The sequence below is a fragment of the Triticum dicoccoides genome, chromosome 3B (genome assembly GCF_002162155.2).
Source record: "Triticum dicoccoides isolate Atlit2015 ecotype Zavitan chromosome 3B, WEW_v2.0, whole genome shotgun sequence".
Lineage (NCBI taxonomy): Eukaryota > Viridiplantae > Streptophyta > Magnoliopsida > Poales > Poaceae > Triticum > Triticum dicoccoides.
Window position 1 is genome coordinate 406,284,753 of NC_041385.1, and position 72,089 is coordinate 406,356,841.

At 45.7% G+C, this 72,089-nt stretch overlaps 2 protein-coding genes across 2 annotated transcripts; one reads left to right on the plus strand and one right to left on the minus strand.

Moving 5' to 3' along the window:
• Nucleotides 1-27,894: 27,894 nt before the first annotated feature.
• On the plus strand, nt 27,895-31,220 carry LOC119279557 (protein GAMETE EXPRESSED 3-like). Its single transcript, XM_037560760.1, has 10 exons — nt 27,895-28,012; nt 28,143-28,324; nt 28,417-28,752; nt 28,838-29,084; nt 29,292-29,576; nt 29,673-29,759; nt 29,971-30,003; nt 30,092-30,151; nt 30,243-30,385; nt 30,468-31,220. Exons 1-10 carry the CDS (start codon nt 27,895-27,897, stop codon nt 31,095-31,097), a joined length of 2,121 nt encoding a protein of 706 aa, XP_037416657.1. The 3' UTR covers nt 31,098-31,220.
• A 131-nt stretch (nt 31,221-31,351) lies between these two features.
• On the minus strand, nt 31,352-35,357 carry LOC119276224 (kinesin-like protein KIN-8A). Its single transcript, XM_037557245.1, has 7 exons — nt 34,213-35,357; nt 33,524-33,800; nt 33,220-33,270; nt 32,963-33,055; nt 32,515-32,877; nt 31,745-32,425; nt 31,352-31,630 (listed from the first exon to the last, which is right to left on the minus strand). The coding sequence occupies exons 1-7, from the start codon at nt 35,061-35,063 to the stop codon at nt 31,604-31,606; spliced, it is 2,343 nt and encodes a 780-aa protein (XP_037413142.1). The 5' UTR covers nt 35,064-35,357; the 3' UTR covers nt 31,352-31,603.
• Nucleotides 35,358-72,089: the final 36,732 nt, after the last annotated feature.

The following is a 72,089-nucleotide window of genomic DNA, read 5'->3' on the forward strand; positions in this document are numbered from 1 at the left end:
AAGAAGGAGCATCAATTGTTGATGGTTGGTGAAACCACTAGTTTCAAGAAGGTCAAGGGCAAGAAGGGATACTTCATGAAATGGCAAATCAGCTGCTGCTCTAGTGAAGAAACCCAAGGTTGAACCCAAACCCGAGACTAAGTGCTTCTATAATAAGGGGAACAGCCACTGGAGCAGGATTACCCTAGATACTTGGTAGATAAGAAGGCTGGAAAGGTCGATAGAAGTATATTGGATATACATTATGTTAATGTGTACTTTACTAGTACTCTTAGTAGCACCAGGGTATTAGATACCAGTTCGGTTGCTAAGTGTTAGTAACTCGAAATAAAAGGCTACAGAATAAACGGAGACTAGCTAAAGGTGAGCTAACAATATGTGTTGGAAGTGTTTCCAAGTTTGATGTGATCAAACATCGCACGCTCCCTCTACCATCAAGATTAGTATTAAACCTGAATAATTGTCATTTGGTGTTTGCATTAAGCATAGACATGATTGGATTATGTCTATCGCAATACGGTTATTCATTTAAGGAGAATAATGGTTACTCTATTTATTTGAATAATACCTTCAATGGTCTTGCACCTAAAGGAATGGTTTATTGAATCTCGATCATAGTAATACACATTTTCATGCCAAAAGATATAAGATAGTAATGATAGTACCACCTACTTGTGGCACTGCCATGTAAGTCATATTGGTATAAAACGCATGAAGAAGCTCCATGTTGATGGATCTTTGGACTCACTCATTTTTGAAAAGTTTGAGACATGCGAACCATGTCTATTGGTGTATACGCATGAAGAAACTCCATGCAGATGGATCGTTTGGACTCACTTGATTTTGAATCACTTGAGATATGCAAATCATACCACATGGGCAAAATGACTGAAAAGCCTCGGTTTTAGTAAGATGGAACAATATAGCAACTTGTTGGAAGTAACACATTTTGATGTGTGCAGTCCAATGAGTGCTGAGGCATGTAGTGAATATCGTTATGTTCTTACTTCACGGATGATTTGAGTAGATACTGAGTGTATTTACTTGATGAAACACAAGTCTGAATTATTGAATGGTTCAAGTAATTTCAGAGTGAAGTTGAAGATCATCGTGACAAGAGGATAAAATGTCTATGATATGATCATAGAGATGAGTATCTGAGTTACGAGCTTTGGCACGCAATTAAGACATTGTGCAAATTGTTTCACAATGAATACCACCTGGAACACCATAGTGTGATGGTGTGTCCGAACATCATAGTTGCACCCTATTGGATATGGTGCGTACCATGGTGTCTCTTATCGAATTACCACTATCGTTCATGGGTTAGGCATTAGAGACAACCGCACTCACTTTAATAGGGCACCACATAATTCCATTGAGATGACACCGTGAGAACTATGGTTTAGAGAAACCTAAGTTGTCGTTTCTTAAAAGTTTGGGGCTGCGACGCTTATGTGAAAAGTTTCAGGTTGATAAGCTCGAACCCAAAACGGATAAAATGCATCTTCATAGGACACCCAAAACAGTTGGGTATACCTCCTAATTCAGATCCGAAAGCAATAGGGATTGTTTCTTGAATCGGGTCCTTTCTCGAGGAAAGGTTTGTCTCGAGAATTGAGTGGGAGGTGGAGACTTGATGAGGTTATTGAACCGTCACTTCAACAAGTGTGTAGCAGGGCACAGGAAGTTGTTCCTGTGGCGCCTACACCAATTGAAGTAGAAGGTTATGATAGTGATCATGAAGTTTCGGATCAAGTCACTGTCGTACCTCGTAGGGTGACAAGGATGCGTACTACTTCAGAATGGTACAGTAATCCTGTCTTGAAGGTCATGTTGCTAGACAACAATGAACCTACGAGCTATGGAGAAGCGGTGGTGGGCCCATATTCCGACAAATGGTTGGAAGCCATGAAATCCAAGATAGGATCCATGTATCAGAACAAAGCATGGACTTTGGTGGACTTGCCCGATGATCGGCAAGCCATTGAGATAAATGGATCTTTAAGAAGAATACGGACGTGGACGGTAATATCACCGTCTATGAAGCTCGACTTGTGGCGAAGAGTTTTTCACAAGTTCAAGGAGTTGACTACGATGAGATTTTCTCATTCGTAGCGATGCTTAAGTCCGTCGGAATCATGTTAGCATTAGCTGCATTTATGAAATCTGGCAGATGGATGTGAAAACGAGTTTCCTTACCAGTTTTTGTAAGGAAAGGTTGTATGTGATAAAATCAGAAAGGTTTTGTCGATCCTAAGGATGCTAAAAGGTATGCTAGCTCTAGCGATCCTTCTAAGGACTGGAGTAAGCATCTCGGAGTTGGAATATACGCTTTGATGAGATGATCAAAGATTTTGGGTTTATACAATGTTTATGAGAAACTTGTATTTCCAAAGAAGTGAGTGGGGGCACTATAGAATTTCTGATGAGTATATGTTATTGACATATTGTTGATCAGAAATGATGTAGAATTTCTAGACAGCTTATAGGGTTATTTGAAAAGTGTTTTTCAAGGGAAAACCTGGATTAAGCTACTTGAACATTGAGCATCAATATCTATGAGGATAGATCAAAAACCGCTTAATGGTACTTTAAAATGAGCATATACCTTGACATGATCTTGAAGGTGTTCAAGATGGATCAGTCAAAGAAGGAGTTCTGGCCTGAGATGTAAGGTATGAAGTTAAGACTTAAAGCTCGACCATGGCAGAAAAGAGAGAAAGGACGAAGGTCGTCCCCTATGCTTTAGACGTAGGCTCTATAGTATGCTATGCTATGTACCACACCTGATGTGTGCCTTGCTACATATCTAGCAAGAGGGTACAAAGGTGATCAAGGAGTGGATCACCAGATAGCGGTCAAAATTATCCTTAGAGGAATAAGGATATGTTTCTCGATTATGGAGGTGATAAAGAGTTCGGCGTAAAGGGTTACGTCGATGCAAGCTTTAACACCTATCCGAATGACTCTGAGTAGCAAACCGGATACGTATAGCGGAGTGACCATTTGGAATAATTCCAAGTGGAGCGTGGAAGCAGCATTTACAATATGACCTAGAGATTTGCGAAGTACATACGGATCTTAATGTTGCAGACCCGTTGACTAAAACCTCTCTTGCAAGCAAAACATGATCAAACCTCAGAACTCATTGAGTCTTAATCACATGATGATGTGAACTAGTTTAGTGACACTAGTAAACTCTTTGGATGTTGGTCACATGGCGATGTGACCTGTGAGTGTTAATCACATGGCGATGTGAACTAGATTATTGACTCTAGTGCAAGTGGGAGACTGTTGGAAATATGCCCTAGAGGCAATAATAGATTAGTTATTATTATATTTCCTTGTTCATGATAATCGTTTATTATCCATGCTATAATTGTATTGATGGGAAACTCAGATACATGTGTGGGTACATAGACAACACCATGTCCCTAGTAAGCCTCTAGTTGACTAGCTCGTTGATCAACAGATGGTTATGGTTTCCTGACCATGGACATTGGATGTCGTTGATAACGGGATCACATCATTACGAGAATGATGTGATGGACAAGACCCAATCCTAAGCCTAGCACAGAGATCGTGTAGTTCGTATGCCAAAGCTTTTCTAATGTCAAGTATCATTTCCTTAGACCATGAGATTGTGCAACTCCCGGATACCGTAGGAATTCTTTGGGTGTACCAAACGTCACAACGTAACTGGGTGACTATAAAGGTGCACTACAGGTATCTCCGAAAGTGTCTGTTGGGTTGGCACGAATCGAGACTGGGATTTGTCACTCCGTGTGACGGAGAGGTATCTCTGGGCCCACTCGGTAGGACATCATCATAATGTGCACAATGTGACCAAGGGGTTGATCACGGGATGATGTGTTACGGAACGAGTAAAGAGACTTGCCGGTAACGAGATTGAACAAGGTATCGGTATACCGACGATCGAATCTCCGGCAAGTACAATACCGTTAGACAAAGGGAATTGTATACGGGATCGATTGAGTCCTTGACATCGTGGTTCATCCGATGAGATCATCGTGGAACATGTGGGAGCCAACATGGGTATCCAGATCCCGCTGTTGGTTATTGACCGGAGAACGTCTCGGTCATGTCTGCATGGTTCCCGAACCCGTAGGGTCTACACACTTAAGGTTCGATGACGCTAGGGTTATAAAGGAAGTTTGTATGTGGTTGCCGAATGTTGTTCGGAGTCCCGGATGAGATCCCGGACGTCACGAGGAGTTCCGGAATGGTCCGGAGGTAAAGATTTATATATGGAAAGTTGTTGTTCGGGTTCCAGGAAAAGTTTGGTTTTTTCCGGTATTGTACCGGGAAGCTTCCAGAAGGTTCCGGAGGATTCCGGAGGGGTCCGGAGGTCCGGAAATTGTTCCACCACATCCAATACAGCAGCATGGGCTGTAGGGGGGCGCCCTAGCCTTAATGGGCCAGGGGAACCAGCACCCCCAAGGCCCATGCGCATGGGAGAGGGGAAACCCTAAGGGGGAGGGCCTCCACTTGACTTTGGAGGCACTCCTTCCCCCTTGGCTGCCGCCCCCTCCTCAGATTGGATCTGAGGGGGGCGGCCCCCCTCTCCCTTGCCCCTATATATATGTGGGGGGTGGGAGGGCAGCCGCACCCCAAGTTCTGGCGCAGCCCTCCCCCTCTCCCAAGTACTCCTCCTCTCCCGCGGTGCTTGGTGAAGCCATGCAGGATTGCCACGCTCCTCCATCACCACCACGCTGTTGTGCTGCTGCTGGATGGAGTCTTCCTCAACCTCTCCCTCTCTTCTTGCTGGATCAAGGCATGGGAGACGTCACCAGGCTGTACGTGTGTTGAACGCGGAGGTGCCGTCCGTTCAGCACTAGGATCTCCGGTGATTTGGATCACGACGAGTATGACTCCTTCAACCCCGTTCTCTTGAACGCTTCCATTTAGCGATCTACAAGGGTATGTAGATGCACTCTCCTTCCCCTCGTTGCTGGTTTCTCCATAGATAGATCTTGGTGACACGTAGGAAAATTTTGAATTTCTGCTACGTTCCCCAACAGTTTTCGGGGTACATAGGTATATATAGGAGGAAGAAGTACGCCGGTGGCCGCCCGAGGGGCCCACAAGACAGGGGGCGCGCCCTACTGGGGGGGCGCACCCTCCTATCTAGTGGGGCGCTCGGAGCTTTCTTGACTTGCACTCCAGGCTCTCCGGATCAGATTTGTTCCAAAAATAACGCTCCCGAAGGTTTCATTCCATTTGGACTCCGTTTGATATTCCTTTTCTTCGAAATACTGAAATAGGCAAAAAAAACAGCAATATGGGCTGGGCCTCCGGTTAGTAGGTTAGTCCCAAAAATGATATAAATGTGTAAAATAAAGCCCATAAACATCCAAAAGGGGTAATATGATAGCATGGAACAATCAAAAATTATAGATACGTTGGAGACGTATCAAGCATCCCCAAGCTTAATTCCTGCTCGTCCTCGAGTAGGTAAATGATAAAAAGTGAATTTTGATGTGGAATGCTACCTAGGATAATTCATAATGTGACTTTCTTTATTGTGGCATGAATGTTCAGATCCAAATGAATACAAAATAAAAGTTCATATTGACATAAGAAATAGTAATACTTCAAGCATACTAATCAAAGTAATCATGTCTTCTCAAAATAACATGGCTAAAGAAAGTTATCCCTACAAAATCATATAGTCTGGCTATGCTCTATCTTCATCACACAAAATATTTAATCATGCACAACCCTGATGACAAGCCAAGCAATTGTTTCATACTTTAAAAATCTCAAACTTTTTCAACTTTCATGCAATACATGAGCGTGAGCCATGGACATAGCACTATATGTGGAATAGAATGGTGGTTGTGGAGAAGACAAAAAAGGAGAAGATAGTCTCACATCAACTAGGCGTATCAACGGTCTATAGAGATGCCCATTAATAGATATCAATGTGAGTGAGTAGGGATTGCCATGCAATGGATGCACTAGAGCTATAAATATATGAAAGCTCAATAAAAGAAACTAAGTGGGGTGCATAACTTGCTTGCTCACGAAGACCTAGGGCACTTTTGAGGAGGCCCATCATTGGAATATACAAGCCAAGTTCTATAATGAAAATTTCCCACTAGTATATGAAAGTGACAACATATGAGACTCTCTATCATGAAGATCATGGTGCTATTTTGAAGCACAAGTGTGGAAAAAGAGATAGTAGCATTGTCCCTTCTCTCTTTTTCTCTCTTTTTATTTTTTTATTTTTTCCTTTTCTTTTCTTTTTTCTTTGGCCTTCTTTTTTTTCTTTTGGCCTTTCTCTTTTTTTTATGTTCTATTTTTTCTTTTTGTAAAGTCCGAAGTCTCATCCCGACTTGTGGGGGAATCATAGTCTTCATCATCCTTTCCTCACTAGGACAATGCTCTAATAATGAAGATCATTACACTTTTATGGATTTACAACTCAAAGCTAGAACAAGATATGACTCTATATGAATGTCTCCGGCAGTGTACCGGGATATGCAATGAATCAAGAGCGACATGTATGAAAATTATGAAAGTGGCCTTGCCACAAATACAATGTCAACCACATGATCATGCAAAAAGCAATATGACAAAAGTAATGCTTGTCATATGAACGGAACGGTGGAAAGTTGCATGGCAATATATCTCGGAATGGCTATGGAAATGCCATAATAGGTAGATATGGTGGCTGTTTTGAGGAAGGTAAATGGTGGGTGTATGGTACCGGCGAAAATTGCACGGTACAAGAGAGGCTAGCAATGGTGGAAGGGTGAAAGAGTGCGTATAATCCATGGACTCAACATTAATCAAAAGAACTCATATACTTGTTGCAAAAATTTAGAAGTCATCAAAAACCAAAGTACTAAGTGCATGCTCCTAGGGGGGTAGATTGGTAGGAAAAGACCATCGCTCGTCCCCGACCGCCACTCATAAGGAAGACAATCAATAAATAAAATTGTGCTCCAACTTCATCACAAAGCGGTTCAACATACGTGCATGCTACAGGAATCACAAGCTTCAACACAAGCATTCTTTAAATTCATAATCACCCAACTAGCATGACTTTAATATCACTACCTCCATATCTCAAAACAATTATCAAGTATCAAATTGATCATAGCATCCAATTCACTTTCTATGATAGTTTTTATTATACCCAACTTGGATGCTCATCATTCTAGGACCAACTTTATGATCATAGCAAATACCATGCTGTTGTAAAAGACTCTCAAAATAATATAAGTGAAGCATGAGAGACTAGCAATTTCTTCAAAATTAAGACACCACCATGCTCTAAAAGATATAAGTGAAGCACTAGAGCAAAAACTATTAAGCTCAAAAGATATAAGTGAAGCACATAGAGTATTCTAGCAAATTCTAATCAAATAGGCTTCTCCCAAAAGGTGTGTACAGCAACGATGATTGTGGCAAACTAAAAAGCAAAGACTAATATAATACACGACGCAGCAAAGGATGATTGCTACATATTAAGCTTGCGTTGGTTTTCCTCGAAGAGGAGAGGGTGATGCAGCAAAGTGTAGCGTAAGTATTTCCCTCAGTTTTGAGAACCAAGATATCAATCCAGTAGGAGGCTCCTCAAAAGTCCCACGCACCTACACAAACAAATTGAGAACTCGCAACCAACGCAATAAAGGGGTTGTCAATCCCTTCACGGCCACTTGCGAAAGTGAGATCTAATAAAGATAGTATGATAAGATAAATATATTTTTGGTATTTTGTAATATAGATGAAAATAAAGTAGATGGAAAGCAAATATGATAAGAGATAGACCCGGGGGCCATAGGTTTCACTAGAGGCTTCTCTCGAGATAGCATAAGTATTACGATGGGTGAACAAATTACTATCGAGCAATTGATAGAAAAGCGCATAGTTATGAGATTATCTAGGCATGATCATGTATATAGGCATCACGTCCATAACAAGTAGACCGACTCCTGCCTGCATCTACTACTATTACTCCACACATCGACCGCTATCCAGCATGCATCTAGAGTATTAAGTTCATAAGAACAGAGTAACGCATTAAGCAAGAAGACATGATGTAGAGGGATAAACACATGCAATATGATATAAATGTTGGAAATATGCCCTAGAGGAAATAATAAAATGGTTATTATTATATTTCCTTGTTCATGATAATTGTCTATTGTTCATGCTATAATTGTGTTACCCGGAAATCGTAATACATGTGTGAATATATAGACCACAACACGTCCCTAGTGAGCCTCTGGTTGACTAGCTCGTTGATCAACATATAGTCATGGTTTCCTGACTATGGACATTGGATGTCATTGATAACGGGATCACATCATTAGGAGAATGATGTGATGGACAAGACCCAATCCTAAGCATAACACAAGATTGCGTAGTTTGTTTCGCTAGAGATTTTCCAAATGTCAAGTATCATTTCCTTAGACCATGAGATTGTGCAACTCCTGGATACCGTAGGAGTGCTTTGGGTGTGCCAAACATCACAACGTAACTGGATGACTATAAAGGTGCATTATGGGTATCTCCGAAAGTGTCTGTTGGGTTGGCACAAATCGAGACTGGGATTTGTCACTCCGTATGACAGAGAGGTATCTCTGGGCCCACTCGGTAATGCATCATCATAATGAGCTCAATGTGACCAAGTGTCTGGTCACGGGATCATGCATTACGGTATGAGTAAAGTGACTTGCCGGTAACGAGATTAAACGAGGTATTGGGATACCGACGATCGAATCTCGGGCAAGTAACGTACGATTGACAAAGGGAATTGTCTACGGGATTGATCGAATCATCGACATCGTGGTTCATCCGATGAGATCATCAAGGAGCATGTGGGAGCCAACATGGGTATCCAGATCCCGCTGTTGGTTATTGACCGGAGAGGCGTCTCGGTCATGTCTGCATGTCTCCCAAACCCGTAGGGTCTACACACTTAAGGTTTGGTGACGCTAGGGTTGTTGAGATATTAGTATGCAGTAACCCAAAAGTTGTTTTGAGTCCCGGATGAGAATCCGGACGTCATGAGGAGTTCTGGAATGGTCCGGAGGTGAAGATTTGCATATAGGAAGTTCAGTTTCGGCCATCGGGAAAGTTTCAGGGGTCACCGGTATTTTACCGGGATCACCGGAAGGGTCCCGGGGGTCCACCGGGTGGGGCCACCTATCTCGGAGGGCCCCATGGGCTGAAGTGGGAGGGGAACCAGCCCCTGGTGGGCTGGTGCGCCCCCCTTGGGGCCCCCTGCGCCTAGGGTTGGAAACCCTAGGGGTGGGGGCGCCTCACTTGCCTTGGAGGGCAAGCCACCCCCTTGGCCGCCGCCCCCCCTTGGAGATTGGATCTCCTAGGGCCGGCGCCCCCCTAGGGGCCCTATATAAAGAGGGGGGAGGGAGGGCAGCGACACCCCAAGTCTCTGGCGCCTCCCTCTCCCCTGCGACACCTCTCCCTCTCGCAAGTGCTTGGCGAAGCCCTGCCGAGATCGCTGCTGCATCGACCACCACGCTGTCGTGCTGCTGGATCTCCATCAACCTCTCCTTCCCCCTTGCTGGATCAAGAAGGAGGAGACGTCTTCCCAACCGTACGTGTGTTGAACGCGGAGGTGTCGTCCGTTCGGCGCTAGGATCTTCGGTGATTTGGATCACGACGAGTACGACTCCCTCAACCCCGTTCTCTTGAACGCTTCCGTGCGCGATCTACAAGGGTATGTAGATGCACTCCTTTCTCTCGTTGCTAGATGACTCCATAGATTGATCTTGGTGAAGCGTAGAAAAAATTTATTTTCTGCAACGTTCCCCAACAGTGGTATCATAGCTAGGTCTATGCGTAGTTACTATGCATGAGTAGAACACAAACTTGTTGTGGGCGTAGATGTTGTCAATTTTCTTGCCACTAATAGTCTTATCTTGCTTCGGCGGCATGGTGGGATGAAGCGGCCCGGACCAACCTTACACGTACGCTTACGTGAGACAGGTTCCACCGACTGACATGCACTAGTTGCATAAGGTGGCTAGCGGGTGTCTGTCTCTCCCACTTTAGTTGGAGCGGATTCGATGAAAAGGGTCCTTATGAAGGGTAAATAGAAATTGTCATATCACGTTGTGGTTTTACGTAGGTAAGAAACGTTCTTGCTAGAAACCTATAGAAGCCACGTAAAAACTTGCAACAACAATTAGAGGACGTCTAACTTGTTTTTGCAGCATATGCCTTGTGATGTGATATGGCCAAAAGAATGTGATGAATGATATATGTGATGTATGAGATTGATCATGTTCTTGTAATAGGAATCACGACTTGCATGTCGATGAGTATGACAACCGGCAGGAGCCATAGGAGTTGTCTTTATTTTTTTGTATGACCTGCGTGTCATTAAATAACGCCATGTAAATTACTTTACTTTATTGCTAAACGCGTTAGCCATAGAAGTAGAAGTAATCGTTGGCGTGACAACTTCATGGAGATCATGATGATGGATTTCATGGTGTCATGCCGGTGACGAAGATGATCATGGCGCCCCGAAGATGGAGATCAAAGGAGCAATATGATATTGGCCATATCATGTCACTATTTGATTGCATGTGATGTTTATCATGTTTTACATCTTATTTGCTTAGAACGACGGTAGCTTAAATAAGATGATCCCTCATAATAATTTCAAGAATGTGTTCCCCCTAACTGTGCACCGTTGCGAAGGTTCGTTGTTTCGAAGCACCACGTGATGATCGGGTGTGATAGATCCTAACATTCGAATACAACGGGTGTAAGCAAGATTTACACACGCAATACACTTAGGTTGACTTGACGAGCCTAGCATGTACAGACATGGCCTCAGAACAAGGAAGACCGAAAGGTCGAGCATGAGTCGTATAGAAGATACGATCAACATGAAGATGTTCACCGATGTTGACTAGTCCGTCTCACGTGATGATCGGACACGACCTAGTTGACTCGGATCATGTTTCACTTAGATGACTAGAGGGATGTCTGTCTGAGTGGGAGTTCATTGAATAATTTGATTAGATGAACTTAATTATCATGAACTTAGTCTAAAATCTTTACAATATGTCTTGTAGATCAAATGGCCCACGCTAATGTTGCCCTCAACTTCAACGCGTTCCTAGAGAAAACCAAGCTGAAAGATGATGGCAGCAACTATATGGACCGGGTCCGGAACCTGAGGATCATCCTCATAGCTGCAAAGAAAGATTATGTCCTAGAAGCACTGCTAGGTGAAGCACCCATCCCAGAGAACCAAGACGTTATGAACGCTTGGCAGCCTCGTGCTGATAATTACTCCCTCATTCAGTGCGGCATGCTTTACAGCTTAGAACCGGGGCTCCAAAAGCGTTTTGAGCAACACGGAGCATATGAGATGTTCGAAGAGATGAAAATGGTTTTCCAAGCTCATGCCCGGGTCGAGAGATATGAAGTCTCCGACAAGTTCTTCAGTTGTAAGATGGAGGAAAATAGTTCTGTCAGTGAGCACATACTCAAAATGTCTGGTTTGCACAACCGCTTGACTCAGCTGGGAGTTAATCTCCCAGATGACGCGGTCATTGACAGAATCCTTCAGTCGCTTCCACCGAGCTACAAGAGCTTTGTGATGAACTTCAATATGCAGGGGATGGAAAAGACCATTCTTGAGGTATATTCAATGCTGAAATCAGCGGAGGTAGAGATCAACAAGGAACATCAAGTGTTGATGGTGAATAAAACCACTAAGTTCAAGAAAGGCAAGGGTAAGAAGAACTTCAAGAAGGACGGCAAGGGAGTTGCCGCGCCCGGTAAGCCAGTTGCCGGGAAGAAGTCAAGGAATGGACCCAAGCCTGAGAGTGAGTGCTTTTACTGCAAGGGAAGTGGTCACTGGAAGCGGAACTGCCCCAAGTACTTAGCGGACAAGAAGGCCGGCAACATCAAAGGTATATGTGATATACATGTTATTGATGTGTACCTTACCAGCACTCGTAGTAGCTCCTGGGTATTTGATACCGGTGCGGTTGCTCATATTTGTAACTCAAAGCAGGAGCTGCGGAATAAGCGGAGACAGGCGAAGGACGAGGTGACGATGCGCGTCGGGAATGGTTCCAAGGTCGATGTGATCGCCGTCGCCACGCTACCTCTACATTGACCTACAGGATTAGTTTTAAACCTCAATAATTGTTATTTAGTGCCAGCTTTGAGCATGAACATTGTATCTGGATCTCGTTTAATGCGAGATGGCTACTCATTTAAATCCGAGAATAATGGTTGTTCTATTTATATGAGAGATATGTTTTATGGTCATGCCCCGCTGGTCAATGGTTTATTCTTAATGAATCTCGAACATGATGTTACACATATTCATAGTGTGAATACCAAAAGATGTAAGGTTGATAACGATAGTCCCACATACTTGTGGCACTGCCGCCTTGGTCACATTGGTATCAAGCGCATGAAGAAGCTCCATGCTGATGGACTTTTAGAGTCTCTTGATTACGAATCGTTTGACATATGCGAACCATGCCTTACGGGCAAAATGACCAAGACTCCGTTCTCCGGAACAATGGAGCGAGCAACCAACTTATTGGAAATCATAGATACTGATGTGTGCGGTCCAATGAGCATTGAGGCTCGCGGAGGATATCGTTATGTTCTCACTCTCACTGACGACATGAGTAGATATGGGTATGTCTACTTGATGAAACACAAGTCTGAGACCTTTGAAAAGTTCAAGGAATTTCAGAATGAGGTAGAGAATCAATGTGACCGAAAGATAAAGTTCTTACGATCAGATCATGGGGGAGAATATTTAAGTCACAAATTTGGTACGCACTTAAGGAAATGTGGAATCGTTTCACAACTCACGCCGCCTGGAACACCTCAGCGTAACGGTGTGTCCGAACGTCGTAATCGCACTCTATTGGATATGGTGCGATCTATGTTGCTGCTTATCGATTTACCGCTATCATTTTGGGGATACGCTCTAGAGACAGTTACATTCACTTTAAATAGGGCACTGTATAAATCCGTTGAGATGACACCGTATGAACTATGGTTTGGGAAGAAACCTAAGCTGTCGTTTCTAAAAGTTTGGGGATGCGATGCTTATGTCAAGAAACTTCAACCTGAAAAGCTCGAACGCAAGTTAAAAAAATGCGTCTTCATAGGATACCCTAAGGAAACCATTGGGTATACCTTCTACTTAAGATCCGAGGGCAAGATCTTTGTTGCCAAGAACGGGTCCTTTCTGGAGAAAGAGTTTCTCTCGAAAGAAGTAAGTGGGAGGAAAGTGGAACTTGATGAAGTACTGCCTCTTGAACCGGTAAGTAGCGCAGCTCAGGAAGGTGTTCCTGTGGTGCCTGCACGGACTAGAGAGGAAATTAATGATGATGATCAAGGTACTTCGGATCAAGTTACTACTGAACTTCATAGGTCCACGAGGACGCGTTCCACACCAGAGTGGTATGGCAACCCTGTCCTAGAAATCATGTTGTTAGACAATGGTGAACCTTTGAACTATGAAGAAGCAATGGCGGGTCCAGATTCCAACAAATGGCTTGAAGCCATGCAATCCGAGATAGGATCCATGTATGAAAACAAAATGTGGACTTTGACAGACTTGCCCGATGATCAGCGAGCAATAGAGAACAAATGGATCTTTAAGAAGAAGACGGACGCGGATGGTAATGTTACCATCTATAAAGCTCGACTTGTCGCTAAGGGTTATCGACAAGTTCAAGGGGTTGACTACGATGAGACTTTCTCTCCCGTAGCGAAGCTAAAGTCCGTCCGAATCATGTTAGCAATTGCCACATACTATGATTATGAGATATGGCAAATGGACGTCAAAACGGCATTCCTTAACGGCCATCTTAAGGAAGAACTGTATATGATGCCGCCAGAGGGTTTTGTCGATCCTGAGAATGCTAACAAGGTATGCAAGCTCCAGCGCTCCATCTATGGGCTGGTGCAAGCATCTCGGAGTTGGAACATTCGCTTTAATGAAACGATCAAAGCGTTTGGGTCTATGCAGACTTATGGAGAAGCCTGCGTTTACAAGAAAGTGAGTGGGAGCTCGGTAGCATTTCTCATATTATATGTGGATGACATACTTTTGATGGGAAATGATATAGAACTTTTGGACAACATTAAGGCCTACTTGAATAAGTATTTTTCAATGAAGGACCTTGGAAAAGTTGCTTACATATTAGGCATCAAGATCTATAGAGATAGATCGAGATGCCTCATAGGTCTTTCACAGAGTACATACCTTGATAAGATATTGAAGAAGTTCAATATGGATCAGTCCAAGAAGGGGTTCTTGCCTGTATTGCAAGGTGTGAAATTGAGCTCGGCTCAATGTTCGACCACAACAGAAGATAGAGAAAAGATGAGTGTCGTCCCCTATGCCTCAGCCATAGGGTCTATCATGTATGCCATGACGTGTACCAGACCTGATGTAAACCTTGCCGTAAGTTTGGTAGGAAGGTACCAAAGTAATCCTGGCATGGAACACTGGACAGCGGTCAAGAACATCCTAAAGGACCTGAAAAGGACTAAGGATATGTTTCTCGTATATGGAGGTTATGAAGAGCTCGTCGTAAAGGGTTATGTCGATGCTAGCTTCGACACAGATCTGGATGACTCTAAGTCACAAACCGGATACGTGTATATTTTGAATGGCGGGGTAGTAAGCTGGTGCAGTTGCAAGCAGAGCGTCGTGGCGGGATCTACATGTGAAGCAGAATACATGGCAGCCTCGGAGGCAGCGCATGAAGCAATCTGGGTGAAGGAGTTCATCACTGACCTAGGAGTCATACCCAATGCGTCGGGACCGATCACACTCTTCTGTGATAACACTAGAGCTATTGCACTTGCCAAGGAGCCCAGGTTTCACAAGAAGACCAGGCACATCAAGCGTCGCTTCAACTCCATTCGTGAAAATGTTCAAGATGGAGACATAGATATTTGTAAAGTACATACGGACCTGAATATAGCAGATCCGTTGACTAAACCTCTCCCTAGAGCAAAACATGATCAACACCAGAACGTTATGGGTGTTCGATTCATCACAATGTAACTAGATTATTGACTCTAGTGCAAGTGGGCGACTATTGGAAATATGCCCTGGAGGCAATAATAAAATGGTTATTATTATATTTCCTTGTTCATGATAATTGTCTATTGTTCATGCTATAATTGTGTTATCCGGAAATTGTAATACATGTGTGAATATATAGACCACAACATGTCCCTAGTGAGCCTCTAGTTGACTAGCTCGTTGATCAACAGATAGTCATGGTTTCCTGACTATGGACATTGGATGTCATTAATAACGGGATCACATCATTAGGAGAATGATGTGATGGACAAGACCCAATCCTAAGCATAACACAAGATCGTGTAGTTCGTTTCGCTAGAGCTTTTCCAAATGTCAAGTATCATTTCCTTAGAGCATGAGATTGTGCAACTCCCGGATACCGTAGGAGTGCTTTGGGTGTGCCAAACGTCACAACATAACTGGGTGACTATAAAGGTGCATTGCGGGTATCTCCGAAAGTGTCTGTTGGGTTGGCATGAATCGAGACTGGGATTTGTCACTCCGTATGACGGAGAGATATCTCTGGGCCCACTCGGTAATGCATCATCATAATGAGCTCAATGTGACCAAGTGTCTGGTCATGGGATCATGCATTACGGTACGAGTAAAGTGACTTGCCGGTAACAAGATTAAACGAGGTATTGGGATACCGACGATCGAATCTCGGGCAAGTAACGTACCGATTGACAAAGGGAATTGTATACGGGATTGATCGAATCCTCGACATCGTGGTTCATATGATGAGATCATCAAGGAGCATGTGGGAGCCAACATGGGTATCCAGATCCCGCTGTTGGTTATTGACCGGAGAGGTGTCTCGGTCATGTCTGCATGTCTCCCGAACCCATAGGGTCTACACACTTAAGGTTTGGTGACGCTAGGGTTATTGAGATATTAGTATGCAGTAACCCGAAAGTTGTTCGGGGTCCCGGATGAGATCCCGGACGTCACGAGGAGTTCCGGAATGGTCCGGAGGTGAAGATTTGCATATAGGAAGTTCAGTTTCGGCCATCGGGAAAGTTTCGGGGGTCACCGGTATTGTACCGGGACCACCGGAAGGGTCCCGGGGGTCCACCGGGTGGGCCACCTATCTCGGAGGGCCCCATGGGCTGAAGTGGGAGGGGAACCAGCCCCTGGTGGGCTGGTGCGCCCCCCTTGGGCCCCCTGCGCATAGGGTTGGAAACCGTAGGGGTGGGGGGCGCCTCACTTGCCTTGAGGGGCAAGCCCCCCCTTGGCCGCCGCCCCCCCCCCTTGGAGATTGGATCTCCTAGGGCCGGCGCCCCCCTAGGGGCCCTATATAAAGAGGGGGGAGGGAGGGCAGCGGCACCCCAAGTCTCTGGCGCCTCCCTCTCCCCTGCAACACCTCTCCCTCTCGCAAGTGCTTGGCGAAGCCCTGCCGAGATCGATGCTGCATCCACCACCACGCCGTCGTGCTGCTGGATCTCCATCAACCTCTCCTTCCCCCTTGCTGGATCAAGAAGGAGGAGACGTCATCCCAACCGTATGTGTGTTGAACGCGGAGGTACCGTCCGTTCGGCGCTAGGATCTCCGGTGATTTGGATCACGACGAGTACGACTCCCTCAACCCTGTTCTCTTGAACGCTTCCGCGCGCGATCTACAAGGGTATGTAGATGCACTCCTTTCTCTCGTTGCTAGATGACTCCATAGATTGATCTTGGTGAAGCATAGAATTTTTTTATTTTCTGCAACGTTCCCCAACAATAAACCCCATTTTGTTATCCTCGATGGCAACAATACAATACGTGTCTTGCAACCCTTTCTGTCACTGGGTAAGAACACCGCAAGATTGAACCCAAAGCTAAGCACTTCTCCCATGGCAAGAAAGACCAATCTAGTAGGCCAAACCAAACTGATAATTCGAAGAGACTTGCAAAGATAACTCAATCATACATAAAAGAATTCAGAGAAGATTCAAATATTACTCATAGATAAAATTGATCATAAACCCACAATTCATCGGATCTCGACAAACACACCGCAAAAAGAGATTACATCGAATAGATCTCCACAAGAGAGGGGGAGAACATTGTATTGAGATCCAAAAAGAGAGAAGAAGCCATCTAGCTAATAACTATGGACCCGTAGGTCTGTGGTAAACTACTCACAACTCATCGGAGGAGCAAGGATGTTGATGTAGAGGCCCTCCGTGGTTGCTTCCCCCTCCGGGAGAGTGCCGGCAAGGGCTCCAAGATGGGATCTCGCGGATACAGAAGGTTACGGCGGTGGAAATTGTGTTTCGTGGTGCCCCTGGATGTTTTCGGGGTACATAGGTTTATATAGGAGGAAGAAGTACGTCGGTGGCCGCCCGAGGGGCCCACGAGATAGGGGGCGCGCCCTACATGGGGGGGGGGGGCGCCCTCCTATCTCATGGAGCCCTCGGAGCTTTCTTGACTTGCACTCCAGACTCTTCAGATAAGATTTGTTCCAAAAATAACGCCCCCGAAGGTTTCATTCCGTTTGGACTCATTTGACATTCCTTTTCTTCGAAATACTGAAATAGGCAAAAAAAACAGCAATATGGGCTGGGCCTCCGTTTAGTAGGTTAGTCCCAAAAGTGATACTCTCTCTATTCCTAAATATAGGGTGTATAGTTTTTGGCACGGAAATTAAAGAACGCATGTGGAGGCTAAATTTCACAAGTTTTGGGATAGATTACACCTGACTAATTGACATGAGAAAATAGAGGAGCTTGCATGATATAAGGAAATGTAATCAAATCCTTAAAAAATATCCAAACGAGTGGTGCAACACAATACACCTTATATTTTGGATTTTTTTCTCGAAAATCTATACACCTTATATCAAGGAACGGAGGGAGTATAAATGTGTAAAATAAAGCCCATAAACATCCAAAAGGGGTATTATAATAGCATGGAACAATCAAAATATATAGATACGTTGGAGACGTATCAGATGCTCATGGAGGTCTACACCCGACGATTGATCCCCCTTCCTTCGATTAACACTGCACTGCTTCGGCACCGCGGCCCAGAATACTCGGAATCTTACAGTAGCCAACATGATACCAAGTTTGATTTGCTCAAGGTTGTAATCTGCCAAGTGCCCACAAGATCTGTGAATTATAAAGACTTCAGGCTAATTGCGTTCTTCAACCACGGTGTCGCCTATCTGACAGGTCACTACGGTAAGTGGATAAATCTGCACGTCAATCACAGGATCATACATCCTCCATGGTTCTCTGATGCCATTGAACACAAGGGCTTCATTTACGCTGTCGACTCCTTCTATGGCTGGACTTATTGCTGGCCTGCTCCAGTCATAGCTACAAATGGTTGTTACAGTAGTATGTTACTTTCCTATGATATCATGATGACTTGCTTATATTACTGTCAACATTTACTAAAAAAATATGCATGCTCATAACATGTTGTTCTTAAGATTGACTACATTAGGAGCCCTTTTTTATTTGACTCCAACTTGATATGATATTGTAGGCCGCCTGATGTCCCTACCCTTCCTAATCCCAGAACCTTTCAAAGAAAAGCGGCATGGCAGTTGTAGGTGGTTCCTGGCCCGATCAGACGATGGCGAATGATTGATGATCATTCGCACGTACCGAACATGTTGTTTCACGGAATACAATCACGATCACTGCAAGGTCTTTGAGCAGGATCCCAGCTTCTCTGGGCCTTCAGGAATTTTTGACTGGAGGCTGGTAAGTAGCCTTGGTACATGCTCTCTGTTTCTCAGATTAAATTATCCGATTAACCAAGAGATAACCGACGGCAAGGATCATGATGGCAGCACGGTTTCGTTCATCAGGCAAAATTGTGTGTACATAGCGTACCATGCGTCTCTGCATGCACCATACCCTGATATGTGCCGCCATGCTCTGCAGCCCAAAGTAGGAAAGAGGGTCACAAGTATCAGACTTCGACCTACTAGCTGGAGTTTCCCCCGTCAGGCACCCATCTGGTTCAAGTCGTCAGCCAATCTCCACAGCTTAATAAATAGTAATGTCTAACTATAGTATGATCTTTATTTGGTTTGATGCATACACTTGTTCTTTTTTGGTAGCCCTTTTGTAATGATGGCTGATGTTTGGTTTGGAATAGAGAGTTGCATCTTTACTCTTCTGGCCTGCTTACTGCTTCTGTTGCACCCCCAGCCCTGGTTGCTGCTGTTGTTGTTTTCAATGTACAATCAGTAGTATATTTTGTCTGTTGGTTGAATAAATGTGTTGTTAGAACAACAAACATAATGTTTTGAAAGTTGTTGCATGGTCCGATCCTTTAGTGCCCCATACCATATGTAGCGCATACTATTTTTGGTACGGAACACATTTTCCACTTGTTGATAACATGTAGCCCACTGATGAAGGCCCAATAGAGGAGCCCATAATTAACTGGAAGGGAGGCTCTCACATGAATCCGGCCCAGGTACATGCCCATGGTCCCCTAAACATAAATAAGTAAACAAATAAATAAAGCTAAATGATCATGCACCAGTTCTTTAAATTCACGATTTAACAGGAGGATATTATTTCCTATGATAGTGTCATTACATTCAGTCGATATTATTCTTAGGCAAAGATAGCGACCAGTCTTCTTTCTCTCAGCATTTCTTCCTGCAACCAGCGGACCCATGCAAATCGTAGTCAACGTCATAAATAGTTCCGGTCCATTTTTATCTTTTAATAAGAATGTCCAACCCAGCCCAGCACATTGGCAACAACACTTTATCCTCCGCCTTGGTGCGCTCGCCGCGGCGCCGCCGTCCGGCCCTGTCAACATAGTGAATTGGGAGAGGAATGTAGTTGTGAGTATGACAGTACAGACCCACCAGGTCCACTCCCGAACACAAGCAAGCACCTCTTTTACTACACAGATGCACCCCTTATTTTTTTACTCTAATCCACCCTGCTGATATCTGGGACCCACATCATTTTCAACGTATAGTCAATTAACGATAGAATTGCACAACTTTTTTTGAGTAATAATTCGGAGGAGCAAGCTATAAACTGGGTTGTGCGGTCTCTGCAGCTCGTCTAACAACATGACCAGCCCAGTAGTTTTTTCTTTGGGAAAATAGGTAGCCCAGTATTTCTTTTTGAAGATACCCAAGCTAGGCCTATTTGTTTTCTCTGACTTACTGGGCTGCAAATCTTTCAAGACGAGGAGGGATGCATTCCGGCCTAGCCAAAGAGTATGGTCAGTGTCTGTTAAAAGTAATATCAAAGGGGTTGAAAATTCAAAAAAAATTATAGCAAATGGGAAATTAGTTTCTTTTTTTGTTTTTGTTCTTCATAGATATTTTATACTCCATCCATCCAAGATTCTTGTCTTAGATTAGTCTAGATACAGATGTATCTAATACCAAAACGTGACTTGATACATCCATATTTAGACAAATCTAAGACAAGAATTTTGGGATGGAGGGAGTATTTCATTGGATTTAACATGACATAGTACTAATTTATTTTTAAATTTGTTTTAGTATGGCTACTAATTTTTGGATTAAGAATATTTTGTTCCCCAGCAAAAATTTGCAAATTTTCAAAATTTTGCACATATTTAGTTCAATTTTTTAACCCTGGTACTGACCAGAAAATGGGCAGCAATTCTAAAAATGGAAAATGGGCTGCAATAAATTCCATATGAATTAGAAAATGAGTAAAAATTATAAAAATAATAGCAAATGGGTTGTACACACCACAGATTTCGAGGCTGACTTGTTTACGCAAGGCTTTGTCAGTCAACACACGATTCTAGCAGCAGTGACTGTTGGATGTCCATCCAACGGACGACGTGCTTCTTCAATCTCTGATTTTCCTCCTCTAGCCGCCTAAACTAGCGCCAGCGGGACTGCCTGGTCCCTCCTCTTGTGGCTTGCTGTGATGCCGCGCAGGCTTCACCGACCCACCCTACTCCCTCCGCTGGCCTGGCCGCACGCAATCAACTGCCTCCTTATTATGTGAAAAAATTGATTCCTCCCACTGACATCTGGGGCGCACCGGTTGGGAGGCTGACCTGTGGGCCTACTAAGTTGACGGCGTATGTTGTACTTGTCAACTTAGTCAACAAACGATTCTAGCAGCAGTGACCGTTGGATTTGAATCGAACGGTCATGTTGCTTCTTCAATCGTTGCTCTTCTTGCACCAGCCGCCCAAACTAGCGCCGGCGAGACCACCTGCTCCTGCCTCTAGTGGCTGGCTATGCTGCCGTTGAGGCCTCACCGCCCCCTACTACTCCCACCGCTAGCCAGGCCCTGCGGCGACGGCAACTACACACCGAAGCCGAACCAGTGAACCCTCGTACTCCTCTCCACGTGGGCATCCACTGTCGCGTCTTCCCCGGCTCCGCGTCGTCCCCTTCCTAGGCCTCTCCATCATCTACCGCCCTGGCGCTCTCGGTGCGGCGTGGTCAACATGATCAAGGAACGACTTCCATCAGAAGAGTACTGTACATGGAGAGGTTGATAGCCGGGTCCACGGCCGCAGCAAGGAAGTGCCTCCTTATTACGCGAAAAATAATGATTCCTCCACCTGACAGTGGGGAACCACCGGACGGGCCACTATATTTCGCGAAAAAAATGTTTCCCCCTGACTGCTGGGACACACCAACTACATGTTCACACGCAAGGAAGTGCGTCCATATTACGGGCAAAAAAATGATTCGCCCCCTAACTGTTGGGACCCACCAGCTACATCTTCGCACGCAAGGAAGTGCCTGACAGTCGGGATCCACCTGGTCGAAGCGTACGTGGCGTTGTCATTCTGGTCACGAATGTGTACGTATATACTGGTCGATGTAGAGGCGCGCACGTGTCGTAGTAGAGGCGTGCATGTAGCATGTACACGTGCGTACAACGGCCAGGGTGCAAGAAAGTAAATACGGTCACGTACATACATACGGACGGGGTCTCGAAGCCTACTCACGCATACATACGGCCAGGGCTCGTGGCTGGGTCAAAACAAAGAAACTGCGTCGTCGTTGTGTTCATGGGAAGCTAACGGGCTGGGTTGGAACAGAATGCGTCGTCGTGTTCACCGGGAGGGCTTGGACGGAATAACTGATGGAAACAAGGCCTGGCATACTGCAGAACAGAAGAAACGGCCTTGTGTTCGACCAGCCACGGTCGAAACGGGATCATGTTCATTGGGATGGGTCTGGCGTACCGCAAAACAGAGGAAACGGACTTCTGTTGGACCTCCTACGGTCGAAACGGGGTCTTGTTGATCGGAAGGGGTGTGGCATACCGCAAAACAGAGGAAACAGACTTGTGTTGGAGCGCTACTGTCGAAACGGGGGTCCTGTTCATTGGGAGGGGTGTGGCGTATCGCAAAACGGGACTCCACCAGATACTGTTCATCTCCACCGTTGATCTCCTCCAGCCTCCACGGGCTACTGTTCATCCATTGTCGACCTCCTGCAGCCTCCACCTGTGACTATTCATCCACGGGCTCCTGTTCATCCAGCCTCCACCGCGCGCTCCTCCACCGGCTACTGTTCAACCAGCCCTCTCCACCGGCTACTGTTCAACCACCCCTCCACGGGTACTGTTCATCCAGCCCTCCACCGGCTATTGTTCAACTAGCCCTCCACCGGCTACTGTTCAACCTTCCCTTCACAGGGTCCTGTTCATCCAGCCCACCACCGGGTCCTGTTCATCCGCGCCTAACCGGCTCGATCGATCGGGGTCCTGTTCATCCAACGTCAACACCACGGGGTCCTGTTCAGCCAACCCCCTACCGGGAACTGTTCATCCACCCCCCCAACAACACTCACTGTTCATCCAGAGGCAGCATCGATCGGCTTCAATTAGCAGCAGTAGGGAAGGAATCGCTCGATTGGGTTCACTTAACAGCCATTGATCGATCGCTCGGGTTCAATAATGCGTAGCCTGCAATGCAATCGATTGGGTTCAGTTAGGCGAACGCCTCGCTCGGGTTCAGTTAGAGCCCAACGCCTCGCACCCATGCGTGTACGTGTATGAGAGAAACACGCATCGCTCGGCCCCCGACCACCCGCCGTAACCGGGAACTCCCCGATATTTTCCTCGCCCTTGCTTCTACCACGGTTTTTTCCTTCATGCACGATCCAAAGAATGTCATGCAGCTGCGTCTCCGGCCTGCCCAGGACGAAAAGCCCATTTTCTATCATGATTTTTGTCATAGAAGTAGGAGCCCACCACATCTATGATGATACGGGTTTTGTCACAATTATCATCATAGAAGTGTCATAAGTATGACAGAAATTTTTTCGTTCGGCCCAAAATGTCTCGGATGTGTCTTTTTTTGTAGTGCCCCTCTAGTAAACCATATCGATCCTTTCACATGGAAGGAGCAATTTATACCAATAATAATCTCTATTATGACTTAAACAGGGCTTGTTGAATGCAATTCAAGCTGTGTTCCCACACTCACCTCAAAAAATATTGTCTTAAACATGTCTATGCAAATTTCTAGTCAGATGTCTTCATGAGTGAGGAGTTGAAGAAGCATATGGACAATGCTGCATATTCATACACCAAGAATGGTTTTGAGGTTGCAATGAATGAACTGAAGAGGGAGGATGAAGGTGCTTGGAAGTGGCTTCGTAATATCCCTAAAGAGACTTGGGCAAGCATGCTATGGATGACACATGCAAGACAGACCTAGTAGTCAACAATCTTAGTGAAGTATTTAACAAGATGATACTAGATGTGAGGAACAAGCCAATGAGGAGCTGTGTGGATGGATTCAGAACTAAGTTGATGGTTAAATACCAAGCAGTTAGAGAGAAGACAGAGAAGAGTAGGTGGGAGATAACACCCACTTATATGGAGAAGTTGGAGGAGTCAATGAAGTACTCTAGGCATTGCACTGCATACATGGCAGATCCTGGTATTTGGCAAGTTACTAGTGGGGAGTCTACCTACTTTGTGAACCTTGATAAGTGGACCTGTGACTACAAGAAATGGGACATATGTGGTTGGCCATGTAACCATGCAATTTCTGCCATTACAAGAGTGAAGGGACAGCCAGAATACTATGTGCATGAGTTCTCCAAAAAGCCATTGTATAAGGAAACATACAAGCACATCATCTACCCTGTACCAGGGCCTGACTGTTGGCCTAGGACACCAACTGCAGACAGATTCACCAGCGTTCAAAGAGAAGAATGGCAAGAAGCAAACAACTAGGAGTAAGGGGCAATTTGAGGTCCCAACAAATAAGGATACATCAAGGATGGCAACTATTACCTGCAACAACTGCAAAATGCAGAAACATAGGTACACCTACTACCCTCAGCCCTGAAGCCTCATCTTCAGACAAGAAAGGACAAGCACAAGGTATGGAATATGCACATTGTTTTCACTGTTTTCAACTTAACATTACCATGAAACTGGCACAAAGAACTAGCCTCTAAAGTTTTCATTGTTTTAATCATTTGATGGCTTCATCCTAATTGTTGGGCTATGATGTGTGCTCTCTTAGACAACCAGAACTCACTACCATGAAGTTGGGGGAAGTTCTACTGCTCCTACCCAGCCTGCAACCACTTCACCACCTGCTGCAACTACTAGGGGAAGAAGAGCAACTTCTAATGGTCATGCCTAGCCTGTTGCATCTACCAGGGGAAGAAGAACAACTGGTGCTTCTACTGGTCCTGCCCAGCCTGCTGCTTCTACAAGGCCAAGAAGAACAACTGCTGCTTCTAGAAGGGCAAACATCACAAGTGATGCTTCTACTACTCCTTCCCAGTCTGCCACAAGAGCTTCAAGTTCAAGCAATGCACCCAGCAGGAGAGGTGGAAGGCCATACATGGCACCTAGGGCTGCAACTAAAACAGAGGGAGCAATAGTAGGGTCCAAAAGGAAGAGGTTCCAGAGCACCAGAATGAGGGGTTACTTTTATGCCAGTGGCAACTAGGTCAATGCACAAATTGGCTATTGTCTTTTGAACAACCTGCCTTAAGTATTTCTAAATTTCAGAAACTATGCCTGAGAACTGGTATGTGTAATTAGTATTTAGCTTGAGAAGTTGTTTGTGTTAGTATGCTAAGCTTGAGAACTTGTATGGCTGAGAACTATTATGGTTGAGAACATGTTTCTGCGATCAACAATTTACTTGTTTCATGCTCATTTTGTTCTAAAACATTTTGGCATTTGCTGGTCATTTTGGACTGGTCATCCTAAACCATAAATGATAGGTTTAGAACTTGATTTGTCGAGCCCGAGCCACCCTAAAGACTAAATGGTGGTTTGGGTGGTTTTGTCGAGCCCGAGCCACCCTAAAGACTAAATGATAGGTTTAGGTGGTTTTGTCGAGCCCGAGCCACCCTGAAACCTAAATGAGTGGTTTGGGTAGCTTTGTCGAGCCCGAGCCACCCTAAATCCTAAATGAGTGGTTTGTGTGGCTTCGTCGACCCCGAGCCACCCTAAAGCCTAAATGAGTGGTTTACGTGGCTTTGTCAAGCTCGAGCCACCCTAAAGCCTAAATGAGTGGTTTAAGTGCTAGGTTTAGGTGGTGAGTGCACTATGCATATTTTTTCTTTGTCATTTTCTTGATCAACATTTTACCTATTGTAAGCATTTTCCCAATTTGGACTGGTCATTTAGTTCTAAAACAATTTGGCCATGCCCAGTTGGTCTTGAGCATTTAGTCCAAATAAGCAGATTCATAATAGCATAGCTCTTAATATAGAAAGCTAACAACATTACATAACTGGGGTAGTTTTGCAGCTAGTCATTACAGACATTACATAACTTAACTGGAGGTAGTTTTGCAGATAATCATTACAGCCATTACATAACTAGGGGATTCCCAAAATATACAACCCCAAGGCCAACTATATTGTTCCAAGGCCACATATTAGCTTAACATAACTGCAAACTGAGGTGATGGACATCATTGTTCACTCATCAAGGATTGACTTGGTCTTGAAAAGCTTGTCCTTGTTGGCATGACCAGCTTTCATAAGATCACCCACCAGAAACTCCAGCTTCTTCTTCTCCTCTATCAGTCAGTCCCTCCCTCTCCTTCCTGGTGTTCCTAATGATCTCTCCCTGAGATCTAAGAATGCACTTCAGCTCCTTGTGCTCCTCAACCAGGTTCTCCATCTCGTTCATCTTGCCAAAGGTAGCACTCTCCTTCTCCTTGCTGATAGCTAGCTTCTCCATGTCCTTTTCCACATCCATCTGCTTCTGCTTGAACTCTTCATCACTCATGACCCTGTTGTTCTGATCTGCCCAATCAAACATCTTGGTGACATCCTCAAACAGCTGATTGTACTGATCCCCAAGTGTATCCAACTGCTTGTTCACCTTGGCCAACTCTTTCTTATACTTCTCATGGTCCATCACTCTGCCATGGTTCTCCTCATGTAACATCTCCCATATCTTCACCAAACATCGCCATGGGGCATCAACCCACTGAGCAACTCCACAGTCAATACCATCATGCATCAAGTATTAGAAAATAAATATGCCAACTTAAAAAGGAAAATACATGAGATATTCAGTGATTCAGTCAGACTTGCAGATATAGTAGAGATTCAGGAAACTTGAAGTTCAAGCTAAGCTGATATGACAGTAGCAATACTACCATTAATTCATCCTTGAATAGTTGTTAAAAGCATACTAGCATTGCAAAATCACTCTTAAAAACATGTTAACTGAACCTACAACAAACTACATTAGTTCATTCAGCACCACAGTCCAAATAAATTGAATAGTTCAATTCCCTGAATTTACTGACAGAAATTGATGCTTGCATCTGCAGCTCTACCATAGTTCAAATCATGTTTCATTAACTGAATTTACTGACAGAAATTGATGCTTGCATGTGCAGACAGTCCAAATCGTGTTTCATTAACTGAATTTACTGGCAGAAATTGCAACCACTAACTACCACCAACACAAACCCTAGTTGGATAACATTGACATGAGGAATAACACATCCGTAGAACCTCCTCCCCGTGTCCTTTCCTTCAAATGCAACATATTTCATGCATGGGGCCAAGTGCAGTCTACATTTGATGCTTGCATCTGCAGCTCTACCACAGAAGGATGCATCTTAGTGGTCCCAGGGTTCGCCTGCATTGTAGCACACTAATGAACCGCAGAACAAAGAGCAACTGCTCCAAACATGGTCTCAAATTGAAGAACACTTGAACCCCAACCCTAACCATAGGTGCAAAGCAGATCTCTTACCCAGTGCTGCTCCAGCTCCATGTCGACCAGCTCCTCCTCCTCGCTGCTCTCCTCTCCATCCTTCCACGACGGCATCTTCTACGGCGGCGAAGAGCTCCGGCGGCGAAAACAGGGGACAGAGCAGAGTAGCTTGGAGAGTGAGCGAGTGGAGTGGAGTGGAGTGTGAGCGGTGGCGAGTGGTGGGCTCTGTTTTGTATGCGCGTGGCCTAACGGCCGTCAACCCAGTTGTCGTTCGGTTAGTCCGACGTGGCACCTGACCGGTGGACCTGCCATGTCAGAAGTCGGTTTAGTTGCGGCAAAACGGTCATTTGATTTTATTGAGAAAAATTTACAACAAAAATGGTGGATTCTTGGGACGCGCTAGAAATGTGGTGGCAAATTGATGCTTGAGCTTCAAATGTGATGTTTTTTTTTTTTTTGCAATTCAGTCTAGTAGGCACGTTACACGCTGAGATGCAGCGAGCCCACGACGATTGCGAGAAATTCCTGCATTTGTCAGTTTCCTTCCGATTCCGAGGGCGAGTTGCTGCCGCTGGAGGAACCGCCGCCAGGGTGTAATGTAACCACTCCGTCCTTCCACTTACTCCAAAAACTCTTCCTCTCTGCAACCGCGCAGCCATGGCGATGAGGTTGTTGCCGCGCCTATGCCTGCTCCTGTGTTCTCTCGTCGGCGCCGCGCGCTCGTCGTCGTCGTCGCTGGCGCTTCAGAGGCTCAATGCAAGCGCCGCTGAAAACCGTACGAACAATCCCCTTGCTTTGGTTTCTACACATACATACAGTCTGCAGTTTCCTTGCCCACTCACGCACGCACGCACGCACGGTTGCGCCTCCTGACTTGACTTGATGGGTTTTGCGGTTGCTTGCAGCCCATATACCGGCGGGTGTTGGCCGTGCCCTCTCGGCCCCTCTCATCGGCCACGGCGGCCGCCTCGTCGCTTGCTCCGGGAAGCACCTACTCGCTTTCGAGCCAAACGGATCCTTCGCGTGGATCATTCCCCTTGGATACAAGTGCAAACAAGATATCAGTTTGGTTGCCGAGAGGGACAAGGTAAATCCAAATCGCATTGCTGCTTCATTGTGAACACGCTTTCATGCTTGTACTTCGTGGCAGAGAATAATGTGTGTCGATTGTGTGTGTAGATATACTTGGTGGCAGAAGATAAGGTCATAAAAGTAACTCCACAAAACTTACACACCAGTGCCCCAACATCACAAGTGTTTTTCAGTCACGGTTCACCACCAGGGAGGTCTGAGGAGATCATTGGCCTATCCACCAGCAGCAGCTATGCATCTCTTTTCATCACCATTAGGAACCGTGGCCTTTTCTCTTTCTCATTGCGTGACGGGAAGCTACAGTGGAGTGCCGGGCCTGTGGTCGATCGCTTCGGTTACCGTCTAGGCTGCAAGGGCAACAGCATCTCAGGCTGCTATTTCAATTCATCTCCAATTGTTGATCAATGCGAGGGTACTCTTTATGTAAGCCCTTATTTCACTGGGTACTGTTTTTCTTTAACTTCTCATCTTTTTCACCCTGCCATTTTAATTTCATATGACTGAGCAGATATCAAATACCCAAGGCCAGCTCTATTCTATGTACATTCATAGCCATCAGTATAGATGGGTCCAAGACTTGAGCTCAATCGACAAAGTCGTGACAATTGCACCGGGAAATAATGGCCGCCTATACATTGTCCTTCCCAGAAAGTCAACTGTGATGGGGCTTGATGTACTGTCAGGAAACATTTCATGGCAGCTGAGTGTTGGTCCACTTAGTAATGACAAAATCTTGCCAGCTGTGGATTCCAATGGTAAATCATCCATCTGGATTTTGAAACATGTTTGTTCCTTCGCTAATTCATTCACATCTGGAGCTGTTTAATTCTCATGGGACTTTAATTGTTTTGTTTAACTGCATTCTCTTCAACATTCGTATTCGTATACCAACATCTATTTGCATCATAATTTGTAGTATCATATATCACCCTTCATGCTACTTTGTTCAACTGTTGTAACAGGTTGGATATCAATTGGCTCGTTAGATGGGATCTTGTATTCAGTTTCTCCTGATGGTGATATCAGAAAGTTTCTTCAAAGAATGACACCTAACTCAGTGATCCATTCAACTCCAGTCCTGGACTGCTCAGGGTTTTCGGTCTACATCAGCCAGACCATAATGGAGGCAAAATCAAGTCAAACTATCGGTGATTACACCTATGTATCGGCGATGAAGCCATCAAGCATCTTGTTTACTTTGTTGGCTCCAGCAACTGGAACGGTCTACTGGACCGAAAAGTATCCTGGTTTGTTTCGTTCTTTGGATGAATGTGTCATTCTTGTTCCTCCAAAATGGTGGCGTAAAGCTAATTTTTTTTATGTGGTATTCATTTCCTTACCAGGAGAATTATCGAATTTGTTGTCCAGTAGTGACCTGGACTACTTTACACTAGATGAGACCATTCTTCTCACTGCTCTATCTTCTGCAAGTAAGTCTTGTTTAGCTCTTGAATCCTCGATTAAGCAATTATTATGCTTCAAGTTAACTGAAGAGAGAAACAATATAAGGGTAATTGGTAAAGTTATACTCCCTCCACCCCAAAATAAGTGTCGCTGATTTAATACTTATTTTGGGATGGAGGGAGTACCTGATATCAACTAATTTGCAAAGCTTTGAGCTCCTGAAATTTCTTATCACAGGAATCGGCAACACCGTGCAATGCTACACGAGAAGTATGCTTTCTTTTCGCATGTATCTAGTTGATTTTCCATCCTAAAGTTGTATTGTCTTACCGAGTACTTCACCTCTTTGTTCTGCAAGGGCAAAAGATTGCTTGGACTTGTAGAAAAGCAAAACCAAAGTTTGTTCATGGTGATCCAGGTGACATTCAAGTTGTGACATTTTTCTTCTTTTGTTGCTGTTGTTTAGTTAGAAATGCATAATTACCGACTAAGTAATGTATATCCATCAGGTGACCACAACCATGTCCTTCTGTTGTTCTTTTTCCAACTCATTGTCATTGTGGTACAAGCGGTAATTGTGCGGTTTTGCTGCATCTTCTGGAGGAAGAAAAAACTTCAAAACAATGGCTTGCAAAAGTTCCTGAAAAAGAGGGTATGTGTACTAGAAACATAGTTTAGGGTGACTTCTCCACTGAACTATGGTCTGAGTCTGACATCTACCTTCTGAAACGCAGCGTTCTCTTCACAGCAAGAGGAGAGTCTTAGGCAAGATTATCTCCGAGTTAGAGCAGAAGGCGGTTGAAGACGCCTCTTCAAACGAAACTTTAGAGCAATTGGGTGAAATGGTGAAAGCCAAGGATGGTGTTGAGAGGAAGCTGTACACATCATACAGTCTTGGCAGGGATGTCCTGGGCTTGAGACAAGGCTCTTCCATATTGCCTCTTTACAATGGAAAGCACAAGAGTCACTCATTTCATGGCGCACATAGAGAAAGCATTACGGTCTTTAATACGCTCAGCGAGAGCTCTACTTCGGAGGATAGAACAAGCAGTAGCTACTCCAGAGGCAGTGGGAGCTGCAGCAGTGGTAGTAGCTTTGAAGAAATGGAACTGGAGAGAAGATCCAAGTCAGCAGAAGAGGCTGGACCTTCAGAGGATATTGCCAAGGAAGCTCAAGACAAATTGCCAGTAGAAGTTGCATCATCTTATCAAGCATTTATGAAACCGTTGTATGTGCAAGGAGAAAGCAGTAGCAAATCACCGTTGCAGAGGGAAGAATTTCCGATGGAGACCATGCGGCAGGATCTTGCACCAACCAAGAGAATGTGGCTGAAGAGGAGGCGAAGTCTGTCCTCAACAAACTGATATGTAACTTCAATGAATTAGATGAAGATTTAGCTTGCTTGATTGTCGATGATAATTATGTTCCTAGAAAACTAGGATGTTATTTATTGTGGTTCATTTGTACAAGTTTATACTCAGATGCATATGGACCTGGTTCTGTTTCTTCTTCTTGCAGGGCATCATTCATTTTGATTCAGATTGCATACGAACTTTATATGCCTTGAACAAACTTGTCATTTTGTTTTGCCAAAATAGAGCAACATTTAGACGGAAAATGTGTAACAGCTGCTCCAGTTGCCAAATATAAATGTTCTCTCCCCTGACCAAATATTGTACACTTTCAATAATTTAAATGGACATAGAAGCTAATAAAACTCTATGCTGGTTCAGTTAGCCCAGGCAAACTGAATTCAATCAACAGAATACATGGATATGGTAAACTCCAATTAGCATAGCTGACAAAAAAATAGTAAGATATGAACATGTCTATCCTCCGCATTCATTCGTCTCCTGAGGGTCCAGTGCTGCTAGGCTCTTTGGCGTGTGAATCCCGGCTGAAACAAAGCGTAATGCAGGGTGAGGCCCCGGCAGCAACAGAAACGTAATTTATATGCTGCCCATATAGAACTGGTAAACTCTTGGGAGTGATGTGAGCTGAAGGACTATACCTGAAGTAGCATTGAAGGGGCCCTGGTTGGAGTTTCAGCAGCTACATGGCTCCGAGTCTTCCGCCCATTTCCAGCAAGAACTGAAGGGCTTTCTCCTCCAAAGTCCCAGAAGGTACGCTTCTTAGCCGTAGGCATAGGTGACGTGAACCGGTGGCTTGGGCTCTTCAGCTCACCTGCATCTTTCTCGGCCTTACGTAGGCTTGCCCTTGTGATCACTCTTCTCTCAGCTGTTGCTGGTTCAGGGTCATTTGAGTTCTTCCTGTTGATCAAACCACGGATGAACTCGTCCCTCTGCTTGAGCTGTAGAAAGTGTTCCTTCTTCATCTTCTCCATCTCGGACACCAGGGTCTTCACTTTCCTCTGCAGGTCCCGGACCATTGTATTGTCTGCTGGCCTCTTAGAATTTGGTGTGCTGAAACAGCTCCCGTCTAAAATAGACCGCTTCACCTTTCTTTGTGTTGAGCATGGCGTGGTGGTAATGTGAGGTGAGGGGGGAGCACATTGTTGTGGGGAGCCGTTGGGAGCAAGTGACTGAGCCTGAACAGTCAGCAGCTTCTGTTGCTGCTTCACCACCTGCTGCCTCAGCTCACTGTTCTCCTTCTGAAGCTCCAGTACTAGCTTGGCCTGATCAGTATCAGAATCTGGTGCCTTGAAAACTTCCTCATTCCCAGCGGTCAATGGCTGAAAAATCACAAGATTATTCATTTTGTCATGAGTTCTGTTCGGTAGAATGTTACAAGATTAATGTTCATAAAATCATATTTTCAGACCTTTGTTTTTATCTCCTTGGCACGATCAGCCCAATGAAGAGTGTTCTGTGTCTCACCAAAGGAAAGATTCGAAGGGCTTATGTTTGCAATCATGACAGTGTTGCAGGATCCCCCAAGTGAATCCTTGAGGAGCTGGGTCAGCTTGGAATTGCGATATGGCACATGCCTCTTCCCCTCCACAAGAGCATTGATGCAACTGCTGAGTGCGAGGAGAGACCGGTTTATGTTCGCTCCTTCCAGCGACCTCTGTGAGCGTTGGTCAGTTGCTATAGCCCTCTCTGATCCAGCAAGATCAATGAGTGAAAGCTTTCCAACTCGTGTTACGACACTAGTTCCATCCATGTATCTATATTCCACGACAACCTGCAAAATTTGCAATAGTTTATATTTATGCAGTTTGCGGGACCGTGTTTTTCAGTAGTAGTGAAAGTGCATGATAGACATTCACCTGTAGTATTGCATGGGAGCGCGATGAGGTCTCATTAACTCGAGTTGGTTCAGTTGTTCTATTCTGGTTGCCTTGCTGAAGTAATTTCATAACCTGTATGAACAATGGCAAGAATGTTATTATCATTTTCATTGCCAACTGCAAAGCAATACTCCCTCCATCCCATAATATAAGAGTGTTTTTTACACCATGCTAGTGTCAAAAACGCTCTTATATTATGGGACGGAGGGAGTAGTAACTAAGGAAGAGCTTATTACTTCATCTGTAGAGTATGCTCTATATTGTGTAAGACCAGCAGCAACAGTTCCCTGGAATGCACAATACACTTTTCTGTTAGAATACTCATAATAAGAAGGGGTATAAATTGTGCATATACTGCAAAATGTGTACAGAACATACAGAATGGATCATTTGGCAACATAATATACTTTTTCGTTCTGTTCGAACTGATTAATTTTACTCTACTAGGAGGACTACTAATTTGATATCACCAAGAGTAAAGTAAAGTTTCTCAACAAAAGCTTGCTTCATTGGTTGAAAGATGGTTATAGGCTAGAATACCTGCTGCTTGTCTTCTCTCAGAAGGAGGGGTCTACCAGGAGATAGCAAGTCCCTCACTGTCTCATTGTAGACCTCGAGGTACGACAGCTGAATCGAGTGGCTGCCATCATAGCTCCTCTGCCTCACCTTCAAGAACAAATCCTTGATTGCGAGCACCATTACGCCAGGGTTATCCATGGTCCCGAGCATTGTATAGGTCTTCCCAGCCCCTGTTGCTCCATAGCAAAACACGGTCCCATTCCTCCCTTGCAAAACACCTTCCACAAGATCTGCTGTCCTGCAATATAAGAATGGAGGATTGGACTCATGTTAAATGCCAGGGAAGTGCAGAAGTGCAATTGAGCAATACATTGCAAGTACATACTATACCATTGATTTGTCCTAATATTCAAGAAATTAGCTCACTCCTGTAATCAATATCCTAGACCTACCATTACTCTCGCCCAACATTTCACAAATACTGCCACTTCTATAACCAATTTCTCAACTATCATGAAAATGTGTCTCCTACTACCGAATCTAGTCATAAAAGATGTATGCAGCTTCATCCGCAGATTTATCACTTCCAAATTCAAGAGCACAAACAACTGCAATTATTTCTAAAATAACCAACTAATGAAATAATTGTTTGAAAGATGTGCATTGTAAAGAAATTGATTGAAACCATGATATGGTAGTGCGATTCTTACGAGGTGCTATAGACTTCGGCCTGCGCCGTGGAGTCGGGGAAGGAAGCGTCGAAGCAGAAATGGCGACCTCGCACGCGCTTCAGGCGGAGGTAGTCGTTCTCTGAGGCCAACTCCGTGAGGTACACGTCCTTCTTGTTGACGATCTTGACGCAGGTCTTGGACCCGGCCTCCTTCTCCTTCCTGGACATCGGCCGCAGCCTGACGAACACCATGATCCTGCTCCCTGTTGCGTCGGCATTGGCAGCCCCCATCTCCCCTATAGCCTTGATCTTGCCGCCGATGCCTCCTCCGAGTGAGAGCTTCCTGGCCTGCAGTGCGGGGAGAGCCGGCGCCGCCTTCTTGACGGGGCAGGACATGACGTTGGCGGCGAGGGCCACGTTCTCCTTCTCCTTGGGCTCCGGCGGCCGCGAGAAGACGACGACCTTGTCGTTCTTGGAAGGGGCCCTCGCCTCCGGAGGCCCCATGTTCTCCCTGAGGACCGCCGCCTCGCGGAGCGGAGCAAAGGCGTCGTGGTGACGCTTGGCCCCCTCCCCCTCCTCCTCCTCCTCCTCCTGAGCGTTCTCGTCCCTGTCCTCCCCGACGTTGGCGTGCGGGATGGTGCGGCTGCGGCGCATGGCGGCGCCGCCCTGGGAGGAGGCGAGCATCTGCTTGTGCTGCTCGTAGAAGAGGTTGAGCGCGCGCATCTTCTCCTTGAGCCCGTGGTGCGTGTTGGGGAGGAGCGACGCCCGGCGCCCCGCGGCGTCGCGGCCCGGGGCCGATATTGGCACCCGCGCCGCCGACGAGCTCCACTGGCGCGCGCCCGGGTCGCCGCCCTTGATGGCGCTGGCCTGCGAGCGCGTGGAGACCGGCATCTTCCTCGGATAAGATCTGGTCAGAAGCTCGACCTGAGCATGGACGACCCCAGCAGCTCCCCCACTGGCACGGCTCGCTGGAAATCTCACAAAATCCCGGCAAGAGAGATGCACTAACGGGCCGAAATCGGAGCAAGATCTCGAAATTTGACCGAATTCTTGGCTCTTGATCTGGGGAGAGAGAGAGAGAGAGAGAGGCGTTGGTGGTCAGTGTCTTGTAAAGTCGAAACAGTAGCGGGGACTGGGGCTGGGGAGGAGGGGAGGGGAGCTGGGGAAGGGGGAGGCCGTCGGATCGGAGATGGGCACCGGATGCGGGGCCGCGGGTTTGAAACGTCGGGGAGGGAGGGAGGAGGCTGCAACGGTCGGGGCATAGGCGTGCGGCGTGCCCCTCGCAGCCAACGGTCGAGAGTGGGGTCAACAGTCGACGGGTTTCGCAGGTTATCAGCGAGTCAACCAATTCGATGGTGCGTCCATTTGGGCATGATGACCGCTCTCTCTCTCTCTCTCTCTGAATACAAGTTTATTATAGCGAGATTTAAAGATTTATAACTCCCAAAAGAAGATGTGAATGCAGCCATAAAAATAGTGCCTTTAATTGCCCGGCGAAACCGAAAACTTGCTGATTCTCTTGCATGAGAAAGTAAAACGAAAATTGGTGCCACGAGCCAAAACTGGGGTGCATTTGGTTCAATCAGACCCTGTGTGATGCAAAATTGGCCCGTTTCTTATCTCGTGTTTACTGTTTGGCCTACATAGCACGGAGTTTAAAGCACCTATCGTTAGACCCGACAGGAATGACGAATTAGTTGTTTTCATTTAGTCAGGCTCGGGCGATGCAGGGGAGGGGAGCGTGGCGCCGAACACATGCGAGCAGGGAGATGGCGCGAGCCAAGGGCGGGCCCACTTCAATTCATGGGGATTTAGTTGAATACCCATTATTTTTGCCAATAAAGTAGGTATATATGGTGTATATATAGAGAGCGGACGTTTGGCTCCCGGAGCCATGGAGGCCTTTTTTAAAACAAATCAGAATTCAAACTTTTCGGTTTCAAAAGAATCTGAAAAAATTGTGCAAGTAAACAAGTATGTTATGTCTATGTGTGTAAAATTTCAGAATGAAAAACGTTGAAATGTGACCTGTACAAAAAAGACAAATTCATGGTCTGGGAAGATGAATAGTAGCATGTGTTAAAAAAACCCAAATTTGCCTTTTTTGCACAGCCCTTATTTCAACTTATTTTATCCTGAAAATTTACACACATGTGTGTTATGCCTTCATGTATATGTATGTTTTTTTCAGAATTTTTTGAAATATAGAATATATGAAATTCGACAAAATTCAAAATTTTCAAAACCGAGCTCCATGGAGCTAGGCCTCCAAAGACAATATCCGCCATATATGAGTATGTATAAGGAAAAAGAAACCTGTCAGAATAAAATCGTGTGCTTGATGAACCATTCAACCCCAAAACAGAGGCTAGCACACCTCCCTATTGTCCCTCACAATCACGAGATGGCCCATAGGCCCAAATCGCTTCACGCTGCAGCGTAAGCATGCATCCATCGTCTCCTTCGCCAAGAGAAAAACACATCGATCTACAGCAGGAGACGAACCGGCGCCTTCCTTGCGAGATCCTTCCCAAAGGTCGCAAGATCCTTCCCAAAGGTCGCAAGCCGCTAGATCGACCATCGCCAGATTGCACGCGCGCATGGTGGCACTGGCGGACGGCGACGCGATGTTATCCTATTTTTATGTACTATTCAATTTGTATAAATTGATGCTTAGATTATACACGCTAAAACAAGACGTTTGTGGCACCCTGGCTCAGAGAAATCGAAACACCCCGTATTTCAGTCCAGAGATCAAGTCTTCTGAAATACAACACTGTTTGGCATAGAACAAATCAACTCTTATTACAAATAAATCGGATACAAAGGTTCTGATAAAACAACGGGTTACATCGGCACGGCGACACTACGCCTGCTAAGGTAACTCTATGCTAGCAGCGGAACAACTCGTAGCAGCAGAATATCTTCTAGCGGCGGAATAGCGATGACCGTGATGAACTCCACTCCGCAGGGACTCTGGTTGGAACACATATCCTAGGTCACAAACTCGGGATCCTCGACAAGCAATCAAACACGGCATGACCTGCAAACTGGCATGACACGCCAAGTGAGTACTTTGAATGTACTCGCGAGCTCACAACAACCAAAAGCAATCAAGACAAACAATAGCATGGCATTTACAAATTAATCATCCATGATGAGCATGATACTACTAGAACAACATGGGCATTGCATGCACATAATTCATGATATGAACATGATGATACTAGTACTAGCATGCAGGAGAGGGGTCGATGTTTAAGGTCTCATGGACCAACTTACTCTACTCGGAGGTTATCTCATAACCACCATCAATATCAATGTTACGTACTGAAAGTGCAACTAATTCCTGGGTAGTTTTGGTAATTCTTAACAATATATAGTTCATTGAACTAATGCTCTTTCAAGATGATCATTTCAAAAAGTTGCAATGATTGGCATGGCATGGACTAGAGATGTGGACCCCTCAAAATGTTAAGGACACTTATTGGCAACAAGCTCAAGACTCTATCTTTTTCATTTAAGTGATCCAAGATCACATTGAGTCATTAGGAAAGCCAATACTATTAAAAGGGGATGAGGTGTTGCTTAATGGCTTACTTGCTCAAAATGCTTAGTGATATGCTCCAAAAACCCTCAACCACTTTCTCATTTCCACATATGTCCTAAACCTAAAAGTCAAATTCAGCCCCCCGATTTGATCTACCCGGCGCCACCGAGTTCCATTTGACGTAGCCACTACCACAAACCCTAGTCACTTCGGTCTCACCGATAGGGATCTCGTTCTCACCGAGATGGGATTACAAACTCACTGTTTCCTTTTTGTAACATTTCGATCCCACTGAAATTAGCGAATCGGTCCCACCGAGTCTGCAATGCAAATTCATTGTTTCCTCTTCGTAACACTTCGGTCCCACCGAAGTGAGCGAATTGGTCCCATTGAGTTTGTCTGACCAACTCTCTATGTGCCTTTTGCTGAAATCGATCCCACCGAGTATATGCGATTGGTCACACCGAGGTTACGTTATGCCCTAACCCTAGCATATCGGTCCCATCGAGATGACTGTGTCGGTCCCACCAAAAAGCCTAATGTTCATATTTTGACCTGAATCGGTCTGACCGAGTTTCACCATTCGGTCTTACCGAGTTTGGGAATCTGTGTGTAACGGTTAGATTTTGTGTGGAGGCTATATATACCCCTCCACCCACTCTTCATTCGTGGAGAGAGCCATCAGAACGTGACTACACTTCCAGCATTCATTTTCTGAGAGAACCACCTACTCATGTGTTGAGACCAAGATATTCCAATCCAACCACAAGAATCTTGATCTCTAGCCTTCCCCAAGCTGATTTCCACTCAAATCATCTTCCCACCATAGCCAAATCTGCGAGAGAGAGTTGAGTGTTGGGGAGACTATCATTTGAAGCACATGAGCAAGGAGTTCATCATCAACACGCCATCTATTACCTTTTGAAAAGTGGTGTCTTCTAGATTGGTTAGGTGTCACTTGGGAGCCTCCGTCAAGATTGTGGAGTTGAACCAAGGAGTTTGTAAGGGCAAGGAGATCGCCTACTTCATGAAGATCTACCCGGGTGAGGCAAGTCCTTCATGGGCGATGGCCATGGTGGGATAGACAAGGTTGCTTCTTCATGGACCCTTCATGGGTGGAGCCCTCCGTGGACTCACGCAATCGTTACCCTTCGTGGGTTGAAGTCTCCATCAACATGGATGTACGATAGCACCACCTATTGGAACCACGCCAAAAATCTACGTGTCAACATTGCGTTTGCTCCCTTAAAACTCCTCCCATTTAATTTCTTGCAAATTGCGTGCTTTACTTTCCATTGCTCATATACTCTTTGCATGCTTGCTTGAATTGTGTTGAGATTGCTTGACTTGTGCTAAGTTGCTAAAATCTGTTAAGAACTAAAACTGGGAAAAGGTTAAGTTTTTATTTGGTGAAGTAGTCTAATCAGCCCCCCCCCCTCTAGACATACTTTCGATCCTACAAGTGGTATCATATCTTTGGTCTCCATTTGCCTTGATTTCCATAGCTTTGGTGATCATAGCCTTGGTTTCACAACCTAGGAGAGTATGGCGTCTAGCGAGGGAAATTACCACCGTAGAGGTCCTTACTTTGATGGTACTAATTTTGCTAGTTGAAAACATAAGATGAAAATGCATATTCTTGGACATAACCCCGCCGTTTGGGCTATTGTGTGTATTGGTTTGCAAGATTAATTCTTCGATGGGAGAGAACCAAATCGTGAAGCTACCGCGGAATTGAAGATGTTGCAATACAATGTTCAAGCTTGCAATATCCTCTTCAACGGATTGTGCCCCGAAGAATTCAACAAAATCAGCCGTCTTGAGAATGCAAAGGAAATTTGGGATAGTTTGATTGATATGCATGAAGGTATCGACTCCATCAAGGAATCCAAGTTGGATGTGCTTCAAAGTCAACTTGACAAGTTCAAAGTGAAGGATGGTGAAGGTGTTGCTGAAATGTACTCTAGGCTTGCTCTCATCACAAATGAGATTGTCGTCTTAGGAAGTGAAGAGATGACTGACGATGCCATGGACCTAGGGTAGGGTCATAGGCCTGACCTATACGCCCCACCCAAGGTCACTATCCTAGAAGCAAAGACATTGAAAGCACAACAAGAAGTATCAACTGAAGCCACCGAGTGCAATCCACTCGACCAGTCACCTCACTCGGATACCCCCAATTTCACTCAACCTGGATGGAGTCATTTGACCATACAGGAAACCACTCGGAGTACAGAAGACCTAGGGTCACTCGGGATGACAACGGTCAGGCGTTCACTTCATAGTCTTAATGATCATTGATAACACTTTATAGCTAGCGTTACCAGTAACTCCCTATCTTAATGTACATTGAACCCTTGTAATGGAGGATGGCTGGAGTCCTGGCGCACTCTATATAAGCCACCCCCTCCTCTGGGACAAGGGTTCGCACCCCTTGTAACACACACCCATATTCCAGTCGACCGCCTCAGGGCACCGAGACGTAGGGCTTTTACCTCCTCCGAGAGGGGCCTGAACTCACAAACTCGTGTGTACAACCTCGCCGTAGCTAGGGCCTCGCCTCCTCATACATACCCCCTATTCTTATTGTCAGACTTAGTACCATGACAGTTGATGCACAAGCATCTTAGCAACTTCCGGCGAGGTTGCGTTTTCTCCAATCTTCATCAACATGGTTTCCAGCGGCGGTTTGGTCATGGGCCGTGAGTTCCGACTCGGCACGCTCACTTTCATCGCCGACGACTCCGCCTGGCTCCAGGAAGCCCCCTCGACGTCGAGGCTCTCCCGATCCACGGATCGTCGCACTTCTGCGTGAGTGCCTGCGTCCTCCTCCTTCGACAGTCGTCGACCCCGTATTGGTCGGTCCTCGCGTCGCCTTCTCACTCCGCTGGATGCCGCCACAAGCGATCTGGTCGGTCGCGACTCCAGCGGTGGGTGAAGCATGCGGTGGCTCGTCAGACGGCCACCCCCCAAGTCGCGGCAATCGAGCCCGAAGAATTTCACTGCGGTCCAGTCGACCTGTCGACTGGCCTTGCACACACATTTTCCGAGAGCGGGAGCTGTGACCCCGCAGCAGAAGTTCTTATGGTCGACTCCAGTCATAGCCCACCTGGGTTCCGCCGCAGCGGCGGCAACGGTGGCGGCGATGGCCCGTCATTCGGCCACGAGGAGTATGAGCCCCATCCTCTCAACTCACAGCAGAGGGAAGAGCTGCACCGCCGCAACATGGAGGCCCTCCAGACCCCCATCATAGGGGAAACCGCCGAGGCTCGGGCCTTGGAGGCAGTGCGCCTGGCCATGCTGGTTGAGCACACTCGTTTGGAGAATCTCCAACATTCTCTCAACGAGCGTGCCCGTCGACTGATCCCCAAGTCCAGTCGACGTCCATGACAGTTGTTTCTGCCTAAACCTCAGGTATTCCGCACTCCGATCCAGAATCTTGCAGCCGATGCGCGTATCGTAGAGTCTATTCAGTCGTCCCGTTCAGAGGCTGGAAGGGGCTTGGAACAGATCAAAACGCTACTCCGAGCAGCAGGAGAGCTGAACTCCGCCATTTCTCAATCGTGGAACAGGATCCACAACAGGTCGGTAAGGGTAGATATTGTTTAGTCGCCACACAGTCCTAGGTCGCCTTTGCAACGTGAAGATCGTGATCACCGCCAAGATCGGCACCTGGGAAGAGCCCATGGAGAGTTTGATCGTGAGTACGCCCGTGACTACAATCGGCGGGTGCCTTCACCCCTTTCGAGGGATGGGTCGTATGCGCCCCGGTGGTATGATGACATGCGCCCGTATGGTAATGACCAGAGAGTTCCAGTCGACCCAAGAGAGCCTGGGTTCGATGCAAGGTCAGTCCTTGTCCAAGGTTTGGTCGACTGGAACAGAGCATGCATAGAGGGGTTGGATAGAGACAGGCCCGGTGGAAGCAGGGTCCACGTTTCCGGCCCCGAGTGTTTCGGAAGACCATCCGAGCCGCCGAGATCCCTCACAACTTCAGATTGGCGACTGGCGTCAGTAAGTTCACAGGAGAATCGAAGCCCGACACTTGGTTAGAGGACTACCGAGTGGTTGTGCACATCGGTGGCGGCAGCGATGAGGTGGCCATGAAGCACCTCCCTTTGATGCTTGAAGGTTCTGCCAGAGCTTGGCTGAATCAGTTGGCCCCTGGAAGCATTTTCAGTTGGGGCGAGTTGGCCCGAGTGTTTACCAAAACATTTGAGGGCACCTGCAAGAGACCTGCTGGTTTGTCAGAATTGCAGCATTGCATGCAAAAACAGAATGAGACCTTGAGAGATTATATCCAGAGATGGATCACTCTGCACCACACAGTGGAGAATGTATCAGACCACCAAGTAGTCTGTGCCTTTAAAGAAGGCGTTCACTACAGAGAGCTCAATCTGAAGTTCGGTCAGGCCGGAGACATGTCTCTGGCTCAGATGATGGAGATTGCCACTAAGTACGCTAATGGCGAAGAAGAGGACCGACTCCGGAGTGGCAAGAACAGACCAGTCACCCAGGACACCAGAGGAGGAAATTCCAGTCAAAAGCAGAAGTGAAAGGCTGAGGCAGCAGGCCTTGCTGAGCAACAGTTTTGAACCAAGGAAAGTTCAAGGGGAAGTCTAAAGGGCCTTGGACCCCTAAAAAGATCAAGCAGGAAATGATGTGATGGATTTGCCGTGTCATATACACACCAAAAAGGATGAGGAGGGTAATCTGATTCTCCCCAAGCATACCACTCCACAGTGTCGACTCCTAATCCAGAGAATCCGAGAAAGCCAACCTAGTGAAAAGGAAAAGGAGTCTGATAAGGAGGAAGACAAAGAGGATGATGGTGGTTACCCCAATGTTAATGCCACCTTGGTGATTTTTGCTGATCTCGAGAGCAAAAGTCGACTGAAAGTTATTAACAGAGAGGTGAACATGGTTGCTCCGGCGACACCAAGATATTTGAAGTGGTCAAAAACTCCTATTACATTCGATCAATCCGACCACCCGCCACACGTTGCTACCCCTGGGCGGCAAGCATTGGTGGTCGACCTAGTCATTGGGGGCACCCGACTGACCAAGGTTTTGATGGATGGTGGCAGTGGTCTGAATATAATGTATGTTGAGGCCCTCCAGGGGATGGGCATTCCGATATCCAAACCCAGTGAGAGCAACATGAGATTCCATGGTATCATCCCGGGAAAGAAAGCTGATTCACTCGGTCAGATCACTCTTGATGTGGTTTTCGGTGATTCTCTAAATTACCGCAAGGAAAAGTTGACGTTTGAGGTAGTGGATTTTGACAATGCCTATCATGCCATTCTAGGCAGACCTGCTTACGCTAGTTTCATGGCTCGACTGTGCTATGTGTACCTCAAGTTGAAGATGCCTGGCCCCAAAGGCGTAATCATGGTCATTGGAAACCGACAGAGAGCAGAGGATTGTCTCCAGAACGGTTCGAAGGTCGCCGATGAGCAGATGGCAGTAGTAGAGTTTCAAGAATATCAGAAAACTGCAGATCCGAGTGATTTGCTACGGGCCAAGAGGCCTGCCTCGGAGTCCGTGTTTCAGTCGGCCGGTGAGACCAAGCCAGTCCATATTCACCTAACCGACCCCAATGCTGCTCTGACCCATATCTCAACAACACTCGACAGCAAATAGGAAGAAGCGATCATCCAGTTCCTCCGTGAGAACTAGGACATCTTTGCATGGAAGCCATCTGACATGCCAGGTGTACCCAGGGGACTGGCTGAGCACTGTTTGCGAGTTGACTCAACGGCAAAACCCGTTAAAGAGCATCTCCGTCGACCCGCCATGGAGAAGAGAAAGGCGATTGACGAGGAGGTAGCTCGGCTTCTGGCTGCCGAGTTCATCCGCGAGATATACCACTCCAAGTGGCTCGCCAATGTCGTTATGGTCCCCAAGAAAGATAAGTCACTTCGAATGTGTATTGATTTCAAGCACATCAATCGGGCCTGCCCGAAAGATCATTTTCCTCTGCATCGCATCGACCAGATAGTCGACTCAACTGCGGGATGTGAGCGATTGTCCTTCTTGGACGCTTATTCCGGGTACAATCAGACCCGACTGTATGGGCCCGACGAGATAAAGACAGCTTTCATCACCCCATTCGGGTGTTTTTGCTATGTTACTATGCCCTTTGGTCTCAAGAATGATGGTGCCACATTCATGCGCATGATTCAGAAGTGTCTGCTCACTCAAATTAGTTAGAATGTGGAAGCATACATGGATGACATAGCGGTTAAGTCACACAAAGGTTCCGACCTGCTGACTGACCTTGCTGAAACCTTTGCCAACTTAAGAAGATATGATATCAAGCTCAGTCCATCAGAGTGCACATTCAGAGTCCCCGATGGAAAGTTGCTCGGTTTCCTAGTTTCCGAACGGGGAATCGACGCAAACCCAGAGAAGATTGGCACAATCCTCTGAATGAAGTGCCTGATGTGCATGCACGATGTTCAGAAGCTTACTGGTTGTTTGGCTGCATTGAGTCGATTCATCTCACGCCTCGGTAAAAAGGCACTGCCTCTTTACCGACTGATGAAGAAGTCTGACAAGTTCGAGTGGAATGATGAAGCTGAAGCATCATTTGAAGAGCTCAAAGCCCTGCTTTCCACCGAGCCGGTGCTTGCCGCTCTAGTCAGCAAGGAGCCTTTATTGCTTTACATCGCAACCACTGGACAGGTTCTCAGCACAGTGCTCATAGTCGAGCGGGAAGAAGAAGGCAAAGCCTTCAAAGTTCAGCGCCCTGTGTATTACATTTCAGAAGTCCTGACCCCATCCAAGCAGAGATATCCTCATTATCGGAAGCTTGTTTATGGAATTTACCCGACCATGAAGAAAGTTGCGCATTACTTCTCAGACCACTCGGTTTCAGTCATCAGCGATGCTCCATTGTCAAAAATTCTAAATAATAGAGATGCAACTGGTCGAGTGGCAAAATGGGCGATTGAACTCCTTCCTTTAGATATCAAGTTTGAGGCAAAGAAAGCCATCAAGTCTCAAGCAATAGCAGATTTCCTCGCAGAGTGGATTGAACAACAGCAGCCGACTCAGATTCAGTTGGAACATTGGACTATGCTCTTTGATGGGTCCAAGATGTTGAATGGCTCTGGTGCAGGAGTGGTTTTAGTGTCCACGAGAGGAGACAAACTCAGTTATGTCCTCCAGATTCACTTTGATTCTTCAAACAATGAAGCTGAGTATGAGGCATTATTGTATGGGTTGCGTATGGCCATTTCACTCGGCGTCCGACGCTTGATGGTCTACGGCGACTCAGACTTAGTGGTTAATCAAGTAATGAAGGAATGGGACGTCAGGAGTCCAGCAATAACCGGTTATTGCAATCCAGTGAGAAAGCTAGAGAAGAAGTTCGAGGGGTTAGATCTCCACCACATACCCCGAATCAAGAATCAAGCCGCGGATGATCTGGCGAAGATCGGTTCCACTCGGAAGCCTATCCCCAGCAATGTGTTCTTAGAGAATCTCCACACTCCGTCAGTACAAGAAGATCCCTTCAAAGAGGAGTGATACGTCTCCAACGTATCTATAATTTATGAAGCATTCATGCTATTTTATTACCTGTTTTGAATGATTACGGGCTTTATTATACACTTTTATATTACTTTTGGGACTAACCTATTAACCGGAGGCCCAGCCCATATTGCTATTTTATTGCCTGTTTCAGTATTTCAAAGAAAAGGAATATCAAACGGAGTCCAAACGGAATGAAACCTTCGGCAGCGTGATTTTTGGAACGAACGTGACCCAGGAAACGTGGAGTGCAAGCCAGGGGAGCATCGAGGAAGCCACGAGATAGGAGGGGCGCGCCCACCCCCCTGGGCGCGCCCTACCCTCTCGTGGTCCCCTAGAGGCTCCCCCGACCGACTTCTTTCGCCTATATAAGTCCACATACCGTAAAACCATCGAATAAGAAGATAGATCGGGAGTTCTGCCGCCGCAAGCCTATGTAGCCACCAAAAACCTCTTGGAAGCCCGTTCCGGCACCCTGTCAGAGGGGGAATCCATTACCGGTTGCCATCTTCATCATCCCAGCGCTATCCATGACGAGGAGGGAGTAGTTCACCCTCGGGGCTGAGGGTATGTACCAGTAGCTATGTGTTTGATCTCTCTCTCTCTCTCTCATGTTCTCTCTATGGCACGATCTTGATGTATCACGAGCTTTGCTATTATAGTTGGATCTTATGATGTTTCTCCCCCTCTACTCTCTTGTAATGGATTGAGTTTTCCCTTTGAAGTTATCTTATCGAATTGAGTCTTTAAGGATTTGAGAACACTTGATGTATGTCTTGCCATGTTTATCTATGGTGACAATGGGATATCACGTGCCACTTGATGTATGTTTTGGTGATCAACTTGCGGGTTCCGCCCATGAACCTATGCATAGGTGTTGGCACACGTTTTCATCTTGACTCTCCGGTAGAGACTTTGGGGCACTCTTTGAAGTACTTTTGTGTTTGTTGAATAGATGAATCTGAGATTGTGTGATGCATATCGTATAATCATGCCCACGGATACTTGAGGTGACAATGGAGTATCTAGGTGACATTAGGGTTTTGGTTGATTTGTGTCTTAAGGTGTTATTCTAATACAAACTCTTGAATAGATTGATCCGAAAGAATAACTTTGAGGTGGTTTCGTACCCTACCATAATCTCTTCGTTTGTTCTCCGCTGTTGGTGGCTTTGGAGTGACTCTTTGTTGCATGTTGAGGGATTGTTATATGATCTATCTATGTTATTATTGTTGAGATAACTTGCACTAGTGAAAGTATGAACCCTTTGCCTTGTTTCCTATCATTGCAATACCGTTTACGCTCACTTTTATCATTAGTTACCTTGCTGTTTTTATATTTTTAGATTACAAAAACCTATATCTACTATACATATTGCACTTGTATAACCATCTCTTCGCCGAACTAGTGCACCTATACAATTTACCATTGTATTGGGTGTGTTTGGGACACAAGAGACTCTTTGTTATTTGGTTGCAGTGTTGTTTGAGAGAGATCATCTTCATCCTACGCCTCCTATGGATTGATAAACCTTAGTTCCACTTGAGGGAAATTTGCTACTGTCCTGCAAACCTGTGCACTTGCAGGCCCAACAACGTCTACAAGAAGAAGGTTGTGTAGTAGACATCAAGCTCTTTTCTGTCCGTTGCCGGGGAGGTGAGTGCTTGAAGGTATATCTTTAGATCTTGCAATCGAATCTTTTTGTTTCTTGTTTTATCACTAGTTTAGTTTATATAAGAAAACTACAAAAAATGGAGTTAAGCTTTTCTCATACGCTTCATCTTTTTAATATCTTTCGTGATTATGATGAAAAGGAAAATTGTGCTCAAGTGCTAGAAGAAGAATGCATTAAAATGTTTGGTACTAGATCTTTGTATGATGAGCATGATTGCATTGTTGTTAGTATGAATTCCTTGAATATTCATGATCCTAATGATATGCAAAGCCACAAGCTTGGGGAAGCTATGTTTGATGGAGATGATATTTTTTGTCCCTCAAGTTTTGATGAGAATATTTGTTATAATGAAAGCATGCCTCCTATTTATGATGATTATATTGATGAAAGTGGGTTTGGAAGAGTGTCAAATTTAGGAAGTAGTGATCCCACTATTTTGGAGGATGTTGAATCTTATTGTGATGAATATGAAAGTGGATTTGGAAGAGTGTCAACTTTATTTAGTGATGATTCCACTATTTCGGAAGAGGTTCCAATTGATTATGAGAAAAAAGTTGCTATCTATGATGATTATTGTGATGACTTGTATACTATTAAGAATAATGATAACCATGAAACTTGTCATCATGATTTTAGTTTTTAATTGGATTATTCCTCACATGATAATTATTTTGTTGAATTTGCTCCCACTACTATTCATGAGAAGAAATTTGCTTATGTGGAGAGTAGTAAATTTTCTATGCTTGTAGATCATGAAAAGAATGCTTTAGGTGCTGGTTATATTGTTGAATTCATTCATGATGCTACTGAAAATTATTATGAGGGAGGAATATATGCTTGTAGGAATTGCAATAATGTCAAGTTTCCTCTCTATGTGTTGAAAATCTTGAAGCTATGCTTGTTTTACCTTCCTATGATAGTTGATTATTGTTCCCATGAGTTGCTTGCTCACAAAATCCCTATGAATAGGAAGAGGGTTAGACTTAAATGTGCTAGTCATATGCTTCATGATGCTCCCATTATGTTTCAATTCTTATCTTTTATGTGAGCATCATTGTTATCATCATGCCTAGCTAGAAAGGCATTAAAGAAAAGCGCTTGTTGGGAGACAACCCAATATTTATCCTTATTGTTTTTGTGTGTTCACATGATTATGATACTGTAGTAATCATGTTTTATAGCTTTTGTTTCAATAAAGTGCCAAGTAAGACCTTTAGGATAGCTTACGGTGATAGTTGTGTTGATCCTACTGAAAATCAGAAACTTTTGCACCAAGTAAATTAGTTTTTTTAATTCACAGAAACGTGCTTCTGATCTGATTCTTTTTGCTCTGGATTGGTACACAAATTTCTTAGGACTTCCTAGTTTGGTAGGAATGTTGGAGTTCTATAAGTACACGTTTGATACAGATTACTACAGACTGTTCTGTTTTTGACAGATTCTGTTTTTCGTGTGTTGTTTGCTTATTTTGATGCATCTATGACTAGTATTAAGTGGTATGAACCATAGAGAAGTTGGAATACAGTAGATATTACACCAATATGAATTTAGAATGAGTTCATTACAGTACCCAAGTGGTGGTTTTATTTTCTTATACTAACGGAGCTTACGAGTTTTCTTTTGAGTTTTGTGTTGTGGAGTTTTCAAGTTTTGGGTAAAGATTCGATGGACTATGGAATAAGGAGTGGAAAGAACCTAAGCTTGGGGATGCCCAAGGCACCCCAGGGTAATATTCAAGGACAACCAAGAGCGTAAGCTTGGGGATGCCCCGGAAGGCATCCCCTCTTTCGTCTTCGTCCATCGGTAACCTTACTTGGAGCTATATTTTTATTCGCCACATGATATGTGTTTTGCTTGGAGCATCATTTTCTTTTGTTAGTATTTGCTTGATGTTATTTATATTAATGTTTTGCATCTTTAGTTTCAATAAAAATGTCAAGGATAGTCTTTACCATGCTTATTTTGCTAGTATACACGTTGCTGTTTGAAAACAGAAAGTTTACCGCTGTTGCAAAAATTCCCTAGAAAAGTCAGAGCATGATATAATGTTGAAACTTTTTGAATAATGATCTCTGATAAATCTTCTACATCTTAGTATTTTTCTCATAATTTTTGGAGTTAGGGAAGTATTGATACTCTTGCATTCTTTACAGACTGTACTGTTTTGGCAGATTGTTGTTATGCTTGCATTGTTTGCATATGTTTGCTTGTTTAATTAATGATTCTATTTGATGGTAGGAGTATTAAATATACAGAGGAATTTAGTATGCAATGTTGAAAAATAATTTTAGTGATTTGTTACAGTAAAAAAATGATAAGGTTTTGCATTCGTTTATACTAACCTATCTCACAAGTTCTTGTTGAGTTTGGTGTGGATGAAGCTTTTTATAAAAAGACAAACCATGATATGCGAGGAATTAAGGAGACACAAAAGTTCAAGCTTGGGGATGCCCAAGGCACCCCAAGATAATATTTCAAGAAGTCTCAAGCATCTAAGCTTGGGGATGCCCCGTAGGCATCCCACCTTTCTTCTTCAACAACTATCAGTTAGTATCGGTTGAGCCTAAGTTTTTGCTTCTTCACATGAGTTGTGCTATCCTTGCAATGTCATTTTGTTTTGCCTTGCTTGCTGTTTGAATACAATACCAAGATCTGAAATTCTTTAATGAGAGAGAGTCTTCGCATAGTTACATAATTATTTAGCTACTCGTTGATCTTCACTTATATCTTTTTGGAGTAGTTTGTAATTTACTCGCGTGCTTCACTTATATCCTATGAGTAAATGGTTGAATGAGTTGAATGTCATAAATCTGAAATTATATATGTCTCATTTGCTTATCCCGTTAGGAGTAATGGCTTCACATCTAAGAAGTAGAGGTTGTAAATTTATTAAAGGTTAACAAGCATTGTATTGGTCATTTGAACAATTCATGAAAGAATATTGAAGGAAGAGAGATTTCACATATAAATATACTATTCTAGACATCTTTTATAATTGTGAGCACTCATTAAGTATGACCTGCTAAAGAGTTGATGTTGGGCAAGGAAGACAACCTAATGGGTTATGTTTTCTCACATCTCAGTTAAAGTATATTGTCATGGATCATTCAAACATATTGAGCTTGCCTTTCCCCCTCATGCTAGCCAAATTCCTTGCACCAAGTAGAGATACAACTTATGCTTCCAATTATCCTCAAACCCAGTTTTTGCCATGAGTATCCACCATACCTACCTTTATGCGGTATTTACCTACCGTTCCAAGTAAATTTGCATGTGCCAAACTCTAAACCTTCAAACAATAATCTGTTTTGTATGCCCGAATCGCTCATGTAGCGACCAGGGGCTGTTAGTATCTTCCATGCTATGTGGGTTATTCTCAAGATGAGTGGACTCCGCTCATCATTCACGAGAAAAATGGCTGGTAACTGGGATGCCCAGTCCCATGATCAAAAGATCAGAATCAAATCAAAAATAATTGCAAACAAAACTCCCCCAGGTTTGATGTTAGTTGGAGGCACCCATTGTTTCGGGCAAGCCATGGATTGATGATTGTTGGTGGAGGGGGAGTAAAAACTTTTACCATTCTGTTTGGGAACCGCCTATAATGTATGTAGTATGGAAGATATTGGGAACTCTTGGTTGTTATGTTGACAATGAGATCATACCTCTCAAAATTATTCATCTCTATTTCAAAATCGAGCTCTGGCACCTCTGCAAATCCCTGCTTCCCTCTACGAAGGGCCTATCTTTTACTTTATGCAAGAGTCAAGGTGATCTTCACCTTTCCCTTTTTCATTTTATCCTTTGGCAAGCACCTCGTGTTGGAAAGATCCTGATATATATATCCAATTGGATGTAAGTTAGCATGAACTATTATTGTTGACATCACCCAAAGGTGAATACATTGGGAGGCAACACTATAAGCCCCTATCTTTCTCAGTGTCTGATTAAAACTCCATAACCATTAGTATTGCGTGAGTGTTAGCAATTGTAGAAGACTATATGATAGTTGAGTATGTGAAGTTTGCTAAATCAAAGCTCTAACATAGACCCTTCCTGAAAATAAGATGAATTGCAATTGTTTGATGACTAAGAATGAAGTTTGCTAGTTTAATGGTCTATGCTTTAACATGTGAATTGCTTGTTACTTGAAGTTTTATGAGATGAACTACTGTTATGACATATAATGATGCTAGAAAAGGTGATTGAAATTATCATTGATCAAACTTGTGCACCTTCTAGCATTCACACTTCATAAATTCTTTGTTTTATCATTTACCTACTCGAGGACGTGCAGGAATTAAGCTTGGGGATGCTGATACGTCTCCAACGTATCTATAATTTATGAAGCATTCATGCTATTTTATCATCTGTTTTGAATGATTACGGGCTTTATTATACACTTTTATATTACTTTTGGGACTAACCTATTAACCGGAGGCCCAGCCCATATTGTTGTTTTATTGCCTGTTTCAGTATTTCGAAGAAAAGGAATATCAAACGGAGTCCAAACGGAATGAAATCTTCGGCAGCGTGATTTTTGTAATGAACGTGACCCAGGAAACTTGGAGTGCAAGCCAGGGGAGCATCAAGGAAGCCACGAGATAGGGGGCGTGCCCACCCCCTGGGCGCGCCCTACCCTCTCGTGGGCCCATCGAGGCTCCCCAGACCGACTTCTTTCGCCTATATAAGTCCACATACCCTAAAACCATCGAATAAGAAGATAGATCGGGAGTTCCGCTGTCGAAAGCCTCTGTAGGCACCAAAAACATCTCGGAAGCCCGTTCTGGCACCCTGCCGGAGGGGGAATCCATCACCGGTGGCCATCTTCATCATCCCGGTGCTATCCATGACAAGGAGGGAGTAGTTCACCCTCGGGGCTGAGGGTATGTACCAGTAGCTATGTGTTTGATCTCTCTCTCTCTCTCTCTCGTGTTCTCTCTATGGCACGATCTTGATGTATCGCGAGCTTTGCTATTATAGTTGGATCTTATGATGTTTCTCCCCCTCTACTCTCTTGTAATGGATTGAGTTTTCCCTTTGAAGTTATCTTATCGGATTGAGTCTTTAAGGATTTGAGAACACTTGATGTATGTCTTGCCGTGTTTATCTGTGGTGACAATGGGATATCACGTGCCACTTGATGTATGTTTTGGTGATCAACTTGCGGGTTCCGCCCATGAACCTATGCATAGGGATTGGCACACTTTTTCGTCTTGACTCTCCGGTAGAGACTTTGGGGCACTCTTTGAAGTACTTTTGTGTTGGCTGAATAGATGAATCTGAGATTGTGTGATGCATATCATATAATCATGCCCACAGATACTTGAGGTGACAATGGAGTATCTAGGTGACATTAGGGTTTTGGTTGATTTGTGTCTTAAGGTGTTATTCTAGTATGAACTCTTGAATAGATTGATCCGAAAGAATAACTTTGAGGTGGTTTCGTACCCTACCATAATCTCTTCGTTTGTTCTCCGCTATTAGTGGCTTTGAAGTGACTCTTTGTTGCATGTTGAGGGACTGTTATATGATCTATCTATGTTATTATTGTTGAGAGAACTTGGACTAGTGAAAATATGAACCCTTTGCCTTCTTTCCTACCATTGAAATACCATTTATGCTCACTTTTATCATTAGTTACCTTGCTGTTTTTATATTTTCAGATTAGAAAAACCTATATCTACTATCCATATTGCACTTGTATCACCATCTCTTCGCCGAACTAGTGCACCTATACAATTTACCATTGTACTGGGTGTGTTGGGGACACAAGAGACTCTTTGTTATTTGGTTGCAAGGTTGTTTGAGAGAGACCATCTTCATCCTACGCCTCCTACGGATTGATAAACCTTAGGTCATCCACCTGTGGGAAATTTGCTACTGTCCTACAAACCTGTGCACTTGTAGGCCCAACAACGTCTACAAGAAGAAGGTTGTGTAGTAGACATCAAGGAGCCCCCGCAACCGATAAGTTCAACCAATCCGACTGAGATTGAAGTCCCAGCTGTGGTTGACTTGATCATGGAAGTCTTAGTGATCACCCCCGACTGGACGGTGCCGTACATTGCATACCTGCTCAGGCAGGAACTCCTAGAGGATGAGGATGAGGCCCGCCAGATAGTCCATCGGTCGAAAGCTTTCACCGTGATAAAAGGGCACCTTTATAGAGAAAGTGTCACAGGAGTGGCTCAACGCTGCATCACCCCAGAAGAAGGTCGAATGATCCTAAATGATATTCACTCGGGGACCTATGGTGTAACGCCCCGAGACCGACGCTCCAGAAGACTTCCAGCTATTCCGAGTTCCGCTATGTGTTTCTTTTGCTTTGTTGCATTCTTCATGTCATCTTTTGCATTACGTCATGCCATCATGTCATTTAATTTTAAAAACTCACCTAAATAAAATCGTATGGATCTTCGGTCCATTTAAATCGAGGGATATTCAGATTGGTGATTTCTCTTTATAACATATCCTCCTAATAATTATGGAGCTATTATAAATATTCCATTAGTTTGGAATCAACGGGAACACACTTGCAAAATGATCCCCATGCCCAAATTCTTGTCCACTCATTTCTTTTCTCTCTTTTTTTTCTTTTGTTGCTTTTCTGTTTTTGGAAGAGATTTGAAGAAGAAGAGAGAAGCCCAGCTAGGCCTCCTAGCCCATACTGCCGTCCCACCTCATGAGGCCCATCCACTCCCTCCTAAGTCCTAACCCTAGCCCACACAACCGCCCTCTTCCTCGATCCCCACTTCTCCCCTCGCGCCGCCAGAACCCAGCGCCTGATCCCCATCTCTTCCTCTCGTTCCTGCTCGCGCTGCCAGGGAGAGGAGCTCCCCACGCCAGCACCTCCGCCATCGCGACCACATGCCTCTACTCTGCCTTGGCCCGCCTCTCCACTTCCGTGCTGGCTGCCGCACCTCGCTGCTGTCGGCGACCACCAAGAGGCTGCTGCCTCGCATCGCCATCCGTCCTCGCGCGCCTGCTCCGAGGCCCCGCCTCTGTTTCCGGCCGCCGCCAGCGAGCAGCTCCGCTGAAGCCACGTCCGCTGCGCCAAGCCCCTGCCTGCTGCTGGCACTGGTGCCAAGCCGACCCCCTGCCTCGTCCTCGTCTGCAAGGGAGACGAGCGACCAAAGCCGCGCGCCTAGTTCCCCTGCATCGCGCGAGTCGCCGAGTCCCCTGCATCAAGCTGTTGCTCGCCTTTGAGCAGCCACACATCGACGACCATGTCTTCGCCACCTCCAGCCTAGCCTGCATCCCCTTCGCTCCTCCTTGGCTTCTGCGTGGACCTCATCGCCAAGACTCCAAGACCCAGCCCCGGCCTCCTGTATCCGTGCCGCACTTCGATGCCCGCTATCATCATGCACCTTCACTTGTTGTTGCTGTTGACACCAAGTCCAATGACCGCCAAGCAGGGAATAGCACCAAGTACCACGACCTCTTTGGGAGACCCGTGAACATCAAGTTCCTCTGCCACGAACAGTTACAGTGTTGTGGATCCGGCAAGTACCCTCTCCGGATCGCCAAGACCGAGTACATGAAGTGACGCCAAGTACCACGAGGACCATTGCTCGCCGAGTTCGTCTACAGCCGAAATGTACAACTACTATCACTGTGTACCACTACTTCCACTACCATCGCAAGAACGACTACTTCCACTACGGCCCGTGTACCACTACTTCCCTCGACGATTTTGAACCGCCCCGAAAACGCACGCTTCAAAGGTATAACCCACGAGTCGATCGCCGAATACTTTTTGTTGTATGAGATGCTCTGTTTGCATCGCGCCCGTTTTGTCACTCGTTTCCATGCCACCGATATGTGGGACACCCGGTTACCGGGATCACCCCACCATCCTTGCATGACTCGTTCACGTCACACTTCCTTTTGCACCGGTATCTCCGTGAGCTACCGGAACCGATATGTTGCCGTGGGATCATTTTTGGATTCGTTGCCGTGGCACCCCTTTTTTCGCCATGGTGACCAAATGCTTCATAACATGCTCATGTCAACATTTTCATAAAATGGCATAAAACTTGCATATGTCATCCGCATCATGATAACAACATTTAAAGTGTTTAAAATTGTTGTTTGCTTTAAATTGCTAAATGGCATATGGGGATTTTCCGGAATTGTTGTTTGTTGTTTCCGTCCTCATTTAAACTTGCCTAAATAGTTAGTTTAAATATGCTTCACCCCTTGCCATGTTTAATAACATTTAATGTTGTTGGGTACATAAACGAGAGCGAACTAAATAAATGGATGTGGTGTTTCGTCAATATGCAACTCGTTGCATATTGAGCTCCACTTAACTTGTAGTGTTTTTTGTGCATATTGCCATGCCATGCCTCATTAAACCGGACATGCATCATACTTGATTGTGCATCATGCCATGTTTATGCTTGTGTGTTTACCATGTTGTTTGCTTCTTTCCGGTTTGCTTCTCTCGTTAGCTTCGGTTTCGTTCCGGAGTTGTGAGGATTCGTTCGACTACATCCGTTTGTCTTCTTCATGGACTCGTTCTTCTTCCTAGCAGGATTTCAGGCAAGATGACCATCACCTTGGATCTCACTACTATCATTGCTATGCTAGTTGCTTCGTTCTATCACTATGATGCGCAACCTATCATTTGCTCTTCAAGCCTCCCAAATTGCCATGTCAGCCTCTAACCTTTTTCACCCTTCCTAGCGAACCATTGCTTGGCTATGTTACCACTTTGCTCAGCCCCTCTTATAGCGTTGTTAGTTGCAGGTGAAGTTGAAGATTTCTCCATGATGGATAGGATTATGTTGGGATATCACAATATCTCTTACTTAATTAATGCATCTATATACTTGGTAAAGGGTGGAACGCTCGGCTTTATGCCTGGTGTTTTGTTCCACTCTTGCTGCCCTAGTTTCTGTCATACCGGTGTTATGTTCCTTGATTTTGCGTTCCTTACGCGGTTGGGTGATTTATGGGACCCCCTTGACAGTTCGCATTGAATAAAACTCCTCCAGCAAGGCCCAACCTTGGTTTTACCATTTGCCTCACCTAAGCCTTTTTCCCTTGGGTTTCCGGAGCCCGAGGGTCATCTTTATTTTACCCCCCCCGGCCAGTGCTCCTTCGAGTGCTGGTCCGAACCGAGTAGACTGTGGGGCCACCTCGGGGCAACTTGAGGTCTGGTTTTACCCGTAGGATGTCTCATCCGGTGTGCCCTGAGAACGAGATATGTGCAGCTCCTATCGGGATTTGTCGGCACATCGGGAGGCTTTGCTGGTCTTGTTTTACCATTGTCGAAATGTCTTGTAAACCGGGATTCTGAGACTGATCGGGTCTTCCTGGGAGAAGGAATATCCTTTGTTGACCATGAGAGCTTGTGATGGGCTAAGTTGGGACACCCCTGCAGGGTAAAAACTTTCGAAAGCCGTGCCCGCGGTTATGTGGCAGATGGGGATTTGTTAATGTCCGGTTGTAGATAACTTGACACCAGATTCGATTTAAAACGCATCAACCGCGTGTGTAGGCGTGATGGTCTCTTTTCGGCGGAGTCCGGGAAGTGAACACGGTTTTGGGTTATGTTTGACGTAAGTAGGAGTTCAGGATCACTTCTTGATCATTGCTAGCTTCACGACCATTCCGTTTACTCTCTTCTCGCTCTTATTTGCGTATGTTGGCCACCATATATGCTTAGTCGCTGCTGCAACCTCACCACTTTACCCCCCCTTCCTTACCCTTTAAGCTTTGCTAGTCTTGATACCCATGGTAATGGGATTGCTGAGTCCTCGTGGCTCACAGATTGCTACAACAACAGTTGCAGGTACAGGTTATGCGATGATCTTGACGCGAGAGCGATGTTTGCTTGTTTTGGAGTTCTTCTTCTGCTTCTTCTTCGATCAGGGGATAGGTTCCAGGTCGGCAGCCTGGGCTAGCAGGGTGGATTTCATTTGAGTTTCTGTTTGTGTTTCATCTGTAGTCGGATGGTGCTCTTATGTAAGATGATGTTGTATTCGTGTGGCATTGGATGCCTTATGTATGTATCCCTATCTATTATGTAATGTTGATGTAATGATATCCACCTTGCAAAAGCGTATCAATATGCGGTTCTATCCTTGGTGGGACCTTCGAGTCTCTTTAGGATAGTATCACATATTGGGCGTGACATATGGTCACCAAGCATCCTCTCGAACCATCGTGGCCAAATCATGCCGAGCGGGATTCTATTGGCCGCGTGCAAATGAGATGGCAAAAGATATAGTCGACAGTGCGCATGTTGCTAGTTCTACTCCAACATGGCTCACAAGCCTGCGTCTGCCTTCAAGACTATTCCACTCATCTGGCCGTTTGCAGTCTTGGGGTTGGATATGGTTGAACCCTTCAAGACCGGTAGAAGTGGTTTCACTCATTTGCTCGTAGTAGTTGACAAGTTCACTAAGTGGATCGAAGCCAAGCCCATCAAAAACCTTGACTCAAGCACTGCTGTCAGTTTCATCAAGGAGTTGATATTCAGATATGGAGTTCCTCACAGCATTATCACAGATAATGGCTCCAATTTTGATTCTGATGAGTTTAAGGCGTTCTGTGCTTCCCAAGGAAATCGGGTCGACTACGCGTCTGTTGCACACCCGCAGTAGAATGGGCAAGCATAAAGGGTGAATGGTTTGATCCTTCAAGGGTTAAAGCCCCGACTGATGCGCGACCTCAAGCACGCTGCCGGAGCATGGGTGACTAAGTTACCATCCGTCCTATGAGGGCTGAGAATGATGCCAAACCGATCGGCTGACCGAACCCCTTTCTTCCTGGTGTACGGCGCCAAGGCTGTGCTTCCGAGTGACTTGCTGCACAACACTCCCCGGGTGGAACTCTTCTCAGAAGCTGAAGCAGAACAGGCATGCCAAGACGCAGTTGATCTCCTGGAAGAGGAACGTGAGATGGCTCTGATCCGGTCGACCATCTATCAGCGAGATCCACGTCGATTCCATGCCCATAATGTCAGAGGTTGAGCGTTCTAGAAAGGAGACCTTGTGCCCCGAGTGGATCAGAAACGACATCACAAGCTTGCTCTGGCCTGGGAAGGTCCCTTCATCATCACCAAGGTGCTTCACAACGGAGCATACCACATCTACAACGTAGCCAAGAATATGGACGAGCCACGCACGTGGAACGCAAAGCTAAAATCACTTGGATTGATGAGTTGTAATAAGAGTCCTTCAGTTTGCTTACCAAAGACAAGATTTTTGCAGTATCTCAATGATTGATTTCCCGTAATCATTTGTCTGAATCCCCAGCGGGTGGCTTAGCCGCGAACCTGATTCGCCTAAGTTAAAAAACATTCCGAGTGGAGATCAATCCTCCCACTCGGAGGCTTAGCTGCGACCCTGTACTCGCCTAAGTTAAAAAAACATTCTAAGTGGAGAGCAATCCTCCCACTCGGAGGCTTAGCTGCGACCCCGTACGCGCCTAAGTTACAAAACGCTCTGAGCGGACTCCCACTCGGGGCTTAGCTGTGACCCTGTACTCGCCTAAGTTAAAAAACATTCCGAGTGGAGAGCAATCCTCCCACTCGGGGGCTTAGCTGCGACCCTGTACTCGCCTAAGTTTAAAAAATGCTCCGAGTGGAGAGCAATCCTCCCACTCGGGGGCTTAGCTGCGACTCCGTACTCTCCTAAGTTTAAAAACATTTTGAGTGGAGAGAAGTCCTCCCACTCGGGGGCTTAGCTGCGACCCCGTACTCACCTAAGCTAAAAAACACTCTGAGTGGAGAGCAATCCTCTCACTTGGGGGCTTAGCTGCGACACCGAACTCTCCTAAGTCACACACATCATCAGAGCTGCGTCACAAGTACAACGTATGCTCCACCCCGATCCGCAAGGACGATGAGGTGTTGATCGGTCACATCGTTCGAGCCACTCGACGAAGAACGGAAGGGTCAAGTTCCACTCAGAATTGAAAAACATTCGAAAATGATAAAAACAAAGCCTTCATATTCAAAGAAAATTAAGTTCAGATAAATCCCACAAAAAGTTCAGAACCACAGCGGGCAGAAGTACTCAGGCATCAGGTCTGAAAGAGTTTAATGGTTACAAAACCACTCGGCATTCCAGGGCAAATAAAGGTGGAGTATTCCGGGGCATTCAGTGGGAGGAGGACTTGCTGGCTCGACAAAGCTGTCAAGGTCGATGCTATCCGCGATACGAGTGGCGGCGTCAAGGAAGGTGTCCATGAAGGACTGGAAGTTGAGCTTCTTGGTGTTGGCAACCTTGAGGGCCGCCAGCTTGTCTTCTCTGACGTCCTTGCAGTGGACTCAGACCAACGACCGAGCAACATCGGCGCCACAACGAGCAGACGACTGCTTCCACTCTTGCACTTGACCGGGGATTTCATCCAGTTGAGTCCTCAGAGACTCGAGATCATTCTAGAGTTCTTCTCAGGGCCAGAGTTCAGTGTAAAACCATGACATCGCCACCTTCAGACGAGCAAGCTAATCCACAGCACTATCCATACGAGACTCTAACCGCAACACGTTCATCGCGACATCATCTTTGACAGGAGAGTTTATGGGGTCAAGACTTGTCTTGATCTGCCTGGTCTCCGCTTCAAAGTCTTGACAGAGTTCTGGACAGTCGGAAAGCAGTGAGTTGATAGTTAAATAATCAGTTGAGAATGGCAAATCAGTCAGATGAGAGGAAGTACCTTCGAGCTTCAGGACCAGTTTCCCAGCAAGTCGTCCCAGATAAGCCTCCAGTTCGCCCTTCTTTGCCATGAGACTTCCAACCTCGTCAGTCAAGGTATCCTTGTCCTTCTTCAGCTTCGCAACCTCCTTGTTGGCTTCAGTAACAGAAACCTTCAACTTGGAGTTCTCCTCTTCCAACTTGTTGAATGAGGCCAACTTCTTATCGGCAAGTGTCATTTTCTCTCGCGCCTCCTTTTGGGCTACGGCAAGGTCTTGATCCTTCTTCTCCAGTTCCTGCTTCATTTTCTCTAAAGAAATAACATTCTTCAGACGAGCTTGGAGTTGACGGTTTTCACTACGCACATCTGCTCGAGTGGAGTCACTCGGTTCAAGAGACTAAAAGAAAAAAAGAGTCATAAGGTGGACAGTCGATGAATTATTACCTCCCATGGTAGCTGCTTCTTCCTGGGCCTTCTGGAGATTTTTCTTGGCCAGCTCCAGGTCGAAGTTGAGGCTGATCTGCTTCTTCTCTAGTTCAGAAAATTAGGCTCCAAGATCACAAGATTTCTGCGGTCAGCAAATAAGATATGTCAGTCGACAGAAACAAAGGTCAATCACAGCGAAAATTGCTCTAAGACTACGCCGAATCAAACATTCAACAGTAGTCTCGAGGACTACACCCAGTGGGTGCACTTGGCGTGCCCCCACTGGTTTGGTTTTCCACTCTGCATTGTCTGCCCAACATGAGTATGCAAAAAAAAGAGCAAAAGATTCTCAGACCCCGGCCGGCTACCATCAGTCGACCGCGGTCTCGGGGACTACACCCAGTGGGTGCACTCCACGTGCCCCCACTGGTCTAGATTCCACTCGGATCGAGCTATTCAACCGAGTGAAAGAACAATGAAGTAACATTCGACAAATACCCCCGCCGCATCAAACACTCGACGGCAGTCTCGGGGACTACACCCAGTGGGTGCACTCCGCGTGCCCCCACTGGTTCAAAAAAACACTCGACTCAACCTGGTCGACTCAAGTGGAAGAACTATTCAACACTAAGTCAAAACACCCCAGTGGGTAATTGGATGCGAAATGCAGAGCCATGATAGATGCACATAAAGGTTCCAAAACACTCATCCATGGACACCTTACGGACAATGAAGCAGCAGTCAGAACTACCACTAATGGAGAGATCAGACGGAAATCCAACTAACCTTGACATTAACGTGCAGAGCAGAAATGGCGTTGTAGGCAGCCTGACTGTCCTCATGCACCACCTTCATCTGCTCCATCATAATGTTTTCTTGGAGTAGAGCCTCTCTGGCAGCATCCGCCGGGTCATCTGGAGTGTGATGCACAGCAATGAGCGACAATGGTGGTACGGTTGGAGCGATCACAGGATCTGAAGCATGGAGCTATGCAGGCAAAGCAGAGACTTGAGTAGTTGACGCTGAGGGATGATCATTCGACAATGGATTGGCAAAAGAAACATTGGCCTGAGCTGGATCTCCGGATCGCGGGACCACCGCCTCCAGTGCTGATGTCGACTAAGGCTCCTGGCTTACGGCCGTCGTCCTGCTCAAAGCCCTGCCCCTCCTTCCTGTAGTCTTCAGAGGCACTTCTTCCTCGTCGTCTAGAAGCTCAATGACGTCCTGTGGAGCTGCAAAAAAATGCAACCATAGGAGTTCAATCGACCGACAACCCAGTCAACAGAATAAGTTCAAGATTGCAAGATCGTACCAGCTTTGGAAGTTGCCGCATCCTCAGCCTCTTCGTCACCTTGGACCCTATCAATATCCATGGAGGTCCCGGAAGTTGCGGCACTGAAAAGTTCATAATCCATTCGGTCAAAGCAAAAGTATGAGTCAACAAGGGAACACAGAAAGATAGAACACTCACGCAGAAGCAACAGGAACGTCCATCTTGATCTTGGGCAAGGTCTTCCGAGACTTAGAAAGGGCAACCTTGGGCTGCTTGGCGATCTTCTCTGACGGCTCCGGAGTTGAAGTCCGAGTATGCTTATGCGCTTGCGTACTCAGAGCCACAGTCTTGCCACGCCTGCCCGCTGGATCATGGAACTGCTTGGATCGACGCTTTGTGTGAGGTGGTGAGTCGACCTCCTCTTCATCGTCCGACTCATCACTCTCTTCGTCATTATCGTCATCAGTGGATTGCTAGTCGCCGCTCTCTTCTGTGCTATCCGCTCCCTCCTGGACTTGCTTCTGGGCTTGTTCCCTGTTCGGCATCGAGTACATCTTAGTGTAAACCTGCAAGGCAAGAAGTCAATCAAACATCGATCGGATTTCGAGACAGTCACAAAATAGAATGAAGCACACTCGGTAGCAAAGATCAGACCTTGCCCGGCTGGTTCTCGACATTGAATGGGTCGACTCTCCTGGCCCCCCTGGGGTTATCCTTGTTCCTGGTAATGCTCTTCAGCCACAGGGCCACCATCTCATCCGGAACCTCCTCTGAGTGGACACCGAGCGGTGTCATTGGAGCCCGAGTACATCCACATCGAGTGGTCACGGGCTTGGAGCGGCTGGATGCGTCGACTGAGAAACACCTCCAGTAAATCCATGCTAGTTACACCCTGACAGACCAACTGGACTACCCTCTCAACCGACATGCCCGTCTCTACTTTCTCCTCTACGGTCATGGTCAGTGAAGAAGGTTGCTGGGCTTGATCTAGGGAAAAAGGAGGAAGACCGGTCGACTAACCGGGGGTTGCAATGTCCTGGCAGTAGAACCAGGTCGACTGCCAGCCCCTGACCGACTCAGGAAGCGTCATGGTAGGAAAAGTGCTCCTCTTCCTCATCTGGATCCCTAAACCCCCGCACATCTGGATTACATGCGTCCTCTCGTCACTCGGATTTGCCTTCTTCACGGTCTGGGAGTGGATTGTGAAAATGTGTTTGAAGAGACCCCAGTCCGATCGACAACCCAAGAAGTTTTCACACATAGACACAAACGCAGCGAGATACATGATGGTATTGGGAGAGAAGTGATGAAGCTGAGCACCGAAAAAGTTCAGAAAACCCCGGAAGAAAGGATGCGAAGGAAGGGAGAAGCCATGGTCGACATGGGTAGCGAGAAGGACACACTCACCCGACCGCAACTGAGGTTCTATCTCACCCTCCGGCAGCCTCGCAGCCCCGACGGCGATCAAATCAGTGGCGGCCAGATCTTCCAGATCTTCTGGCCAGAGCGTAGATCGGATCCAGTCTCCCTGAATCCAACCTGGTGGCAACCCGGACCTCGACGACGACCCCTGATTCATCTTCTTGCCCTTCGCCGTTGCCGTTGCCTTTTTTGCGCGCTCCAGCACCGCCGTCTTGTCCTTCACCATGGTGCGCACTGGCGGAGCAGTGGCGCCGAGGTCGAAAGAGGATGCGGTGGAGAGATAGAGGAAGAAGAGGGGGAATGGGAGCGCACAGTGCAGACACCTCGGCCTCGACGCCTTGTAAGGGCCTACTTCCATGTGGCTGATGCGTGGGCCCGAGCGATCCTGTCAAATCTCGCAACAGTCGCGCATTGGATACATGGCGAAAAAGGTGGCGCGGAAATTGAGGCACCCCTGTCTATTCGTCCTGTTTACTATGGTGCGCTCCGCCTTGCGCGCTTCCCCAAATTTTCCAATCCCGTATCTGGGATCCACAGTAACCAATCGCACCGAAGATTTTGCGGAATATCAACACTCGAAGAGTACCAGCGTAAGCTCACTCGACAACCTCTGAATCAATCAAGGCGACTGAAATGAAGCCGTAGTTTCAACATGGACCTCAAATCCAATATGAATACTTGTGAAGCACAAGAGTCAAGGCAGGATCAACTTCAACCTTCTTTTCACTCGGACCTCAATCCATTCTGGGGCTAATGACGATGCCATGGACCTAGGGTAGGGTCATAGGCCTGATCTATCACCCCACCCAAGGTCACTATCCTAGAAGCAAAGACATTCAAAGCACAACAAGAAGTATCAACTGAAGCCACTGAGTGCAATCCACTTGATCAGTCACCTCACTCGAATACCCCCAATTTCACTCGACCTAGATGGAGCATTCGACCATACAAGAAACCACTCGGAGTACAGAAGACCTAGGGTCACTCAGGATGACCACGGTCAGGCATTCACTCCGTACTCTTAATGATCATTGATAACACTTTATAGCTGGCATTACCAGTAACGCTCTATCTTAATGTACATTGAACCCTTGTAACGGAGGATGGCTGGGGTCCTGGCGCACTCTATATAAGCTACCCCCTCCTCTGGGACAAGGGTTCGCACCCCTTGTAACACACACCCATATTCCAGTCGACCTCCTTAGGGCACTGAGACGTAGGGCTTTTACCTCCTCCGAGAGGGGCCTGAACTCGCAAAATCGTGTGTACAACCTTGCCGTAGCTAGGGCCTCGCCTCCTCATACGTACCCCCTATTCTTACTGTCAGACTTAGTACCACGACAATGACCAACAAGTTCATCATCAAAATGATCTTGAGAGCCTTGGATGGAAAATATGATACCATGTGCACTTTGATCCAAATGATGCCAAACTACAAAGATCTCAAGCCAACCGAAGTCACTGGAAGAATTGTTGCTCATGAGATGTCACTCAAGGATTAAGAAGAGCTTCACAACAAGTCTAGTGGTGCTTACAAAGCCTCATGTGATGCTCCTACATCATCAAATGAGAAACAAGCCTTCAATGGAGAATTGAGCTTAATGGTGAAGAACTTCAACAAATTGTACAAGAGTAGAAGCAAGGAAAGAAGTTCCAAGTCAAGGTCCTACAATGACAAAAGATCTTCTAGTCGTGAGCAAAATTGCTACAATTGTGGAAGATGCGGACACTACTCCAATGAGTGTACGGCTCCCTACAAAAGAAGAGAAGACTCGCCTAAAATGAGAAGCAAAAGGGAAGAATCACCTCCAAGAGAAAGAAGGAGTAGAGATGATCGCTATGAACAAAGAACCTCTCGAAGAAGCAAGGATTCGGAAAGGAAGGACAAATCATCAAGGAGCTACACAAAACGAAGACATCAAGCTCATGTTGGTGAATGGGTATCCGGCTCTGACTCCGACCACCACTCCGAGAGAAGTTATCACTCCGACTCCGAATATACTCAAGATGAAGGTGTTTCCAGTCTAGCACTTGTTTCAACCAACTCCTATGACATATTTGATTCACCTAATGAAGGGATTGGGAGATGCTTCATGGCTAAAGGCCCCAAGGTAACACACCCCAAGTATGTTGATTTCAATAGTGATGAAGATGACTTGCTAGGTGATGATGATTTATTTGTTGACAACTCTAGTGATGAATACTATGATGAAAATTCTATTAATCATGCTAATCAAGATGAAACAAATGACAATGATAAGAAGAAAATTGAGCGTCTAACTAAAGAACTGAACACTCTTAAGTTAGCTTATGAAACTACTTTAGAAGATCATCGAGAACTTTTAAAAACTCATGAGAAGTTACGCTTCAAGAAGCTCAATCTTGAGCAAGAACATGGGTTCTTAAAAGCCATCAATGATGATATTTGGAAGAAAAGTTCTTCTTACACTGCCAAGCGTTTACTCCTGTCTACTTACATGCCACAAGTAAAATATAGCAACAAGAACAAGAAAGATTCTTCTTCTAGTAGTAACAATAATCATGCTAAATCCAATTGTTGCTCCTAGTAGTTCTCTTGATTCCACTAATGATTCTCTTAGCCAAGTTACACTTGAGTAAGAAAATAGCTTATTGAAGGGAATTATAGAGAAAGGTGTTTACAAGAGCCTTGCTGGAAGTAAGCAATTTGAAGAAATTGTACGCAAGCAAGGAAGGCACCAGAAGAATCAAGGTGTTGGTTTTGAACAAAAGTTCAATGCCAATGGAGTTGAGTGGTAACAAGATCAATACCCCAAGACGAAGTTTGTTCCTCAGCAAGAGAAGTATTCAAGGGGACACAAGCTCAAGATGATCTTCCACCACAAGACCACAAGTTAAAAGGCAAGGACAAGCTTCAAGAGGAAATTGATGCATTTGAAGATGCTCCAAAGGCCTTGGTCAAGTGGGTTCCCAAGACTACATCAAGTTCTACTTCATCAGTACATCTACAAGTCCAAGGATTCCCATCAAGATGATGTGGATCCCAAAGAAGAAGAACTAGAGAGTTCTTGAGGGTGACTCCGCCAACATACTTCACTCATATTCATTTTGGCAAGGACAAGTGCAAACAACTTACACATCTTGAACTAGTTCAAGGAGTCACAAACCCTCTTGTTGGTAAGACAAGGGACAAGGTAACCTAATGCTTTCATGGACATCATCATGTGTATGCTTCACTCTATGTCTATGGATATCCTTGTTTGTTCCTTGTGGGACTAACCCATGTAGGTATTGAAAGTGCAACTCACTCAAATGGATTGCTTCAAATGATCTACATCAACAATGAGCATCCACATCTTCAACATCTACATGAAGTCATCATCGACAAAACCTAAGGTTAGTTCATCCCTATTAGGGGGGATATCACATCTAGGGGGAGCTTTACTCTAAGAATTGAGCTAAAGCAACTCTAATGGTGTGAACACAACAATGCTTTATGTAAAAGTGGCAACCCCACTTGTTCTTAAATGATGAGTATGGCCTATGATCAAATGCTCTCATTTGACTCCTAAGTCAATATACTCATATATAGATGACCTAGTCATCGCCAAATTGCTTGATAGATGCTAGAGTGATTTGGCATGCTTTCCACATATTTCATTTGCCATTTTATTGTGTGAGCATGTTGGTTGCATATTTTTCTCATTTGAGGACATCGTTTGTTACTTTCATTGTTTGGATCTTCTTCTTTTGCAAAATGGATGGACAAGAATGCCTAAGAACTTCCTCTAGCTATCTATCCTTTTCTCTTCTCAAACTCTATTCATGCTACATCACAAAGTTTGATCTAAGTCAAATTTAAACCCTCTTGGCGAGGAGCACTCGGAGTCCCGATTTGTCATAGACTTAAAATTACAAAACCTCTCTGTGTATTTTGGTTTGAACGATTCATCCATTTTGGTCACACCGAGTTCACTGGGTTGATCAAGTTTTCAATCTTGGTGCAACCGATTAGAACTTTTCGATCTCACCGAGTTGCAGTAACCGCTTGCGATTCTGCATCTCGGTGCCACCGAGTTGTTCCACTCGGTCACACCGACAGTGCCAGGATATATATATATATATATATATATATATATATATATATATATATATATATATATATCGACGGGTCAAATCTTGGAAATTCCTCCAAAACCTCTTCGCTCGCGCGTGTCCTGCTCTGCTGCCTCGGGTCTCCGGATCGTCTCCTCGTCGCCAGTGACCTCCCGCCGCTGGTCTCCGTCGCCGTCAACGTAAATCCTCCCCTTCGTTGCCGCTATAGCGAGCTCACCACTAAGCTAGGGTATGAGCTCAACACTTTGTGGTTTCTTTTAACTCCGATTCCTAGCACAAACGCAATTCCATGTTTCTTTCCAAGTATGAGATTGATTTATCAACAGAATTCATCATTTCAACTAGATTTGTTTGAAAATTTAGGGTTAGGTTTCCGCCGGACTCATCTCGGACCGACCAAATTGTAGAAATCGGTCTCACCGATTTGGCTTAGGCCAGTGCACATGTGATTTTCGGTCTAACCGAAAGTTGCAAATCGGTATGACCGATATCAGGACTCTATGAAACCCTAGCAAACTCGAAGTCACCAAACTGTATCTCGGTCTGACCAATTCCACTAGTTTAGACTCCAAACTTGCTTCGGTGTCACCGAGTTTTACAAATCGGTAGCTCCGAAATGCTTCCTGTAGAAAACTAAAACTAAGTTTTTAACTCATTCTTTTTGCAAAAACTCTGCAGTTTGTGATGCTCATCTACTCTATCTCATCTACAACTATTCACAGGGTCAGCTCTCAGTTTGCTGTGCAGAATGTCTGATCAAAGTGATAGTCAGAACAAGTCAGAGGAGCAGATGGACTTGAGTGAGGGCACTAGTCCCTCTAGAAGCTATGATGAAGGTAGCAAGTGTTGGAAATATGCCCTAGAGGCAATAATAAAATGGTTATTATTATATTTCCTTGTTCATGATAATTGTCTGTTGTTCATGCTATAATTGTATTAACTAGAAACTGTAATACATGTGTGAATACATAGACCACAACATGTCCCTAGTGAGCCTCTAGTTGACTAGCTCGTTGATCAATAGATGGTTATGGTTTGCTGACCATGGACATTGGTTGTCATTGATAACGGGATCACATCATTAGGAGAATGATGTGATGGACAAGACCCAATCCTAAGCATAGCACAAGATCGTGTAGCTCGTTTGCTAAGAGCTTTTCTAATGTCAAGTATCATTTCCTTAGACCATGAGATTGTGCAACTCCCGGATACCATAGGAATGCTTTGGGTGTACCAAACATCACAACGTAACTGGGTGGCTATAAAGGTGCACTACAGGTATCTCCGAAAGTGTCTGTTGGGTTGGCATGAATCGAGACTGGGATTTGTCACTTCGTATGACGGAGGGGTATCTCTGGGCCCACTCGATAATGCATCATCATAATGAGCTCAATGTGACTAATGAGTTAGTCACGGGATCATGCGTTACGGAACGAGTAAAGAGACTTGCCGGTAACGAGATTGAACGAGGTATTGGGATACCGACGATCGAATCTCGGGCAAGTAACATACAGATGGACAAAGGGAATTGTATACGGGATTGATTGAATCCCCGACATAGTGGTTCACCCGATGAGATCATCGTGTAACATGTGGGAGCCAACATGGGTATCTAGATCCCACTGTTGGTTATTGGCCGAAGAACGTCTCGGTCATGTCTGCATGGTTCCCGAACCCGTAGGGTCTACACACTTAAGGTTCGGTGAGGCTAGAGTTGTTATGGGAAATTGTATGTGGTTACCAAAGGTTGTTAGGAGTCCCAGATGAGATCCCGGACGTCACGAGGAGTTCCGAAATGGTCCGGAGGTGAAGACTTAAATATGGGAAGTCCAGCTTTAGTCACCGGAATGGCTTCGGGGGTTATCGGTATTGTACCGGGACCACCGAAAGGTGTCCGGAGGTCCACCGGGTGGGGACACCTACCCCGGGGACTTAATGGGCTGAATATGGGAGGGAACCAGCCCCCTAGTGGGCTGGTACACCCCCCCAAGGGCACAAGGCGCCTAGGGTTTGGAAACCTTAGGGGAGGGGGCGCCTCCACCTTGCTTGGGGGGCAAGTCTCCCCCTCCTGGCCGCCGCCCCCCTCTAGATGGGATCTAGAGGGCCAGCCCCCTATGCCCTTCACCCTATAAATAGAGGGAGGGTGGGAGGGCTGCATCACCCCTTCCCTTGGCGCAGCCCCTCCCTTCTCCAACACCTCCTCCTCTTCCGTAGTGCTTGGCGAAGCCCTGCAGAAAATCCACAAGCTCCACCACCAAGCCGTCGTGCTGCCGGAGCTCTCCCTCAACTTCTCCTCTCCCCTTGCTAGATCAAGAAGGAGGAGACGTCCACGGGCTGTACGTGTGTTGAATGCGGAGACACCGTCCGTTCGGCGCTACATCGGACCTTCCGCGATTTGAATCGCCTTGAGTACGACTCCATCATCCGCGTTCTTGTAATGCTTCCGTTTTCACGATCTTCAAGAGGTATGAAGATGCACTCCCTCTCTCTCGTTGCTAGCATCTCCTAGATTGATCTTGGTAACACGTAGGAAAATTTTGAATTATTGCTACGTTCCCCAACAGTGGCATCATGAGATAGATCTATGCGTAGATTCTATGCACGAGTAGAACACAAGTAGTTGTGGGCGTTGGTTTGTTCAATATGCTTATCGTCACTAGTCTTATCTTGATTTGGTGGCATTGTGGGATGAAGCGGTCCAGACCAACCTTACACGTACGCTTACGTGAGACAGATTCCACCGACTGACATGCACTTGTTGCATAAGGTGGCTAGCGGGTGTCTGTCTCTCCCACTTTAGTCGGATCGGATTCAATGAAAAGGGTCCTTATGAAGGGTAAATAGCAATTGGGATATCACCGTTGTGGCTTTTGCGTAGGTAAGAAACGTTCTTGCTAGAAACCCATAGCAGCCACGTAAAACATGCAACAACAATTAGAGGACGTCTAACTTGTTTTTGCACGGTATGCTATGTGATGTGATATGGCCAAAAGATCTGATGAATGATATATGTGATGTATGAGATTGATCATGTTCTTGTAATAGGAATCACGACTTGCATGTCGATGAGCATGACAACCGGCAGGAGCCATAGGAGTTGTCTTAATTTATTCTATGACCTGCAAGTCAATGAGAATGCCATGTAATTACTTTACTTTATTGCTAACCGTTAGCCATAGTAGTAGAAGTAATAGTTGGCGAGACAACTTCATGAAGACACGATGATGGAGATCATGGTGTCATGCCGGTGACGAAGGTGATCATGCCGCGCCTCGAAGATGGAGATCAAAGGCGCAAGATGATATTGGCCATATCATGTCACTTTATGATTTGCATGTGATGGTTGTCATGTTTACATCTTATTTGCTTAGGACGACGGTAGCATAAGTAAGATTATCCCTCACTAAAAATTTCAAGAAAGTGTTCCCCCTAACTATGCACCGTTGCAAAAGTTCATTGTTTTCGAAGCACCACATGAGGATAGGGTGTGATAGATTCTAACGTTCCCATACAACGGGTGTAAGCCAGATTTACACATGCAAAACACTTAGGTTGACTTGACGAGCCTATAGCATGTACAGACATGGCCTTGGAACACAAGAGACCGAAAGGTCGAACATGGGTCGTATAGTAGATACGATCAACATGAAGATGTTCACCGATGATGACTAGTCCATCTCACGTGATGATTGGACACAACCTAGTTGAGTCGGATCATGTATCACTTAGATGACTAGAGGGATGTCTATCTGAGTGGGAGTTCATTAAATAATTTGATTAGATGAACTTAATTATCATGAACATAGTCAAAAGGTCTTTGCAAATTATGTCGTAACTTACGCTTTAGTTCTACTATTTTAGATATGTTCCTAGAGAAAATTTTAGTTGAAAGTTGATAGCAGCAATTATGCGGACTGGGTCCGTAAACTGAGGATTGTCCTTAATGCTGCACAAAAGGATTATGTCCTTAATGCACCGCTCGGTGTGCTGAACCTCGAGCGTCGTTTGTGGATGTTGCGAACATCTGACATACACATTTTGATGACTACGTGATAGTTCAGTGCATAATGCTAAACGGTTTAGAATTGAGACGCCAAAGACGTTTTTGAAACATCGCAGAACATATGAGATGTTCCAAGGACTGAAATTGGGATTTCAGGCTAGTGCCCACTTCAAGAGCTATGAGACCTCTGACAAGTTTCTTAAGCCTGTAAACTAAGGGAGAAAAGCTCAATCATTGAGCATGTGCTCAGATTGTCTGAGTACTACAATCGCTTGAATCGAATGGGAGTTAATCTTCCAGATGAGATAGTGATGGTCCTCCAAAGTCACTGGCACCAAGCTACTAGAGCTTCATGATGAACTATAACAGATCAGGGATAGATATGATGATCCTTGAGCTATTCGTGATGTTTGACACCGCGAAAGTAGATGTTGGATTTCGGGATCCGGCAACTCTTGAGAGGTTCAAACTCTGGAGTGCGTGCAGAGATCTCAACCTGCCCAGCCTGCCTACTCGCGATCCTCCCTAGCCTAGCGTGTCGAGCTCACAGAGACACAAATTCATAGAGATTTATACTGGTTCAGGCCACCGTTGCGGTGTAATACCCTAATCCAGTGTGGTGTGGTGGATTGCCTCGAGGGGCTATGGATGAACTAGTACAAAGGATGAACAAGCCTCAGGAGGTGACGTGTTCTTGAGCTGGTGTGGTGCTCGGGTCGGAATGGATCTCCCTCCACTATGGTGGTGGCTAAGTCCTATATATAAAGGCCTTGGTCTTCTTCCCAAATATGAGCGGGAAGGGATTCCACAACGGCGGGATTTGAAAGGGGACAAGTAGTACAGTCTATCCTGACAAAAGTAGTCTTCACCTGCGAAAAGCCTCTGGTCGTGATGCTGCGGTGGGCTCGGTGATGACCTCCGTCCTACCATCCTGGCGGTGTTGGTCTTGTTGCACTAGAATGGAAACCTTTGGCTGATTCCTCGGGACTCCGCGCCTGTGGCTTGTCTCCCTTGCACCAAAGAGGAAACCTGCGCTCTGCACCCGCCTGGCGCCCGCCTAGCCTTGGTCGTCATGGCTCACGTCAGCTGAGCCTCATGAGGTAGCTGCATAGAACTCTCCGCCCCTCAGGAGCACTCCTGAGGAGGCCACTCCTTAAGGGGTCTTGGCGCCGTCCGCCTCACGAGGCTTGGCCCCTCGCGAGGGTCTTGCAGTGCTGGTGTTGAAGCTGGGCCGTACCAGGCCGTCGGTGAAGCCACGTGGTGGGCCGCAGGTAGGCAGG

Bases quoted from the DNA above. Each gene is read 5' to 3' on its own strand.
- LOC119279557 (XM_037560760.1), top strand. From the start codon at position 27,895: ATGGCGATGAGGTTGTTGCCGCGCCTATGCCTGCTCCTGTGTTCTCTC. The intron at 28,013-28,142 runs GTACGAACAATC...GGTTGCTTGCAG, and splicing joins TGCAAGCGCCGCTGAAAACC to CCCATATACCGGCGGGTGTT. The intron at 28,753-28,837 runs GTAAGCCCTTAT...ATGACTGAGCAG, and splicing joins AATGCGAGGGTACTCTTTAT to ATATCAAATACCCAAGGCCA.
- LOC119276224 (XM_037557245.1), bottom strand. From the start codon at position 35,063: ATGCCGGTCTCCACGCGCTCGCAGGCCAGCGCCATCAAGGGCGGCGAC. The intron at 33,056-33,219 runs GTAATAAGCTCT...TTGTTCATACAG, and splicing joins GAGCATACTCTACAGATGAA to GTTATGAAATTACTTCAGCA. The intron at 32,878-32,962 runs GTGAATGTCTAT...CAAATTTTGCAG, and splicing joins GCTCCCATGCAATACTACAG to GTTGTCGTGGAATATAGATA.